Source organism: Miniopterus schreibersii, assembly GCF_964146895.1.
Source record: "Miniopterus schreibersii genome assembly, chromosome: 13".
NCBI lineage: Eukaryota > Metazoa > Chordata > Mammalia > Chiroptera > Miniopteridae > Miniopterus > Miniopterus schreibersii.
Window position 1 is genome coordinate 52,943,030 of NC_138113.1, and position 72,089 is coordinate 53,015,118.

The window sequence follows — 72,089 nt, forward strand, 5'->3', positions numbered from 1 at the left end:
ACTACCCCTGGTTCTTAGAAAGAGTTCTCACACTCCTTTTAAACCTAGTGGGCCTCTCCCCGGGAGAAGTTGAATGCTCTTTTAGCTACAGTCTCAAGGGGAACAGGGAATCCAGAGTAGACCCTCTTCGGAAACTGAGTGTCAAGAAGCCTCAGGGAACTTGGTCAGCAGATCGGCAAGACCTCATGCCCAGGCCGGTGGGACAGGGTTGGCCCGGTGGGACTCCAGTCTGAGAGTCCCTACTCTTAGAAAGACTGGAGCCCTGAATGGGGCATTGGGATAGAGATGGGGACACTGGATAGAAGACAGATGGCCACTTACCACCATCGAGGTGTGAGGAGGGCTGTCATGAGGAAGAACCTGGCTCTCACCAACATCTCACATCAGAGGAATGAGTTTTCTATTTAAATTCTTCTTGCTGAGCCCTGGCTGCACATTCGTGGCAGCCATTAGAGCTTTTTCCAAAATACTTCTGCTGTCTACCTTCTGAAGACATGATAGGGTTGGATTCCCTGCCCCCTTGTAATTGGGTCTGGCCAATCCGTTGTGAGAGTAAGAGGCACTTGTCCCTTCTGTCAGCCTGTAAGGACTGGTACAGGGCCCGGGAGTCTGCCCTTCCTCTGGCCCCATGCCCCCCATGGCAACATTGGAGATGATGGCTGCCCCACCAGTTGGGTCCCCAAGTCCCTTAATGAAGAACAACATCCCCCTGCCCACCTGCAAAAGCTGTGAGGCTGGAGGGGCATAAAAATCCGCATTGTTTTAAGCACCTGAGACTTTGGACTGTCTGTTGCTATAGCACAAATTGGCTGCACATCAAAGTCTTCCAGGAACTTAACACCCCGACGTCATTGGTAGGGGTCCTGAGAATCAGGATTTTAGCCAGTGAGCTTTTGTTTTGGAATACTTCCAGATTTACGGGAGAGTTGAGAACATGGTACAGAGAGTTCCCATATGCTCTTGGCTAAGTCTCCCCTATGGTTAACATCTTCCAGTCCTGTGGTCCCTGTGTCATAGCTAATGAGCCAATATTGGCACATGGTTATGAACTAAGCCTCATTCTTTATTCAGAGATCTGTGGTTTTCATCTAAGGCCCTTTGCTGTCCCAGGAGCCCACCTAGGATACGGCATTACCTTCAGTGGTCACATCTCCTTGGGTTCCTCTAGGCTTTCCAGTTTCTGAAGACCCTGACAGCTCTGAGGAGTGCTGGTCAGGTGTTCTGCAGATTGTCCGATCGAGTTCCTTCCATGTGTATCTCATGGTTAGACTGGCACGGTGGGTCTTTGAGAGGAAGACCTCAGAGGTGGTCACCGATCAAGGGTCCGCGACTTCTCACTGCTGAGGCTGACCCTGCTCACCTGGCTGAGGTTGGGGTGTCAGCTTTCTCCCTCCTTCTGTTCTCCCTCTTTGGACTCATCAGGCGTAGCCCACACTGAGGGAGAGGGAGCTACATTCCACCTCCTCGAGAGAGGATTAGCTACATAAATTATTTGGAACTCTTCTGTACTGGAGATTTGCCAAGTCTCCCCATTTGTTTATCTGTTCAATTCTTTATATCAGTATGGACTCATGGATATTTACTGTGTTCATTGCTTATGATCCAATATCTTATTGCCCCAATTGCCCAGGGTCACGGGGCTCCTTCAGCTGGCTCCTGTGTCCCTTCACGTGCCCCGTCACTGTGTCCCCTGAGCACTTCCTGACTCTCTGGCACCACAAGATACTCCAGGTCCATCCGGCATCTTACCTGCCCCGGGCCTAGAATCAGTCATTTCTTCAGTGAGCCCTGGTTCCTTTTATTGGGAGATGGTATTAGAAAAACCAAGATGCTTGGTTGGGCATCAGATTTGTAATTTAATGTTCAGCAAAGTTTGGGAGCCCCTGAGGAGATCACAGGGGTCTATCACCCTGGCTGCACAGGAGAAGCACACAGATGTCAACTGTAGCGTGGTGGGTGGTTCCCCCTGGGTCCAGGGGCTTCACACCTACAGCACTCTACCGTGCTATCCCCAAGTATTCACCAGATAAGAAATGCAGTCAGTAGGAAGGTTTTTTTCTTTGCACTAATTTGCAAATACTGTTTATACCAACATTTACTAGAGTTTAAGTCTTAGCAGAATGTGCACCCTGTGCTGCTAGCATTCTCTCTGTCTTTTCCTGGAGCTCAGTCCTTCCCTCAACACCCAGAGAATACGAAAGGTGGAGAAGCTACTCGCTCAAGGTGGCTAGGTCAGTCCAGGATCTAACCCAGGCTTCTGAGCCTGACTCTGGGGTGACCGCCTTCTTTTTGGGACTAGGAAGAGAGCTCTCATTGGGTTTGAAATGTGTGCGTGTGTTCGTGTGCATGAGTATATGTAAGCATGTGGAGTATGTGTGTGTGAATTGTGTGTATACATAGTATATGTAAGCATGTGAATTGTGTGTGTATGAATTGTGTGTGTACACGAGTGTAGGTAAGCATGTGGAGTGTGTATATGTGAATTGTGTGTGTGCTTAGTGCATGTAGCATGTGGAGCACGTGTGAGTGTATGTGAATTGTGTGTGTGAGAGACCAGGTGACTGTGTGATGGACAGTGAGTGTGCAAGTGTGTGTGAATGTGGTGTGTAAATGAGATTGTGTGTAAGTATGAATACATGTGAACGGATGTGTATATGTGAGTGTGCATGTGAGCGTGTGTGTGAGTGAGTGTGAGTTTGGGGTGGGAACAGGTCCCGGTGACACCGCCCCCTAACTGTCCTCGCTGCTCACACCATCTTGAGCCTCCCAGCGGACACCTCCCCTCCAAACTCACGAGGCGCACAGGGGCTCAGGGACGGGGCTCCACGCCCGGCGCAGGGCCAGGCCCCCCTCGCCTCCTCCTGAGAACCTGGGCGCGGCACAGACGGTCAGACATTCCCTTTCTTGTCATCGCCGCCTTAGCTCCACGAGCTCGCGGGCGGCTGTGTTAGCTCTCCGCCATAATTAGCAGTTTTCTGATATCACACTGACACCAGTTAATGATTCCCTCGGAGACAAAGCGAGTCCCCGGGATGCGCTGGTGAGGGGATAATTCTGCTCCCGAGAAGCCCAGGCACTTGCTGTGTGGTGACTGTTGGTCACCCTGCAGTGTGGTCCCAGGAGGGGCTCCGTGACCTGGGGTGAGGCCATGGGTGAGGCCATGCAGGAAGGGTGTCACAGGGGTCCCCAGGCCTTGTCCATCCTCCAGCTCCCGAAACTGGCAGCTCTGGGAACCTGCGCTCATCCAGCCCATCACTGTCACCAAGGCTGTGACAGAGCTCACGGCAGCCCCGCCTGGGCCCTGGTATGAGGAAGCTACGTCTGTCATCTCCACCCTCCTCAAGCTGGCTGTGCACCCAGGGGCACCCACCCTCTCTGTGCTCCAACAAAACTAACCTGTCCTCATCCTGTTCCCTGAGGGCCCTGTAGTGTCCCCTCTCCCCTTGAGCACAGGGGCACTTGGTCGCTGTGTGCAGCAGGGCCTCGGGGAGGGACAGCAGATGCTGAGCTGGGACCAGGGCAGGGTCCGGGCCCAGGGGCCACTTCTCCTCCCAGGGCGCCTCTCCTCCCTGGGGAGCATGACAAGGGGGAACCGAGAGTTCTGGGGACACAGCATTACGTGGGACACACCACAAACCCTTCAAAGTCTTGTTTGGTGAAAAGAAGAAAAACCACCCACAGGCTATTTCTACCTGGGTTATTCTAGTAATTAGGTTTTTTTTGCCTGCGTGACTCAAATAAGGACCCTCTGGCGTCTCCCTTTCTTAAGTGAGAAAGTCCCTTCTCAATGGAAAGTTCAGGCTTGAGGTGAGAGATCAGGCTTCTTCCTAATTCTCAGACAGCGAGGCTGCCACACCGGGCCCAGGCGGGCGGGGCCTTCGTGGCCTCCTGTCGGCCACGTCCTCCTTGGAGGGGCCTGTCACCAGTGCGCCAGCTGCCAGAGCCCGTCTGCGCTCGGGGCTGCGCTGGGCCGAGCCGCCCCAATGCACTGGCCGCAGCTCAGCTCAGCTCGGACCCGGACCCGGCTGTCCTGTCAGCGCAGAGACAGCTCCCCTGCTGTAAAATGAGCAGATCAGGGCCTGCCTCGCCCGGCCCGGGAGAGGGTGACACGAGCGAGCACGGGGAGGCCACTGGGGTGGGGCCTGCGCTCATATATAGACATGTCTTGGCTATTCCTCTGGGCAGTGCGGCGAATCTTTCCTGCCAGGCTCTACGCCGCTTTCCTTTAAAAGGCAAAATCCAAAGTTATTTATTGAGTAATGACTACGCGCCGGATGCCTTCACAACCACTGCTTCTCCAATCCCGAGCCAGCTCTGAGAGCTGGGGGTCAGTGGCCCCACTTCATAAGTGAAGAGGGGGTTCAGGGAGGTTAGTTCATTGGCCCAGGTCACACAGCTTCGTAGTTAAAAGATCAGGAATGATTTCAAACACAGGCTCTTCCTCCAGCTTGTCACACAACCCCCACCATCTCCTTCCATAAAAACCTCACAATGACAAATAAACCTTGTCCTGAGATATACTGCAGCGTGGCCACAGATGTTTACAACAGATGACATCAAAAGTCAGTTGTGCAAGAACCCACATAGGACAACGCAAGGGTGGCCCACGTTTGAGAACACGTGCTTGGTGAAGGTTACTTGCTTTTATTTTACTGAGAAACAACAGACAAACAGTGCAAAGGATGCGCCCAAGTTTAAGGGCCAAGTGAGCGGCTGAGATTCCTGTTTACCTGTTTAGCTCTTCAAAGGAGCCCCACACTCCATGGGCTCTGCGACGGCACAGAGTGCGGAATCTGCCAAACTGGAGGAGGCCAGATCCCAGTGCCCACCGCCTTGTTAGTGTGTAAGTGTGCGTGAGTCTGTGAGCAAGAGTGTGTGAGAGTGAGTGTGTGCATGTGTGTAAGAGCATGTGTGTGTGAGCGTGTGAGGGTGTGCATGCATATGTGTGTGAGCATGTGTGTGTGTAAGTGCGAGTCTGTGCATGCATGTGTGTGTAAATGTGTGCATGCATATGTGTGTGCAAGTGTGAATGTGCGTGCACGCATGTGTGTGAGCATGTGTGTGTGTAAGTGTGAGTCTGTGCATGCATGTGTGTAAATGTGTGCATGCATGTGTGTGTGCAAGTGTGAATGTGTGTGCACGCATGTGTGTGAGCATGTGTGTGTGCATGCATGTGTGCACACCCAGGCTGTGGAAGGAGAGCACACCAGCACTTCAAGGCCACTCTATTATGTATCATTTTTCATTTCTTAGAAATAAATATGAACCAATATGGAAACCTGTCAGGATTTGATTGAGTTGACAGTGGCACCAATGGTGTGGAATATTTCTCAGTATTTTTCTGTGTTAAGCAATATTTCATTTCAAAAATCTGTCTCTACATGCTGACATCTTGCCATTTGCCATCCCCAGCAGAAGTCAGGACTTTAAGAACGTGTAAAGTCAGGAACCTTTTGCAAATTGACCGCACTTGTGCCTTCTGCAGCCCCGCCTCGTGGCAGGGGCGTCAAGGCCGTGCGGGAGACAGGAGTGCAGTGCGTGCTTCAGGGCTCAGAAGGAGGGACTGCAGAGCCTGGGAGCCCACACCCCACCTGCTGCCAGGCGGGGAGGAGATGGTGCCCAGAGGGGGGGCACAGGGTCCCCCAGACCTGCAGTGACAGAGAAAGGATGGGACAGAGAAAAGCAGGCCACAGCTGCACCCCACAGCCAGGGGCCAGGCTGCCGCTGCAGCAGGCCCGGGAGCAGAGCTGCCTCAGAGCCGCGTGCTCACCGCAGCAGCCACGCCGGCGTCTCTCCTCCCAGCGCTGGGAACGACCTGCGCTGCTGACCACGCTCCCCCTCCTCGGACCACTGACAGGCGCTTCATGCACGTGAGCGCCAAACCATGGTTGAGATTAATTTCCCGTTTTATAAATTAAGAAGTCAAGGCTCCGAGGAGTGAAGCAGCTCCCCAAGCTGAGTCCAGCCCGTGTCTGCACCACACAGCAGTTCACACACACACACACACACACACACACACACACACACACGCTGCCCAGCACCATCCAGTAGCAGACGGAGCCAGACTCACACTCACGGTCGGGACCCTCTGAGGCACAGGTTTTGACTGTGGCTTATTGTATTGAGTATTTTACCTTTTTAGAGAGAGGGTCTATAGTTTTCATCAGCTGCGAGCCAAAAAAGATTACATAAGGTTTCCAAACTTCTCTAACAATGAAAATAATATCTAACAGTAATCTTCCAGCAGCCTGTTTTCTGGATCAAAGACTCTTCCCTCCTGACTGCAGGGAGGGACAAAACGGTGTCCCAGCTGCTCGGCTTTGCAGAAAAGGGGTGTCCTCCATCCCATCCACAGGCAGCTCCTTTCTCAAATCCAAACACCAAGACAGACCAGGCCCCTAGCAGGCATTCCTTCATTCCTGTGTGTGCAGCGACCCCATGTGGCCATTTCCCAGTGTAACCACTTGCTAACTAGCTCTTCATTTAAAAAAATCATGGGGTTGCTTTCTTTCCTTAAAAGTTTTGCTTTCATCCCACTGAGGGGGGAGGGCGACGGAAGCAGCTCTGAGTGGAAGGGGTAGGCTGGACCTGCCTGCACAAATGTCCTTCTGGATGCTGACTCCGGAACCCTGGAACTCAGGAAGGGGCTGAGAGTGTCCCCTTATAGCAGCATCAGGGAGACAGCAACAAGGGGATCAGGACAGCTAGCCTCAGGGTCTATTTCTGCCCTCTCTGTCCCCTCCACCTGCCCCACTCCTCGCCTCGCCCCCGCCCTCAGCAAGGCTACTGAATCTTAGAGAGAAGATAGAGGCAGACAGGTGAGACCAAGGAAACTGCTTCGGTGTAACCGAAGGTGGTAGAAATGGGGGCCTGTTGCGTGAGAGTGGGAAAGGCCCATACGGATTATCTAAGCCAATCTGTCATTTTAGAAATAAAGTCAGGGCCAGAAGTTGGAGGAGGTCTCTCCTTAAAACCACCCAGCAAGAAATTGCATGTAGCTGCTATTAACATATGCTGAGTCGTGCCTCTTAAACAACATAAAGGTAGTTTTCTCTCATGTAACCTAAAGTCCCGCGGAGGTAGGTGGGCCAGGGCTGCTATGGTGGATCCACAGTATCATCTCAGACCCCAGCTCCTCTGTTTCTGCTTCGTCAACCCTGAAGCACAACTTCTATCCACAAGGTGACATCATGGTCACAGCATGGCTGCTAGAGCCCCACCCATCGATTCTAAGTTCCAGGCAGAAAAAAGAAAGATGGAACAAAGGCAAAAGCTCATTTGCCAGAGGTGTAAGCTTTCTTTTAACTAGCGTTTCCTATTTTCCAGTAACTTCCCTCATCTCTTATCAGCCATCCCTACCTGTAAAGGAAGCTCGGGACTGTAGTTTTATAAATGGGGAGCTGTCGTTTCATAGTCCTGAGGCGAGGCAGAAGGAAGATACCGGCAGCTAGAAGCCTCGCCTGTGACTGGTGGCAACCGCAGCTCCTGAGTCTTCAGTGCTTACTGTCTCATCTCTCCGCACGATAACCCTGCCAGCTACGGTTCGTTATTCCCATTTCACAGGTGAGGAGATGGAAGCTGAGGTTGGGACCTGCACTGTAGCTAGTGAATGTTGGAATCAAAATCCGAACCTAAACTCCATGGTCTAACTTTATGGCCCCAGTGGAAGGGGAAGAGCCACAGGACTCGCCCAGGGACTTCGGCCCTAGGGCCACTTTCAGAGCTGCTCCGGGGCCTCCTCATCATTGCTTCCTAATTGCCATGGGGAGAAACAGCGCGAAAACCTTAGTGAGCTTCCTGGCTCACACACCAGAGCCTGGGCTTAGTGGGCACTTGAATGGGGACACCGCCCCCTGGAGGAAGATAGAGAAAAACCACAACAGGACAATCTGTAAGGGGTGGCGGAGGACCCCTTAACTTGTGCAGCCGGTTCTTTGATGTCCCCAACCATAAAGTGGGTATTCTCACTGCTGCCATCCCTCCCCTCCTCTTATCCTTGGAAGTGAATATACTGCTATGCGGGGCCGAGGTGAGGTGTGTGTCATGCTGTGCAGGGCAGAGGTCCTTGACGCTCTCCTGCTCAAGAACCAGTTTTGATTTATCCAAAATTTTATGCATTTCCACAATTGGCTATTTTTAAGTTTGGTGAGAGATACCGTAATGGAATGACAAAAATTGTAAAACATCAGAAAACTAATTAACATTAACCATGAGGTTTCCTGCATATATTTGGGGGGAGAAGAAAACAGGTTGTCGCTTCTCTGCTTTCCAGAGAAGGGGTCCTGAGGGTCCCCAGCTCTCCTGGCCTGGGCCAGGTGACCACACCTTCCTGTGGGGTGGTCACTGGCTCAGAAGTCTACAGATTGGGTCACAATGATCTAAAATCTGACCAACACAGACCATCGTGTGGTGAAGGCCTGGGGGTGGGGGCGGGGGCTGGGCAGAGGGTGATTAAGGAGGGGGAATGGGGGACATCTGTAATACTCTCAACAATAAAAAATAAAATAAAATAAAATAAAGTCTACTGAACAACTGAAGGCTAGAGAATACATGGCTGCTAATTATACTATTATCCTTCCAGTTTGTGGATAATTTTGCAGGGGAGTTGCTATGGCTTCTTTAGCTTTACTCTAAAGAAAGGTTGGTTCTAGTACTTTTGCCCTTTAGAAACTTCTTTAAAATCATAACATTGGTTTCTCCTCTTATTAAACAACATCCATCTATGACCAGCAATCCCATGCTTAGGTATCTACCCGAGAGGAATTAAAACACATCTACACAAAGACTCGGACGTCCATGTTCATATCAGCATGATTTATAAGGGCCGAGCACTGTAAACAATCCGAATACCCACGAAATGGCGACCAGATAAACAAAACGTGCTGTCGCCACAGGGTGGACCACCCACTCAGCAGCAAACGAGGTGTGACGATACGGATGGACCTACAAGACGGTGCTAAGGGAAAGAAGCCATGCTCAAGAATCGCCACATCGTGTGATCCCATTTAGGTGAAATATCTGCTAAAGGCCAACTACAGAGACAGGAAGATCAGCACGGGGACCCGACAGAGTCGAGCTGCCGAATGGTCACCGAGCGCCGCGCTACTACGCACAGAAGTTCCGAAGTACATCTTCCTCTTGTCACTTTGCGAGATGAAAGTGCAAATTGTTACAGTTCTTTTAATATAGGGCACTTTCCTAAGAAAAGAGGCAAAATACGCCCAGTAAGACGAGCCCACATTTAGGAATCTGCGTGCATGCGTGAGGGCATTTATGTTCCTTTATTTAGCAGCTCTGTCCTCAGGCTTTGGGCGGGGCGGGGCAGAAGCAGCGCCAGTTCATAACTTGCTCCCCCGTTAAAGGCTGGCCTCTGGGTTGGAGGGAAACCTGACGGCTGCTGCAGCCATGCCAAGGAGGTCAATGAGCGATCCTGTCAAAAACACTATATTCAATGATTATACCAAGTCAATTCAACATTTACGGAGCACCTACTGTGTGCAGGCTCCGGAGCTACAATAATAGATGGGGAAAGTCCCTGACCTTGAGGGTCACACAGTCCTGGGTGGGAGGAAGGGGCGTGGGTAGTTTGGGGTAAAGGAGAGTAGGAACTGTGAGATGTATCCTTTTAAAAATTCTTTTCAATACCAGATAACGGACCCGAGGCTTCCTTGCAGGGTCAACAGGATTTAGGTTTATTTAATCTAATATCCTGTTGGCAATCACAAGCCCTCCGACTTGCGGAATGACGACCTAGTTTATCCACCTTGATATACATGTCTGGGAGCGGGGAGGGAGACTCTGCTCCCCTTGAAACTCCTCGGTGCCAAGAGAATGAAGACGACACATGTCCCAATTCCACAACTGGTCCATCATGATGTCTCCAGGCTCCTCCATGCCCTTTACCGCGAGACCCTTGGACATGATGGTGTCATAAGATGGGAAAACCCTGCCTATGAGGAACAGGCCATTGGATTATGCGCAAGAAGTAATCATTGTCATAAGTCACTGAAATCTCGACGTTTATTTGTTACAACAGCTAGTGTTATCTAATAAAGAAATCTGTATCTTGATATTGGTGCTGCAGTTACAGAAACTTCAAATATCTGACAGTAGTTTAGCGGTTAGGGGCTGGGTGGCAAGAAAACAAACAAGATAATGTAGCTGGAAAGATTGAGACGCAGGTCACGCGGTGGTGACCTATTGAGTGAAACCGTCACCTGTGATAATACGGGTGACAAAGAGCAAACAGGCTGCTGGAAAAAGAGGCAAAATGGTAATGTGTATTGACTGTTCCACTCCAGAGTTATGGGGGGGGGAGGGAAGGGGAGAGAACTGCTAAATTGGCAAGCACAAATATTCCAGAAATTTGGGCCCTTGCAATGTGACAAAAATTGAGTCAAGATTCCAGACAATAGGAAGTAAGACTGAAGATGGCCTTGACCAAGGCCCATTAAGACTTATCAGCCTCGAGGAAAGTAGATTATAAATGTGATATTCCAGCCCAGGCCTCGTTTGAGAGGCGCCTCTACTAGTAAGCTGACGGGAGGCTGGCCTGAGAGGGAAGCAGATCAATTCCTGCCCCCCCCCCCCCAGTCCTCAGTGTACCTGCTGCTCCCGCGGGAAGCCCTTCCTCTCCCAGGAGCCTGCTGTTCTGAGCTCTGGAGCCCCGCAGCCCGGGGCAGGGCTTGGAAACCGTACCTTGAGCAACACAATTTTCATCAAATAGTCAGCAAGGCTTCCTCTGTCCTGTTCGGCTGCCACCCTGGTTATTCCCCCCTCTAACCCAGGTTGCTGCTATTCCCTGCTTGTGGAGATTCCAGCTGAAGGTCGTGCTGGGGTTGAGAGTGGGAAGCAGGGTCGGGGTGGGGTGAGGGTAGTGTGTGGGGAGGGGGGACTGACATCCCCGAGGAACCCTCTGGGCCCCTCCCCTCCCTGGTCAGAGGCTCTGGCTCCCAGGATCCCCTGGGAGGGAGGCCGCCTGGGTCCCTCAACCTGGCGAGTGGCAGCATCTCTGTGCATAGTCAGCCACCATGAAATCAGACCTCATCTCAGCTCTGGACTTTTCACTGTAATGGTTTTCTTCGCAATCCTCACCCGAGGACATGCTTTTATCAATTTGAGAGAGAGCGGAAGGGAGGAGAGAGAGAGAGAGAGAGAGAGAGAGAGAACACAGGTGAGAGTGAAACACCCACATGCACCCTGACCGGGGATCAAACCCGAAACCTGGGCATGTGCCCTGACTAGGAATTGAACTGGTTCAACCTTTTGGTGCTCGGGACAATGGTCCAACCGAGCCACCCGGCTGGGGCTGATTTTCAATATAAGACGAAACTAAAATGTGTGAGCAGGGGAGAAATCCAATTAAGAGAAAGCGATTTGTGACACGAGCCAAATAAGTCAACCTAACATCCAATTTGTAAATTTAGGAACTGTCCTCCAGGCCTTAAGACTACTTCTTAGAGACAGAGTTGCTCCTTAGGCTTGCTTTTTTTTTTTGAGAGAAACATCGATCAGTTGCTTCCCACATGCCCACAAGTGGGGATCAAACCCACAACTTTTTGGCATTTGGGATGATGCTCCAACCAACTGAGCCCCACCAGCCAGGGCTTATGCTTCTTTCAAGTCCAGGCTTAATGTGACTTCTGAGTTCTCACCTAGACACTTCCCACCAGCCACCCTCTCCTGCTGCCCATCTCCTTACCTGGAGGTGTCTGTCTGGTGTCCCTCTCTGTGAGCCCTGCCCCTTGGTGGCACCCAGCCTCACACCCACCTTAGTGCCCCTCCCCACGGGGACCCTCCAGCTCCACTCCCTCGGCAGGTCCGGGGTCAGCAGCAAGGCCCAGGGCTGAGGACACAGGGCTCCTGGAGTGACAGCTGTCCAGGCAACACCTGCCAGGTGAGGGAGGTCCCCACACAGGCTGAGTGTTCGTTTCCGGGAAGGATCCAGCTGGGTTGGCTCCAGGCTACGTCTGCAAAGTTGCAAAGCTCCCTCTGCCTGGGTGACAGAGAGTAGACCCCTCCTCTGGAGGCCCGGGCAGGAGGAGGTAGATTTTGGAGACTGAAGGAAGTTAACAACTCAGTGGAGGGTGACTGCTGTGGAGCGGCTGTGAGGGGTCAGGGGCCACAGTGCATCGGGGTGGCCATGGGGAACAGAAGTGTGGGACATACTGGGAAATGTCCAGATGTTCTGGCCGCCAACCCTACTTGTTTGGCAAAATCTGTTAGGAAAATGACCCATATTCCAAAGAAAAGTGACCTAAATCTAAAAGCCAGAGGACTAGGGGACACACGGGACCCAGCTTCCAACCTTTATTTCTGAGAAAAAAGGTATTTTTTTAAAAATTAGGACTAACTTTAAGGCCTTAGATTCAAATATATTATTCACACTGTTACATGTCAAACAGAAATGAGGTAATCAATCAGCTTATTAGGTGTGAAACGATTTTCACAAGACTTTACAGAAAAAGAACTCATGTTACATCCCCTGCGTGCGAGCTGATGAAAGGCTACCACACTGACGCCCCTCGGTCCATGATGTGGCAGTCCCACCGGGGCCTTCCCGTCCGTGGTCCTGCTGCCGGCAGTGGTGGGCAGTCCTACATGGCCCCACACTGCTGCCAGGCCCAGGGACCCTGCGTGGCCACAGAGCCCTCCCTGGAAGTGCAGCATGTGTTGGGGTTGGACAGTTTTTATTTATTTTCACATTTACAGACTCAGGCAGCCCCTTTGAGAAAGGGAAGGTGGAGGCTGCCTGGAAGAAAAGCTGGGCTCACGGGCACGTGGGGATCTCACAGGGAGATTGTCCTGGATCTCAAGGGCCCTTGGTGTCAGCAGGCATCTGACATGGTGGCTGCCTCGGCCCAGGATTTTATTGCTGGTGAACCTCACTGTCCAATGCAGAGACTGGGATAGCGGCACTAACAGAAACAGGTCCAGTGGGGAGCACTTTGCTGATGAAACTGAACCATGTAAACTGAACTGACTGCAACTCGGAGCCCTGCTGGCCTTCAGCCCAGGGGAGGGCCCAGAGGAGACAGGAAGGGAGGCCCCGCTGCCCATCCAGGTGGGACAAAGACAAGACAGAGACAATCAGGATGGGCACGCCCATGCCCTCAGCACCCTGGGATCCAGAACCTCCAGCGCTTCCTTTTCTGGGTCCACATTCCCTTTGAGGCCCTCAAAGACATTCACTTTCTCAGGTAGAAAAAATGCACACTCCACTCCCCTCACTTTCCAAAACTGTATGTCTTGGGCTGAATGAGATGATCACTTAGCAGGCAGAGGATCAGCAATACGGACTGGAGGTACACATACACGGGCACGTATTCTCAAAGGTCAGACTGCCTGAAAGTGCCCTTGGGTTACCCCGAAATCTCACAGGAACGAGACAGTCATGGAAAGGTTTACCTCTGTGATTATAGCAGCGTCGAGATGAGAGCCAGAGGTGAAGTTTTATTATGCAGACTTGGCCCTGTACTAGCCCCTGCAGTTTCTGCACACCATCAGCTTCTCAGGCCTTCTAAAGTGCTGGGTGCCATTCCTGCAACCCTTCGGTAGCAGGCACGACCACCCCACAATCTAGGGGAGCTGCAAGCATGCCCACCTCAACAGCTGAGGGAAATGACTCCGAGTGTGTGTAACGTTTCCTCCTGGCCTGTAAGTTCATTCTCCTTCTAAGGATCTCCTAAGGAGAGCAAGGACCTCATGGCATTGGTAGGGGTGGGGGTCCTCAGTGCACCTGATGTTTAAACTAAACCATAACAGTCGGGGTGCAGCTTCACTGGCCGAGGCGCACATGGGCCCATTGGGTGCCTGCGGGAGGCTTCAGGAGTGTGATGGAAGGAGTGTCACTTCCATGCTCTGTCTCCGCCTGCTTAGCCTCTGGTCTAACAAAGGTATCTGAAGTCACAGTCCTCCATGTTAGTTTAGCAAAAAATCTGGCTTCTGATACCCAAAGAGCTTAAAGTCCCCTTCGAAACGGGCATACAGGCGCCGGATGTCACGTTTGCTGATGCCCAGGAAGTAGTGTTCCACCTTGGTTTTGTTATACACGGTGATGCCTGGAGGGATGGTGGGGTATGACACCAGGTGGTCTATGCCCGCCTCTTTTAAGATGTATGGGGCGTCATCCTCCAGGGTCTCGTGGTGACCAATCACACTGTATGCTATCTCACAGGGCGCACACAGTTCTACGTACGTCACCCAGTGAATGATGTGGTCCCCAAACTGGAGGTCCAGCCACCTGTGGTTTGGATCGCCCAGGTAGCGCACAAAATCTTCAAACTGGATGCCGCGGGTCTCCGTGCGGTTCCTCCTGTATTTCCTGATGATGCCGGGGGCAATCTCGTGTCTGTACCACGGTTCAAAGCGGGGATTGTGCACGAACTTGTCCTTAAAAGCAGATATCAGTCTTTCGAAGGGATCTCTTACAATAAAAAACTTGAAGTAGGTTTTCAAGCTAAGGAAAAAAATGAAGATAAACAAGGTTAGCTGATGCTGGTGGTGGTGACACCTGTGAGGGTGGGAAGAGGTAACAGCTGGAGCGGCAGCTGCCAACATTTCTTGAACCCTCACCTGGGTGAGCCCTGAGGTGAGTGCATCACATGCGTCTCAATCCACTCAAACACCACGGAAGGCAAATCCTGCTAGTTAGTACCCATTTCACAGGTGAGGAAATGGAAGCTCAGAAACTAATTGTCCAGGGCGACAGTACTCGCCCTCGGGGGCCACTGTGAAAACAACTACTTAACCCATGTTTTGTTTTACTTGAGTATTTCAAAACTTTAAGAATGCTTAAAAGTTTTGTTTCTGGGCAGAAAATCCTAAGGACAGGAACTCTGAATAAGCTAGGAACAGCCGAGGCCAAAGAAAGTTACTTTATATCTTTAAAGATTCAATTCAAGATTGCCAGGGGAAGGAAAAATAAGAGGGGTGGTTGTAAAGAAGATGGAGAGCGAGGCTTCAGGCTCCAGCAGGCTGGAAAGTTGGCCTGGGAGACCTGCGGGAGTGGCAGTGGTGGTGCCAGGGTCCCAGTGAGATGGTGACGACAGCTGAGGCCCCTGCTGTTACTGCAGCGGCTTACTCCACGCCAGAAACTGCTCAGTGCTCCGCACCTTTTAGACATTTCCTCTCAGAGGAGCCCCAGGACGGTACAGGATGGCCCTGACCCAGCTCTAGGCTCTGGCACTGAGCACCCGAATTCTGAAGGGTTTGAAAAAGGTGGGAAGACTGCGCAACTGGGGCTGGAAGCAATGCAAAGAAGGTGCTGACGAGCCAGAGAGCAAAGTTCCGGTGACCGCGGACATTCTTACTCCTTGTAAACTCTGTTCTATGGGGCCATTTCACAGCTAGTAAAGAGAACTTCTCAATTTATAGCTAAGTAATATAATATTTTTTCGGTTAATCCTCACCTGAGGATATATTCTCTCCACTGATGTTTACAGAGAGTGGAAGGGAGGGAGGGAAGGAGAGGAAGAGGGAGGGAGGGAGGGAGGGAAAGAGAGAGAGACACGTCAATTGGTTGCCTCCCGCACGTGCCCTGACCAGGGGCAGGGGACAAACCGCAACCCAGGTACGTGCCCTTGACCAGGAATGGAACCCATGACCTTTCTGTGACTGGGCCGATGCTCTAACCACTGAGCAACACCAGCCAGGGCTACAGCCGAGTAATTTTTAAGTGCCAGTATCCATCCTGCTGTGATTGCTGGGGTCTGTCTCCGCTGTGCTAGGTCCCGTCCACACCCCTCCTCCCGGGGCAGCTACCGTGGAAGCAGGCACAGCGTCTTCAGGGAAAAATGAAAAACTAAGTGGGGTTTCCCTACAACTGAAACCCCTTTGCTAGGAAATAACAATCACATTCAATAAGGAGTCCACAGACCTTAACACAACCAACACAGAACAAAAGGACCACGCGTTTCTACTGGGAAAACGACACACTTCATCTGAATGGGCGAGGAGTCGTTCCAAGATTTCGGAATTTAAACACACTGAATGCTGGGCATGTGCTCAGCTGCCTCTCACCAAGGCAAACCAACAGCCCCCAGGAGGCCTTGGCGTAGTTTGGGACACAGGGCAAGTGCAGAACCGAGCCGGGGTTATATCGAAATGCCCCTCCCCGCAGGAGCCTGTTCCTACCGCTTCTGGATTTCTGCTTCGCTGAAGGAGGAGAGACGAGGAAGGCCGTTCTTTTCATGGTCGTGAACCACGTTCTCAGGGATGTCCTCGATGGAAGGAAAGGCTCCTGGGAAGTAAACAGGGAGAGGTTGTGTTGGCCACCTCGGTGCTACCTTCAAAGATGCCGTCTCTTAACTGGGCCCATGTTCCCTGCAACCCATCCCCAATATCCATGGTGAGACCTTTGAATTCCAACTAAGATGAATTATACGTGGCAAGATGAGAGGGAAGAGAAGCTTTTGGTCACCAATAAGCCAACCAGAGGAAACAGAAGAGTTAGGAGGAGGGCGAGGAAGTGAGCAAGGGGAGGAAAGGACAGGACACCTACCCTGGCAGTGCACTGGAGTGGGGTTAAATCCGCCGTGACAGACGGATCGCTGCCTGCAAACAGAATGCCTGAGACCACCCACACTGACTCTACTGTGAAACTGGGGGACGTGCCAGAACAGCAGGGCTGTGAAACACCTGCTGACCTACACTCACAGCACTGTCACAAGCCTGTCACCCCCAGCAGGCAAGGTGCTCCCAGGACCACACCCCTGGGCCTAAGGCGGTTCCTAGGTAACCTCACTGCGTGCCAGATGGGCAAGTGGCAGAGATGTCTGCCAGGTCAAGGAGGACAAGGAGTGACTAAGAAAACGGAAGGGTCAAGGGCCACAGTGCTGGAGGCAGGCTGATGAATGCAACCGGGGGGGGGGGGGGGGGGGGGGGGGGGTGTCCTTGGGTTGGTGCGTTGGGCAGGTTTTTCATTCTTTTCTCAGCTTAGACAAATGGAAATAAAGTGTCATCACCCAACCTTTTAGCCAAGTCTCTGCAGACCTTTACATCCATCTCTGTGTTCATCCTGTCATGTTGAACTTGGAGTCTGCCATCTAAGCAGTGGCCACAGCCTTGTCTGCTTTACTCATGCTCCCCCCAGTGTTTAAGCACCAGTCCAGAACTCTCTGTTAACTGCTGTGGATGGTCTAAAATGGGCAAGACTATAAAATGAACCAACCTGTGGATCTGCACATGGACCTGCTCAGGTACCTGGCTCCATCCAGGTGCATCCAGGGCCAGCGGAAGACAGCCACCGGACCACCTGTTTTTCTATTACAGGCATATCTTGTTTCATTGCGCTTAGTTTTATTACACTTTGCAGATGCTGTTTTTTTTTACAAACTGAATTTTCACAAATTGAAGGCAAGACTCTCCACCAGCAAAGGCTTATGACTCACTTTACTGCAGTACTTACTTTATTGTGGTGGTGTGGGACGGAACCTGCAGTACCGCTGGGCTGTGCCTATATATGACCTGGCAAACCCGCTCCTGTTTTTGTCCTGCCCTTCACTGATGCTTCATACTGTGGTGGCAGATGTGTAAGAATCATATATTCATTGTTTTAAATTTTATTTGTAACCTCATTATATGATATACAAAATCCAGCATGCTGCCAGATTACTCAAGCATGTTCATTATATGCCAGAAAACGAGGAAAGCATCTCTTTTCTCCCCCAAGCAACCAGTGAAAAGGCCAATGGCAGCAAACTCTGATGCCTGACTGAGAACATAGCTGCAATCGGGGCTGGAAGACACAGGCTCGGGGCCACCGCCCACAGGGCTCCCAGGTAGGATTCTGCATCCAGAGTCACACTGCTGTCAGCTGGAACTGTGTTCCTCCTACAGCTGAATTTAACACAGAGCCCGTAAGTACCTTATCAGTGCAGAGTAAGTGGATTTTAAACTAATAAACATGGTGTTTGAAAAAAGCAGCAAATAATAAAAAACCTGTAGTGTATGAGGTCACTTGTCAATGACCTGATTTGTTCCCAAGAAAACAGATTTCCTGAAGCAAGTCAGTTAAATCATCTGAATATAGGTGCTTGATGTAAAACGAGGACCATTTCTTTCTACCCACATGGCACATAATACTTTGCCCATGGGTGAAGAGGCCCCCAGTGCGACTGGCAGGGCTCCCTTCCCAGGCACTGAGGTAGGGGCCCTTCTCACTACAGGAAGGGCAGTTGTGGGGCAGCTTCCTGGTGGCTCAGTGAACGTGGGCCTTGACTTATGAGGACAGAGCCAGCGCCTAGAAAGAACCAATGCTATGAATCTGGAGAGAAGTAGCAGGACCCACTAGGTGGGCAGGCTGCCTGAGGTGGAGACCCTGCTCTGCTGTGGAAAGTAAGGAGATCATGGCCTCAGGGGTGGCCTCAGGGGCTCTTTGAAAACAATTAGTATCTAAATGAACCACACCAACTTTTAAAGTACAAAAACACAACAGAGAACTGTCTGAAAGGTTACCAGCTCCTCTTAGGAGATGTCCCTCCATGTGGCTCCTCTCTGTCCCCTTCTCTGCCTCCCCCCGTCAGGTCCCAGGGCCCTCCCAGGGCAAACCCCGATGTCACCGAAGGGGGACATGCAACAGGCAGGGCACGCACCGTTCAACACAATCAGCACTTTCTTCCACTGAGTATTGCCCACTTTGGGGGTCTGGCAGAAGAGGATCTTGTGCTTGTCACAGACAAATATTCGGTCCAGGACAAACTTGGACACCGCAGTGTGTGAGAGGTTCTTCAGGGCCTCATTCCTACAGACGTTTCGGATGAGCTCCAGGCGCTCCATATAGACCAGGGGCTGAACAATCTGGCCGTCTGAAAGCATTTTCCCGGTTGGCTGTGAGTGACAGGGAGGCAAAAGGGCACGAGGGCTTCATTCGCAGAAGACAGGATGCCCCCCTGGAGCCCTGCGCCTTGGCCTGGTGCTGAGTGTGCACAGGAGGAGAAGCTGCCATCAGACATAAGCAGGGCCGTGTGTGTGTGTGTGTGTGTGTGTGTGTGTGTGTGTGTGTGTGTACTGGCGGAGAAGCTGCCATCAGACATAAGCAGGGCCGTGTGTGTGTGTGTGTGTGTGTGTGTGTGTGTGTGTGTGTGTGTGTACTGGCGGAGAAGCTGCCATCAGACATAAGCAGGGCCGTGTGTGTGTGTGTGTGTGTGTGTGTGTGTGTGTGTGTGTGTGTGTGTGTGTGTACTGGCAGAGAAGCTGCCATCAGACACAAGCAGGGCTCTGTGTGTATGTGTGTGTGTGTGTGTACTGGCGGAGAAGCTGCCATCAGACACAAGCAGGGCTCTGTGTGTGTGTGTGTGTGTGTGTACTGGCGAAGAAGCTGCCATCAGACATAAGCAGGTCCGTGTGTGTGTGTGTGTGTGTGTGTGTGTGTGTGTGAGCCCTGTGCCTGTGGCAGGCTGTTTCTCCAGGCTCACTCCTTTGGCCGCTTCTAGCTACAGCCCTGTTCCTCAGCATTTTCAAATGTTTCTGCTGCCACATCTAATTATTCCCTTAAAGTTACAAAGAACTTCTCCCCAAGATTTCAAAGCAGATGGTCCTTCTAAATTAACTTTATTAAATGGACCAAAATGCCCTTATTGTAGCTGTTAAAATGTTATAGGCTCACCACGCAGCCAAGCAATTCATTTATCGGGCAGTTGTAACAACCTGTCCTCCCCAAGGAACTGGGTCAGTAACAAAACAGGAGGACATAAGCCCCCGAGAACAAGGACACCGGAAATTTTGGGACAATACAGGCTCTACCCCACCACCCTGCTCTCTGCTCTTCCTTCATGGATCTACAACAACCAAACTCCCTGGCATGCATGACCTTTTTCAGAATACCCTTGCTCCCTGCTGTCTGACTGAATTTCCTGGGTTTCCCTGGTGGAGGGAAGGATGTCTTAGGGCTTCCTACCACTCCTTCCCAAGGTGAAGACACTGAGGGAGTGAGAGAGCACCTGCAGACCTGCCCCCTCTGCTCCTCTGCAGAGCGACCTCTGTTCCTCCCCAAGCACAGCCGGCTGCCTGGCCTTGCACATGTCCAAGGATGGGCACCAACCACCTGCTTCCTGCTTTGATAAATGGGGTCTAATTTAACTTCATTCCCTCATGGATCCCCACTCTGGCTCACTTATCCAGAGTCTCTCTCTTCTCAGTCTGTCCCAATGTTTTAACCTCAGATCTAATCCTGATCACAGATGCCACTAAAGTGCAGTGCATCATGGGGCAGCACCTCCACAAAAGTTATATTGAGAAACTGCAGAAAAACCTGTCCCTTCTGAACTTGCTTTTTTTCAAGCTTAAGCATTATAAACAAAAAATGGCTCTCACCTTCTATATTTTCCTTGCGAATATACAAAACCAATTTTAATGTCTGATAGTATTTTCTACTATCTTCCATTCACATTCAGCTACATTATATACAAAATAAATTTTTAAAGGTAAGCTCTGCAACCCTATCTCCTTCATAAATCACCTTTCTTTGGGGAAGACATGCTGAGCTTAACATCGCCTGAGGAGTCTTGGTCTCAGAGAACGTCTGACCCCTGTTCCCCATTTCCTGCTCTTCACGTCTGATTTCTGAGAATCCACAGGATGGGGTAGGAGAAGGGCACAGAGAACAGAGTGGAAGTCCAGGTCCACTACTTGCTGTTCCTGACCTATTCAAACACAGTAACCAGTAAGGCATGGTTTGGTGTAGTGTTTTCAACCACAGTGACTCCCACAGGCCAATTCTGTATAGAAAAGTGGTCCCTCATCCCCTGTCTTCTTCACAGGGCTGCAGGATTCTGGCATGCCCTTGTCTCAAAGCACTTTATTCCTTTTGCAAAATTCTCACCTTGCCTTTGGGTCCTTATTGATCCAAGTCACTACACATCAATTTCCTTAACTCTTCCTATTAAAGCCACCCTATTTTCTATAGGCTTGTTTCTTGTTGCTATAGTCCACCCACACCTTCCTTGCCCTGAAACACCTCAGGCAGAAAGCAACATTCCAGGCCCACCTGACGAGAGTTCTGCAGGCCTGATCTTTACTGCACCCACGTCCTGTGGCCAGTTAACTCCAACAGATGGTCACTCTGGCCAGGTGCAGGCTTTCTGGACCCTGGGGGCTCTAATCCCTCGTCCTTACACTGTAAGTCACGGGCAGGAACTGTCCCTTCTCTGTGGTTTAATTCTGGGCTGATACACGTTTAGAGCTTGTTCTACCCATTTCATTCCTTCCAGCATAACCTAAACCTTCCAGACCCAGAATGGGGGTCAGCAAGTGAGAAGGGAGCTCAGAGGGCATCCCTCACTGCGGCTGAGGCATGACCAGGAATTTATGTGTAAAAGGAGCCTGAGGAGAAAGAATTAGATCAGAATGTCAATGTGATTCTGGATGATCAGCCTTTTCCCTAAACTCAGTTCTCATCTACACTACTCCCAGGCCGGATTACCTGGTCTTCTGTCCAAGACCCTTCTAACGCTAAAATTCCTGATTATGGATCAGAGCCCATTCCCCCACAGCCCTGGTTTTCTCCTGATCTTGCCCAACATCCTCCATCCCCTGGCCAGGCTCACTGTGAGCTGGTCAGGAATTTGGCACCATTGGCATTTATAGAACACCCATGATGTGCAAAGCACTGTGAGGAACATAAATAGATGTGACTGTGTCTCTTCCAAAGAGATGCAAAAAAGTGAGCAGGAAAGTGCCAAAGGGACAGAAACAGTGACTACACAGCAGAACATGAAGGGAAGTGGGAACAGCTGGCGAGCTCAGGGAGTGGGCAGGTTAGTGCCCCCCTAGTGGCAGAGGACCTGCTGGTGCTAGAGGGAGGGAGCAGTGAGAGGGAGACCCACAGGGAAGAGTGGGAAGAGGCCAGATGGGACAGTGCCTCTGCTGACCAGGCTGGATGGGACAGGGCCCTCTGCCCGGCTGTGCCCACCTTCAGTTCCTCAGGAAGCTGCTTCTCTCCCCGTAACTTCCCGGAATCGGGCACGGCTGTCAGGAACAGGAACTCCTGTTTGGCGCCGTAGGCTAGGAGACAGAGAGGTTAGAACCCTTCTCAGGGAGGAGCAGACACACTGATCAGGGTGGCAGGAATGAGGCCCCAGGAGTGCAGCTACACAAACATGCCCAACCGGTATGTGACAGGTGCAAAAGCAATTCGGTAGAGGGGGAAAGTCTTTTCAGCAAGTGGTACTCGAGCAATTGAACATCTACAGTCACATAAAACTATAAAACTTTCTTTAAAAACATAGGAGGAAATCTTTGGAAAAATTGATAAAATAAACCTCCTCAAAATAAAAACTTTTGCTTTGCACAGATCATGGAAAGGCAAGCTACAGACTGGGAGAAACTATCTGCAAACCATGTATCCGACAAAGGGGTTGTACCTAGAATACATAGAAAACTCTCAGAACTCAACAGTAAAAAAAAAAAAAAAATCCAATTAGAAAGTGGGTAAGACGTGAACAGATGTTTCACCGAAGAGGATACACAGGTGGCAAATAAACACAGGAAAGGGTGTTCAACATCTTGAGCTATCAGGCAAATACAAACTAAAACCACAGCGAATTGGTACAGGGTGGGGCAAAAGTAGGTTTACAGTTGTGAGTAAACGAAACACAGTTTATTCTTGTATTATTACTTATTGTATTATTTTCCATGTGAACAGCTGTAAACCTACTTTTGCCCCACCCTGGAGAGACAGAATAGTCACAGGGATGTGCAGTCAACAACACTGTAGTAACTGCGTATGGTGTCAGAGGGCTACTAGATTGATCAGGGTGATCACTTCGTAAGTTATATAAGTGTCTAATCACGGGGTTGTATACCTGAAACTCATATAATATTGTAGGTCATCTATAATTTTAAAAAAAACAACTCAAGGCAACACACAGTGAGATACCACTACGCACCTATCAAAATGGCTAAAATACAAAATAGTGGAACTATAAAATGCTAGTGAGGACGCAGAGAAACTGAATCGCTCATACACTGCTGGTGGGAATGTAAACTGGTACAACTCTGGAAAATAGGTGGGTCGTTTCTTTAAAAAGTAAACACGCAGCTACCATATGACGCAGCAATTACACTCCCCGGCATTTATCCCATAGAAATGGGAATTTATGTTCACACAGAACCCTGTACACAAGTCTTTGTAGCAGCTTCATTTGTAATAGCCCCCAAATTGGAAACAATCCAGGTGTCCTCCAACAGGTTAAACAAATGGGGACATCCATCTTGGAACACAGCAATAAAAAGCAACAAAGTACTGATACAAGTTGAAGGAATCCCCAGGGATTTTTTTTTTTTTATGCTGAGTAATAAAAGGCAATCCTATCACACAATGGATATAATATTCTTTTTCTCATTTCATTTTTTAAAAATTAAAAAAAGATTTTCAATTATAGTTGACATTCAATATTATACTAGTTTCAGGTGTGTAGCAAAGTGTTTAGATATTCACATACCTTACGTATGATTCCCCTGATAAGTCTAGTACCTCCCTGGCACCATACGTAGTAATTACAGTATTACTGACTATACTCTCTACTCTGTCCTTCACATCGCCGTGATTATTCTGTAACTGCCAATTTGTACTTCTTAATCCCGTCACCTTTTTCACCCAGTCCCCCAAACCTCTCCCATTATAATATTCTTGAAATGACAAAATGATGGAGAGGGGAAGAGATTAGTGGTTACCTGGGGAGAGGGAAAGGGGAAGAGGAAAGGGGAGGAGGAGTGGGTGTGGCTATAAAGGGCAAAAGGAGAGAGTACTGTGGTGAGGAAGGTGTTCTGCACCTCACTTTGACTGTGTTAATGTCAAAATCCTGCTCATGATTCTCCAGTGTCGTTCTGCAAGATGTGACCACTGGGGGAAACTGAGTCAAGGGGCATAGAACTCAATCCGTTATTTGTTACAACTGCATGTGACTCTCTAATGATCCCCAAATAAGAAGTTTAATTTTTAAAAACTCAAGTTAGCAGTCAGGTTAGTGCGTAAGCATTAATTTAAAAATTCATCGAAACTGGGATGAGACCAGAGAAATCTTACAAAACGCTAGTCCAGAGTAATAATTTATACTAAACTGATTTTTGGAAAACCTTTGGAGTAAAATTTGAAGATAATTTTCAGATCTCTCTAATCAAACATTTTACTTTTAAAAATTTTGTAAACACTAATACATAACTAGAAAAAAAGAGAGAGCAAATAAAAGTATAAAAATCGGCATAACAAAGCATGGACAAAGGCACAGTTCACTTTTTAAAAAAAAATCAAAACCTCTCCCCTTAGGCGATTAACACCAACACTGCACACACTACTGCAGCTCCACCTGCCCCGGCTCCCGCGCCCTCCCCGGCCAGCACGGACAGGAGGAGGCACCTGCAGCCGATGCCGCCCCTGCGCAGGAAGGCTGAGGACATGGCAGCAATGCCAACTACAGCAAGCCCCTCTCCCACAGCTTCCTACTGACTCCAACTGAAACCTCTCTGCACGCGCCTTTACGAATCCCACTAAAATCTTTTCCTCCGTTTTCTAGGTTTGGATTAAAATACAACCGAACCAAAGCTGTGCACAGGAGGTGTTCTGGATCTGCAATAGGGACAAAGTGTTATGTTTATGGTGCAAAACTAGACAAAGGCATCAGTGCCATCAGCCCAAAGCTGCTGGATGGGCGCTGAGACCAAAGTCCATCCATCCTCCTGTGCAACCTCATCACCTTTGCGCACTAACGAGCTAGTAAAAGGTCACATTCCCTCCTGTCTGGTGACTTCCTGTTCCCACAGCATCTTCTACTACTAGCACTGCAATGCTTGGCTAGTTCAACACTTAGTTCAGCGGGTTTCATAGAAATCTAAGCTTCCTTAATAACATTTTAAATAGAACTATGTATCCTGAATTCTAAACAACTGACCTATCAATAAATTTCTGGAAAGCAGCCTATTTCATACGCTCAGAAGCATATAGAATAGGCTTTGGCAGCTGTGGAACATCTCACATACTGGCCACTCATCTGCCAATTTTTAACATTTTTATGATTTTAAACTTCCTGGTAGTTCTCCCAAGCTTCTCTTGGCCTGACTCAATGAGACTGAAATGAAACTGATAGTACAATTTATGTTTGGTTTGATTTTTCCAGTGCTTTGCCGACAGCCACTTATTTTCAGTAGATGCCATTATCCCCACTATGACCAAATAGTGGTTCCTTTCCCCACCTGACCCTCAGGAACAAGACTCCAGCTGCAAGACCAAGGATTCTGATCCTCCAGCTACGGCCAGGTGCCTTCATAACGTATTAGCTCACTTTTGTTATAGGCCTCATTATACTTAAGAGTGTTTTACAAAATGTCTTTAAATTTGCCAAGTGACATACTTCTTTGTTTTTCTAGAAGGGATCACATCCATCTTCCTGACCACACTGCGTCCAGTCACCCAGTGTCACCACTCCCAACACACACTGGGCAAAGAACATGCAAAGACATTAAGGTCATTGGCTCTGCCCTTAAGCGGCTTACAACCAAGTTGAGGGGCTAAGTGGAGGCAGAAGACTGCAAGAGGAACGCAAACAGAAGGGAGCAGAAAAATTGGTGTCTACACTTACCTATCAGATGCACAAGTCTCAACATCCCCCACCATGAAATTCCCCTCACTGAATGGGATCTATTTCCTATAATAAAGCTAGTTATGACACCCAATTCTAGTTCAACATGACACTGAAATTTGTTAACCAAGGATAAGTCATTGCCACAGATATCACTGTGGCTTCATTACTGAGCTGAAGAGAGACCATAACACTATTTAAAAAAGCACACAACAGCCCAGCCTGTGTGGCTCGGGGTTGACCCATGAACCAAGAGGTCACTGGTTTGATTTCCAGTCAGGGCACATGCCCAGGTTTCAGGCTCAATCCCCAGTAGGGGGCATGCAGGAGGCGGCTGATCAATATGATTTTCTCTCAACGATGTTTTTATCTCTCTATCCCTCTCTCTTCCTCCCTCTCTAAAGAACAATAAAAACCTATTTAAAAACAACAACAACAAAAACCCAACAAAGTAAGCATTGCTTTAAACAGTAGTTCAGGACAAATCGGTTCTTCCTATGAACTTAACTAGTAGGGGAATCATTAGGAACAGGCAGGTGAGAAGAAAACACGCACATCCACTGAGGGATTCTGGAACAAAGCCCATTTTCCAGAGGACAGAGCCAAAGGAGCAGCCCCACAGACACTGAGTGACAAACAGATCCTCAATGCTAGAACCAAGGATTTGCTACCTGCGTTAAAGGAAGTGGACCCTCATCACACACGATGCTATTGTGTTGCCAGTTATTTCTGATGCACTGAAGGTGATCTTCAAACATGTGGCCACCAGTGTGCAGCACCAGCTGGCGAACTCAGGCATGCTGATCAATCACAGGAGTGTCTCATGACGACACCAAGCAGAACACATTCCCAGATCCTGACCCTGTGGGATGCCATGGAGGAGGCACCAAAAAAACCCACAAAGAAAGCATGCTCTGCCCACCCTCCAAGGGTGTTGCTGGGGAAGACCGTCTCTTCTCTTCCCACCCTTGCCCCTCTGTAATGTTAAGAATGTGGATGCCATGACCTCCACAGTTGCTTCTGGAATGAAAGTCCTTGGGTTCTGTGACAGAGGTCATCCATGCATGCACCCAGGAACAGTATCAGAGCAAGGTCTGGATTAGCCAAAATTCATTCCCCAAGGCAGCATACCTACCATCTGGGTCTTTAAAGGTCAATGTGATGAATTTGCTGGCCACCATGAACATGAAAATCACCCAAAAGCATGCGGCCAACAGAAGCCACTGGTGGTGCATGTTGTCAAATGTCAGCCATTCACTGATTCTTCCTGGAAAACAAGCGAAGTGCTCCTGCTGCTTACAAATACATCAATCAAACAAAGGTCAAAAGACAACAGGTGATTCCAGTTATTAGCATCAGTACAAATATTTTTTAAAACTTTTTCTTGATACAGTGGGTACTTTGACTCGATATTTAACTTAACATTTTATTTTTAATTAATAATAACTTCTCCATTTGATAATTAAGTCGAAGTTAAGATACTTGAATGGAAAGGAGCCATTTCTACCTGCTTTGGAATGTGTGATAAAATTTTACTTTTGCAGCCCTGGCCGGCATGGCTCAGTGGTTAAAGTATCAGCCTGTGTATCAGAGGGTAGTGATTTTGATTCCCAGTCAAGGGCATGTACCTGGGCTGCAGGTTTGAAGCCTGCCCCTGGTCAGGCTGCGTGAGAGAGGCAGCCAGTCTATGTGTCTCTCTCACATCAATGTTTCTCTCTCCCCTTCCCCCTCCCTCCCACTCTCTCTGAAAATCAATGGGGAAAAAATATTCTCATTCCTTGGGTGAGAATTTTAAAAAATTTTTTTACTTTTGCAGATTTGCCTCTTGACTGCTTTCTGGACCAGACTAACATCAAAATGTTTCTAATTTCCTTTGCTAAGGGCTGCCATCTGCAGGAAGATGTGTAAAGTGTCGTGCAGAATAAGGGTGCTGGACACACCCATAGTCATGAACATCTCCCGTCAGGCAGACCTCGGCAGGCCAACCTGAAACTGCTCCTACGCCTCCAGCATCTCCCATGTGCCTCACCTCACTCTGCCTCTGAGGAGTTGCTTTGGGGTTCAAGATGGCCATCAATGCACCTCCTTGCACATACCCAGCACTTCCAGGATCAAAATGTTTCTCTTACCCAGCACCCGCCAGGGCCTGGAGGCAGGTGGACAACAGAAGTCCTGCCAAGGGCTAGACCTTCGCAGAGGGCAGGGGCCATCTGGGCAATTACAGGCAGGCTGTTTACAACCCTGACTTGCTGAGGAGATGTTGCCAAACCTAGAGAATCTGTACACAGGAGAAACGAACATAGAAACTTCTCCTTCTCCATTCACTTGCCTGCAGGGGCCTGTGCAGAAACTGGGGGGTGGGTGTTTTTCATGCTTTCACTGCCCGGGAGAGATGCAGGTCACACAAGTCGCATGGTGCTGCAGGAGACATATAAAGAACCAGGAAGTCACAGTCAGTTCTCGGCAAGAGAGACAAAAATGCGTTTCATTTCACCTTTAACACAGTGCTTCTTCAAGCCAAACCAAACCCCTTAAAGGAACAAGCCAAACCAAACGCCTTAAAGGGACCATGCTGGCTGGGCTGGTTTCTACCAGATGGCTGAGGCCATCCATCACTCCCGGCCAGCAGGGAGAACTGGTCCTCTCAGCATGTGCTGATGGCAAATGGCTTCAGAGAGCTTTTGAACTCGAGATGGGACAGAGCTCAGTGAGGACCCAGGGGATCAACTCTCCTCCTTGTCTCAAAATGTTTATTTCCTAGACTCTCACTGGAACCAGGCATCTGAAACCCAAATGCCCTCCACCAAGTGGTTACCTGGCCTTACCTGAACACGCCCCACAGCGGAAAGCTCACCACCTAACATGCAGCCTTTCTAGGGTGGCTTGTGCATCACCTGTCATCCTTAACTGCCCATACATTAGGCCCAGTGTGTTTCCTGGGGTCCCAAGTAGGGGACCAAATTAAACAGATGAAACAAATAAAAACAAAAGATACCCAATTAAGTCTCAATTTCAGAGGAACAACAAATAACCTTTTTAGTATAACTATGTCCCAAATATTGCATGGGACATACTTATACTAAAAAAAAACTATTTGCTATCCTCTGAATTTCAAATTTAACTCGGTGTCCTATATTTTATACAGCAACACTACCCAACAAAGGGAATGCCAGTTCCTCTCCACTGGCTGGAAGCCAGCTGGCCTGTCCAAGCCAAGTTCCCTTCTCCTCTGTCATCCTCTGAGGCAGCACTGCACAAGGCAAAGACCTGGATGGTTCCGCCACTCACTGGCTCTGCGACTTAGCAAGAGACTTGACCTCTCTGGGCCTTGATTTCCCATCTGAGATCAGGCCTTCCTTCCAGGGTGGTCATGGAGATTAAATGAGAAAATGTACATAATGTACCAGCACTCACCTATTCTGGGGCAGACCCTCTACGAACATAAACTGGTTGACGTCTCAGCACCTTTTCCAATTTAATCAACATATACCCTTCTAAGGGTGGTGGGTAGAAATTAATGTGCCAGGGTGGTCTGCCCCAAGGAGAAAAGAAAGGAAAGGCCTTCCCAGGCAACTGAGGCTACTAACCCTTCCCTTCTAAAGACAAATCATCCCAGATGACTCAAGCTACTAACCCTTCCCTTCTAAAGACAAGTGAGGCATACACTGTGCCAGGACACAGGGTACTGCAGTCCTGAGTCCACTAAACTTGTCCCTCCAAGACAGTGACACTCAGTGAGGTCCGTCCTCATCGGTCACAGTGGGAAACCCCAGCTGTAGGCCTTTTCTAACAGAAGCAAAGGGGCCAGTGAGGGTTGGGGAGTGAGTACAGGGAAAGGAGACAGGAATTCAGCAGGTGGCATGCAACCTGAAGAGAGAGGTATCCACTCCTGCACACTGGTTCTCAGGAAGATTCAGAAGCGAGGAAAAAGGCATGGTGCTGAGTGGCCTGGAGCTTGCAATCCACACTTTGCTAAATGCTGAGGGCACTGAACACAGACAAGGGGACCTCTCACACACGCAGACACACTTCCATTGCAGAGCAGGAAGCACAAAGGCGCCTACACTGCCCACTCTCAGCTTCTTGCTCTGCTCATACCTGTGTATCTCTGGGTTTCAGGCTCTGAGCACCCTTCTATCAGGCTCGCCCTTAGGAGGTTTTCATGGTTTGAATTTCCAATGGGAACTAGTTTTGAAGGGATATAATTTGAGTCCACCCACCAAGCTCACCTCTAGATGAAAGTAAGGAGATAATGAAATGAAGACCACAACATCTGCTCCCCAGGAAGCCAGTTCCTCTACAACTTATATCCTCCAATGTTTTCTTTCAGATGGGAATTTTATTTCAAAAAAAGTTCAATTTCTAAAGTGACTTTTGTTAAGATATCTAAAGCACCCTGTCCCCTTCCAAGCCCAGCCATGGCATCGGGGTTGGGAGAAAGAGGCTGCAAGGCTCCCAATCTTCCTTTGACCCCTCGTGACCCACCTGAACTGGGAAGGGAGGGTGCCCAGGACAAATGGGGACTCTGCTGAGGAGGTCTGGAAAGCTTCACATGCATAAGCTCTAGCCCCTGCCAAAAACCTTCTCTTGGGAATTAAAGCATACAGCCATAGATCCTGACCAGTGTCTTCAGTACAGCCACTCTGAACAGGCTGAGGCCTGGTAACAACCCCTATGCACTTCAGGAGGTCCCTTGGCAGGCCACAGAGCATGCACTCAGGCAGCCAGAGAGGGGGAACTCCCTCCCAGGCACTGGGCTTCTGTGAATTCGAGGTCAGAAGGGTCTGCACAGCAGAGGAAGATTCAGCTCGCCCATCACCACCCTACTGGCCTGCCCCAAAGCCTCTCTCCATCACCACACCTGGTTTTACTTCCTTCCCTGCACCTATTACAGTTTGAATGCTTTCCCTGGTTCACCATCTTCTTTCCCGGGTAGAATGTAAGCAAGGACTAGAACAATGCCAGGCACATGGTGAGTCAACCATCGTTATTTGCTGAATGATGACATCAACCACGAAACTTATTAGGAAGGATGTCAAGGTGGTGGCAGAGTAGGTGGAAGTTACAATCACCTCCTCCAAGGACCAAGCTGAAATTACAACTAAAATATACAGCAATCAAACTGAATAACCAACTGAAGACTAGCTGAAGAGGAGTCTTACAACCAAGGATTTACAGAAGAAGCCACATCGAGACTGGTAGGAAGGGTAGAGATGTGAAAAGGGCTGGCCCCGTTGTCATGGACAGTGGTTGAGAATCTGGAGCAATGTCTCAGCTGTAGGATGCTCCCCCTGAGAAGCATGGGGTCACAATGCCAAGCCAGGCTCCCCAGCCCAGAGCACCAGAGCCAGGAAAAGGCAACCACATAATATCTGGCTGTGAAAAGCAGCAGGGTTTCTGTCTGTCAGAAAGTGACAGGATTCCACAGGAGACACAGGTACCCTCTTAAAGGGCCAACACACAAATTTTCATTCACACCAACTTACCCTGGGCTTCGGTGGAGGGAGGGAGGAGCAGACTAGAGTCAGATGAGGAGAGTCTGGGGTTAGTGACTCTGGGAGGGAGCTGGGTAGACAGACACCAGGATCCCTGTGCTGAGTCATTCTCCCATACTGCAGACGCCATCATTCTTGGATGGAGCACTCCCCTCCAAGCAGCATCAGCCTGGAGGAAAGCAACTGCCCTACTCTCTGAACTCCCTCTTGCCCCACCCTGTGGAGCTTAGGCCCTGCTGAGGAGTCAGCTGTCTTGCCCAGGGCATAGAGGTCTGGGCAGACTCAAGGAGGTGTCAGTGAAGAATACTATATCTGACATCAAGAATACACTGGAAGGAGTTAAAAGTAAGCTGAATGAAGCAGAGGATCTAATCAGTGACTTGGAAGACAAGGTAGAAAAAACCACCAAATCAAAGCAGCAAAAAGAATGAAAAAGAGGATAGTTTAAGAGACCTTTGGGACAACATGAAGCATAACAACATCTGCATCATAGGGGTGCCTGAAGGAGAAGAGAGAGCAAGGGATCGAGAACCTATATGAAGAACTAATGACCAAAAACTTCCCTAACATGGTGAAGGAAAAAGACATACAAGTCCAGGAAGCACAGAGAGTCCCAAACACGATGAACCAAAAGAGGCCTAAACAAAGACATATCATAATTAAAATGGCAAAGGTTAAAGACAAAGAGAGAATCTTAAAAGCAGCAAGAAAAAAGCAGTTAGTTATCAACAAGGGAGCTCCCATAAGACTCTCTCAGTTGATCTCTAAACAGAAACATTTCAGGCCAGAAGGGATTGGAATGAAATATTCAAAGGGATGAAAAGAAAGGACCTACAACCAAGACTACTTTACCAAGCAAGGCTATCATTTTAAATTGAAGGAGAAATAAAGAGATTCACAGACAAGAAAAAGCTAAAGGAGTTTGTTACTATCAAACTAGTATTATGAGAAATGTTAAAGGGACTACTTTAAGAAGTAGAAGAAGAAGGAGAAAAAAACACACAAAAGAACATAGTTAAAAGAATAAAATGGCAATAAACACATATCTATTGATAATCACTTTAAATGTAAATGACTTAAATGCTCCAATCAAAAGACACAGGGTAGCTGAATGGATAAGAAAGCAAGACCCATATACATGCTGTCTATAAGAGACTCACCTCAGAATGAAAGATACACACAGACTAAAAGTAAAGGGATGGAAAAAGATATTTCATGCAAATGGAAATGGAAAAAAAAGCTGGGGTAGCAACAATATATCTGTCAAAATAAACTTTAAAACAAAGGCCATAGTAAGAGACAAAGAAGGACACTACATAATGACAAAAGGAGCAGTCCAACAAGAGGATATAATTCTTGTAAACATTTATGTACCCAACATAGGAGCACCTAAATTTTATTTTTTTTAATCCTCACCTGAGAACATTTTTTCCATTTCTTTTCAGGAGCGTGGGGGGGGGGAGAGAAACATTGATGTAGAGAGACACAATGACTGGTTGCCTCCTGCACACACCCTGACTGGGGCTGGGGATCCAGCCTGCAACTGAGGTACATGCCCTTGGTTGGAATCAAATTTGGGACCCTTCAGTCCGTGGGCCAAATGCTATAACTACTGAGCCAAAGTGGCTAGGGCAGGAACACCTAAATTTCAAAAGCAAATTTTTATGAACATAAAAGGGCAGACTGACAGTAATACAATCATAGTAGAAAGCTTTAACACCCCATTGATATCAATGGATAGATCTTCTAGACAGAAAATCAACAAGGAAAGTGACGCCTTAAATGACATACTAGACCAGATGGATTTAACTGATATCTTCAGAGCATTTCACCCCAAAGCAGCAGAATATACATTCTTTTCAAGTGCACATAGAATATTTTCTAGGATAAACCACATTAGGACACAAAACAAGTCTCAATAAATTTAAGAACTCTGAATCATATCAAGCATCTTCTCTGATCATAATAGTTTGAAACTAGAAATCAACCACAGGGAAAAAACTGAAAAACACACAAAGACTGGAGGCTAAATAACATTACTAAACAATGAATGGATTAACAATGAGATCAAGGAAGAAACCAAAATATACCTTGAAACAAATGAAAATGAGTACACAACAACTCAAAATCTATGGGACACAGCAAAGGCAGTCATAAAAGGGAAATTCACAGAATTACAGGCTTACCTCAAGAAACAAGAAAAATCTCAAATAAACAATCTAACTTTACACTTAAAGGAACTGGAAAAAACAACAACAAATAAATCTTAAAGTGAGTAGAGGGAAGGAAATAAGAAGGATCAGTGCAGAAATAAACAAAATAGAGTCTAAAAAAAAAACAATACAAAAGATCAATAAAACCAAGAGCTGGTTCTTTGGAAACATAAACACAACTGAGAAACCTTTAACCAGACCAACCAAGAAAAAAAGAAGACCCAAATAAATGAAATCAGAAATGAAAGAGAAGTAACAATTGACACCAAAAAAATACAAAGAATTGTAAGAAAATATTACGAACGATTATATGCCAACAAATTGGACAGTCTGGAAGAAATGAATAAATTCGTAGAAATGTACAATCTTCCCAAACTGAATTGGGAAGAATCAGAGAATCTGAATAGCCATATTACAACTAGTGAAACTGAAGCAGTAATTTAAAAAAACAACAAAAACTTCTCAACAAATAAAAGTCCTAGACTGGATGGCTTCACAGGTAAATTTTACCAAACATTCAAAGAACTAAAACCTATCCTTCTCAAACTATTCCAAAAATGTCAAGAGGAGGAAACACTCCCAAGCTCATTTTATGAGGCCAGCATTATCCTAATTCCAAAACCAGATAAAGACTCTACAAAGAAAGAAAAATTTAGGCCAATATTCCTAATAAATATAGATTCTAAAATCCTCAACAAAACATTAGCAAACCAGATCCAGAAATACATTAAAAAGGTCATACACCATGATCAAGTGGGATTTATTCTGGGGATGCTAGGTTGGTACAATATCTGTAAATCAATAAACATTATACATCACATAAACAAAATGAAGGATAAAAACCACATGCTCATACCAATAGATGCAGACAAAGCATTGGATAAAATCCATCACCCATTTATGATAAAAACTCTCAGAAGAGTGAGAATAGAGAATACATACTTCAATGTAATAAAGACTATATATGACAAACTCACAGTCAAGATCATACTCAATAGGCAAAAACTAAAAGCGTTGCCCTTAAGAACAGGAACAAGACAGGAATGTTTGCTTCCACCACTCTAATTCAACATAGTACTGGAATTCCCAGCCACAGCAATCATACAAGAAGAATAAATAAAAGGCATTCAAATTGGAAAGGAAGAAGTAAAACTGTCATTTTTGCAGATGACATGATACTGTTTACAGAGAACCCTAAGGATTCAACCAAAAAACTACTAGAACTGATCAATGAATTCAGTAAAGTATCAGGATACAAAATAAATATGTAGAAATCAGTTGCATTTGTATAGACCAATAAAAAACTATTAGAAAGGGAAACTAAGAACACGAACCCATTTACAATTGCCTAAAAAAAAAAATACCTAGGAATACATTTAACAAAGGATGTAAAAGACCTGTTCTTGGAAAATTATAAATCACTGAAGAAAGAAACAGAAGAATATACAAATAAGTGGGAGCATATACCATGTTCATGGATAAGAATTAACAATATTAAAATGTCCCATACTATCCAAAGCAATCTATAGATTCAACACAATTCCTATCAAGATACCAATGGCATATTTCACAGAACTAGAACAAATATTTCAAAAATTTATATGGAACCAAAAATGACCCTGAATAGCCACAGAAATCTTGAGAAAGAAAAAGTTGGACTAATCACACTATCTGATATCAAAGTATAGTATAAGGCCATAGCAATCAATACAATACAGATCAATAGAACATAATAAAGAGCCCAGAAATAAACCCACAACTTTATAGTCAATTAATATTTGACAGTGGAGGCAGAAACATGCGATGGGGTTTACCAGTCTATTCAATAAATGGTGTTGGAAAAATTGGACAGATACTTGCAAAAAAAAATAAAACTAGACCACCTTCTTATACCATACACAAGAATAAACTCAAAATGGATTAGAGACTTAAATGTTAGTCTCTATTATTATGGAGAAATAATCCTAGAAGAAAACATAGACAGTAAAATCTTGAACATTTCTCATAGCAATATTTTTTCTGATATATTGCCTTGGGCAAGGGAAACGAAAGAAAAAATAAACAAATGAGACTACATCAGACTAAAAAGTTTTTGTGCAGCAAAGGAAATCATCAACAAAATGAAAAGACAACCCACTGAATGGAAGAACTGACACATCTGATAAGGGCTTAATATCCAAAATTTATATGGAAGTTATAAAACTCAACACCAAAATAATAATCCAATTAAGAAATGGGCAAAGGACCTGAATAGACACTTCTCCAGAGGACATACGGATATCCAATAGATATATGAAACGTTGCTCATGGTGACTAATTATCAGAGAAATGAAAATTAAAACCACAATGATGCCTGGCTAGGCGTGGCTCAGATGTTGAATCTGAGGGTCCAGGAGATTCCGGGTCAGGGCACATGCCTGGGTTGTGGGCTCGATCCCCAGTTGGGGGCAGTCAGGAGGCAGCCGATCAATGACGACTCTCTCATCACTGATGTTTCTCTCTCTCTCCCTCTCCCTTCCTCTCTCTGAAATCAATAAAGATATATTAAAAGGAAAACAACAAAAAAAACTTACAATGAGATATTACCGCACACCTGTCGGAATGGCTGCCATCAATAATTCAACAAACAAGCGTTGGTGAGGATGTGGGGAAATGGGAACCCTAGCACACTGCTGGTGGGAATGCAGACTGGTGCAACCACTGTCAAAGCAGTATGGAGTTATCTCAAAAAATTAAAAATGGAACTGCCTTATGACCCAGCAATTCCACTTCTGGGAATATATCCAAAGAAACCTAATTTGAAAGAATATATACTCCCCTATGTTCATTGCAGCATTATTTACAATGGCCAAGATTTGGAAGCAGCCCAAGTGCCCATCAGTAGATGAGTGAAAAGGAAAGCTGTGGGACATTTACACCTAGGGATATTACTCAGCCATTAGAAAGAAGGAAAGTGTATCTCTGGTGACAGTATGGATGGACCTGGAGTGTATTATGCTAAATGAAATAAGCCAGTCAGAGAAAGACAAGTACCATATGATTTCACTTATATGTGAAATCTAATAGTAAAATAAACTAACAAAGTGGAGACAGAGGACAGACTGACAGCTGTATCTCATAGATACAGAGAACAGACTGACAGCTGTCAAGAGGGGAGGGGTTGGGAGCTGGGTGAGAAGGGTGAAGGGATTAAGCAAAGGAAAAACAGAAAGACTCCTGGACACAAGATAACCATACGGTGATTACCAGAGGGAAGGGGGTGTGGGAGGGGTAGAAGAAGGTAAAGCGGGGATAAATGGTGGTGGGAGGAGTCTTGACTTGACTTACCAAAACACACAATACAATATACTGATGATGAATTTCGAATTGTATACCTGAAACCTATATAATTTTATTAACAATGTCACCCCAATAAACTCAATTTATAAAATAGTAAAAAAAATTGGAAAAAAAAAAGAAACTTATTAGGAACACTTAGGAGAATTGAAAGCACTTTAGCAGACACCTTGCCCAACCTTCAACCCAACACCTTCCAAACTAAAGTCTCTAAATATGATGCCCCCCTTTCAACTTCAAAATATTTCTTCAGTCTCCACATGAGAGCAGTTACATATTTAATACTCATTAACTGAGGCTAGAAAATAAGCTACTAGGGCTTCAGTATTACTTGAAAATAAAATTATAATTTATAAGTCACGGCACTTACATGCTTCTGAATAGACATACAACTTAAAACATACTGAATGGAAGGTTAATAAATCCTGCTGAAGTCCAAGAAAAGGTTTTTGAATTTTAAATAAAACTCTGTGCTGATAGGGGCGCAAATGACACAGATCCAAAGTGTCAAGATATATCAGTAAACAAAAAAGGAAAAGTTGCAGAACTGAATACATCCTATTTGTTAAAAAATTACATGTGTCAATGTATGTGATTATATATACATGCAAACATACACATATATGTAATACACAGAATAAAATCTTGAGAGGATGAGTGGAGTTATTTTTTGCTTTGTACAGTTCTGTATTTTAAAAACATTTTTGCAATAAACATGAACCCATTTTATAATAAAAACCAATAAAATATAGAAAACGCTACCTATGCACATGGACCCTACTGTTTTTATTTCTGTGGTTTAATTTTTTTCTGCCTCACTTCTACCAAATGCTGTTTTCTTCCCACTTTGTAAGGTGGGGAAATGATGGTAAGTACTTTCCTAGCTGGGAAAAATTGGTATGAAGTGACAAAGTCAATGTGTATCTGAATATTTAGTAAACACACCTCTGTCCTCATTGCTTTTCGGTTTTTAAAATGATGTAATATTTAAAGCATAAAGTACAGAGGATAATATAACAAATACCTGTTTATAGACACGCAGATCTAATAGCTTTGATGTACTTGAATCTTTTAATAGGAAATCAGGTGCACAAATAAGGCTGCTGCCCCTGCATGCCCCTGCTGGGCCTAATCCCTTGCGTCTCCAGAGCTGCCCCTCTATCTGGGTGCTTACATTTTTACTACATCTGAAACCACTCCTCTGATAGACACAGCAGCAGGGGCTTCGGACGGTGGTCTTCCCTGCCCAGATTAAGGCAGGCAGGGCAGACTGGGGTAGGTGGAAAGGCGGGTTTACCTGGGACCTGCAGGGAGCTCCTGCACTACGTAAGGACGCTTTCATTGTCTATGCAGATACAGCCGGTGGTGAAGCCCAGCATGGGGAGATGCACAATTTTTAAACACTTAGCTTTTTATCTTCCTCATGGTATCACAAGAAAATTCATAATTTTTACACAGACTCAAGCAAAAACGCTGTCAAGGTAAGCTGGTTAAAAATTTAGGTAAACTGGGACTTGTTCTCTAAGTCGCATGCTATATGGGCCAACCAGTAGCAGTAAGGCAAATGCCTGGTCCCTCTCAAAATACTCCCTCCCCTCAGGTCGCGTATCTCTACAGTTTACAACACACAAAGGCAAGCAGGAGTAGACATACAGCTGCATATACTTTTTTAAAATCCTTATACAAGGACATGCTTAGAGAGAGGAAGGGAGAGATGGAGTGGGGGCTAGGGGGGAGGAAGGGAGGGGGGAAACACTGATGTGAGAAACATCAATCAATCGTCTTCCATATGTGCCAACTGGGGATTAAACCCACAACTCGGGCATGTGCCCTGACCGGGAATCGAACTGGCAACCTCTCAGTGCACAGGACGACACTCAACCAACTGAGCCACTCCGGCTAGGCAGCTGCATATACTTTTAAAAGGACACAACCTAAAACTAATTATATTTACCAAGGTCATCATATAAGGTATATTCATCCATCCAACAGAACAGGGGCAGGGACATAATACTGAGTCCAAACCAGTTCATGTCCTTATGGAGCCTGCAGTCCAATGGAGAGACCGACATGCATGAAAGAATCTACCCAAGAAGTGATATGAGGCAGAGGGATGTGGCGCTGTGAGAGGACAATACAAAGGGACATGACCTGGGTGGACAGGTTGGGGATGGCATAATTACCTAAGGAGGTGAAGGGGCAGGGCTCCAGGACAGGGGAACAGCATGGAACACAGGCCCAGAAGTAGGAGGGCGCAAGCTGGGGGGCCCCGAGTAACTGAAGGAAGGCCGCATGGCTGGAGTTTCCAGAGCTTGGCTACAGAGGAGCCTAAGCAGATGTGATCAGACAATGTCGGGTCTTGCAGAGCTGTTACAGAATTTGGTTTCTACCTTGTGAGCAATGGAAAGCCACCGGAGGGAGCTTTACAAGAGAAGAGGGGTGGTAGTATCGTGATCTAACTTAAATTTTGAAATCATTTCTCTGGCAACACAAAGATGTAAAGTGCAACTGTCCACTAAGCCACTCTTCAGTCTCAAGGCCATTTCCATCAAAGGAGCAGGAATATTCTACCAGGCAAAAGCAAGCCCAGCTAAGTGTTCCACATCATACATCGTCATCTAGGTCCCTAAAACCAGAGGATGAACCAGTAAGATCCATAATATATGATGGGTTGGGTTTTTATGAATTCTAAACAGTGGTACGTCCAGTTAGGCATGGCATGTTTTTGCTTTGTGACACATGCATTCTGAATCTAGACAGCTACCTAATGGTGTCTGAGTTTATGTTTAGGGCAGTGGTTGCAAGCCCTGGCTGTATAGCAGAATCACCTAGGGGGTTTAAAAATATATAGCAATGCCCTGAGCCCCAAGATCACCTGAGCCAAGACAAGACAAATCTCTGGAAATGGATCCTGGGAGGGTTTTTAAAGCTCAGTCCATGATTCTAATGAGCAGCCAGGACAGACCTGATGGTCCAGGCCCTCAGCCCCTCTCAAATTTTAATGACCAAAGGAATCCCCTGGGGAATCTTGTTAAAATGCAGATTCTAGGCATTTTAACATAATAGACATTTTTATAACACTTCTTTCCATTATAAGAAGGAAAGTTAGTAGCAAAAGAGTATCTGCCAACTAGAGTCTATCAATGATTGGAATTATATCAGAGCCCTAAAAAAATGGCTTAAAGTTAATTAGAATCAAAGACCTCCACCACTGTTCCCATTTACCCTCTTTTTCAGTCCTTCCAACTATAGGTAACTGACTGTAGAATCAGGGTTTGGTCTGACCTTGGAACAATCATGATAATTTGACTCAGCTTTTTTTTGTTGTTGCAGTTGTTAATCCTCACAAGCATATTTTTTCGTCATATGAGTATTGCTTTTCAGAGGGGGAGAGAGGAAGCAGGGGGGAGGGGGAGTAAGAGATGGAGAGAGAGAGAGAAACATCAATGTGAGAGAGACACATTGACTGGTTGCCTCCCACACATGCCCTGACTCAGGGCAAGGAGTGAACGCGCAACCCAGGTACATGCCCTTGACCAGGAATCAAACCCACAATCCTTCGATTCGCAGGCCAACACTCTAACCACTGAGCCACACCAGCCAGGGCTGACCCAGAGTTTTAAACAAAAAGAAAGGCATTTCAAATTCCCTTCACCCAGCTCCTTTAACCCTGCCCCACTGTCTGCATTGTTTCTTTGAACACACATGTTCTCCATGGAGTTTACCTCCTATCCAAGGGTGACACCCACAAGGCTCACTATTTCTGTCTGCAGAGAGACTGGGCTTGAAATCAACAGTCCTTCTCAATGGCTGTTCTCCTTGAAGCCCGGTGACAAATGGCCTTTAAAAAGCCTGACATTTTCTGTAATTAACTCTCCTTTGTTCAAGGAGGCAACTCCCCAAGTGCCTCTTGCAGCTAATGGTGGCAAACTTGAGTGTGCCCCAGGTCCCCTGTGGTCATGGTGTGCTGCTCTGAACAGGGTCCCCCAGACCCCGAGGACTCAGCATATCCATCTTCAGAGTTTTCCTATTTCCAGTCATTAAAGAAGATTTTCACATGTCAAGGTGGCAGGATCTAAGGCCACGTCACAGGGTTGGGCTCTTTAAAATCAGTAAGGAGAAACTGGTGTTTAAGGACCTTAAGACCTTAGGGGGAAAGCAGGGGTAGGAGAGCAAGAACATAACTGAACATACAAGAAATACTATTCTGTTTCTCTCTCTCTCTCTAAACTAAAAGAAAGCACATATTTTACACATTGGTAATTACTAACAATGGGTTTGGCACTACAGGTACACCTCGGAGTATTGTGGGATCAGTCCCAGACCACCTCAATAAAGTGAGGACTACAATAAAGCGAGTCATAATCTTTTTGCTGATGGAGGGTCTTGCCTTCAAATTATAAAAAACACAACATCTATAAAGTGCAATAAAGCAAAGCACAATAAAATGAGCTATGCCTGTATTACCATCTTTTGGTACAAATTCTCCCTCCCCTACATTTTCAAAATGATGCTTGTAAATCCATTTTGCGCAGCTGGCCAATCACTTTCCTGCCAGCGGCTTTTTTCCCCGGTGTTTGAGTTGTCACCCAAAACCGCAAAGCCTTTCTGAATTTTGCTGAAGAGCTTGACTCCCACCTGCCACGCTCCACTTCTGCCATGCACATTTGCTTATTAAAGGTTCTGAAAAAGCCTGTGGTAAATAAGCCCATCTAACTGTTTAAAACAGCTTTTTTCCAAATGCCATTCATTCAGCAATATTTACCAAGTGCCTATTCCAGGCCAGGAGTTTTTCTAGGCCCTAGGGATATGTAAGGTGATACACACTCCCTACTCTCACTGTGCTTGGTGTGAACAGAGGAAGACAGGACATAAACAAACAGAGCCATTAATGTATAGGGCACTCAATGCCATTGACAGTAACAAAGCAGAGTAAGGGACCAAGGGAGGACCTCTAGGAGGGGGTGATGCTGAGAAGAGGCAGAACAGAATGCGGAAACAAATAATACAGCCACCTGCGTGAAGAGCTTAGTCTGGATCCCAGAGTCCCAAGAGCAGCAAGGAGGCCCATGTCCCTCATGCCTCTGTGAAGAATCCTGTCAATGGCCCTTTACTGAGATGGAAACTCCTGGGTCGCCACCCCCATCACACACGAACCCCAGGGGAAGGATCACATGTTTAGTGTTCAGTTTCTAAAACATTCTTCCAAAACATATCCAGACACTAAAGAAAACTATGAAAATGATCCAGTACAGCACAAGGAACTGGTAACCCTGGGAGGACTCACAGGGAGAAGGGAAACTAGACAGCTGAGGGCTGGAGCAATGGGGGACATTCTACAAACAAGTCAACTTTTTTATGCCTTTGCATTTGAACTAAAACGTATTACCTAATCAATAAAATTATTAAATTATAACTTCATAAAATGAAACACTGCATATGAATTCATAATATATATAAAGTTCTATTATGGTCACTACGATTTTTATATTCACAGTTAGGGTTTCTCTCAGTCTAAGTTCAGAAATTCCCTTTGTCTACTTGGCCGTTGTCATTACAATTTACCACCTTGGAATGACCGATCATCTATAATCATATCTGTCCTAACGCAGGACAGATGTGAGGTTAAGACAGATTCTCATGGATAATGATAGTAAACAAATCATAAGCAAATGCCTGTGTAGGGCTCACTGCACGTCAGGCACTTCTCTTAGCAGGTACTAAACTCAACTAATCTCCAGCTCAGGCTTGCTGCCATTATTATATTTAAGAAAACACTTCTGCTAAATATACGTGTACATACTCCTACTGAAGAGTTTTAATTTTCCTAAAACTCCACATGAGCAAGAAAGCAGGCAGTAAGAATACTAAATAGTGCAAGTCTCAAGGAACTAGTGAACTCGCGTTCTTCACGCACCTTCTGAGGCCTGGGGTCCACATTTCCCTGCAGTACTTGCTTTGCCCGAGGTTCTTGCCTCCTCCTGTCTCTGTATGGGAAAATTAAAAAACCGGTAAGCACTATTGGAAGTGCCAAGCTCAACTTACTTAACACAACTTGTTTATACTTGGGAAATAGTTAACCACTTTGATTTTTCAAGTGCATGTTGCACAACAGGTCTCTTACAAAGGTGGGTAATATTTGGATTTCTTGGTAAATGAACAAGCTTTCTAAATGTACCCAAAGAGCTAGCTGTTTAAAAGACTGCCCTTGCAAGGTAGTATGGAAAATGAAACATGTTTTGTAGCAAAAATAACCAAATCCTATTATACTTGTTCTATGTGTTTGATATTGGGTAAAGAATTCCTGTGTATGATCAAATCTTCCAATGCGAGGTGTTCTCTGGGTTTTGCATTTCTCCAAGCTTTAACACCCTGGCAAATTCTAGCCAAATGTCATATCATAAATGAGTAACTAGAAATAAGTCAAACTCATAGAATTAGAGAGATTACAGATTTAACAGAATTATCTGACAAAATAAACATACCACTCATTTAGCACACATACAACCCAAGCTGCCTGGGATGCATGTAGCACAGTCCAGCTGCGCTTCCCTCGACTCTTAAGGATTCAATGTGAAAATTAAAAGCGATTTCCCAAAGATCAGAAGATTAAGCTTTATGTGCTCAAATCCAGATTCTTCCAGACCCGCTTCAGGAGAAAATAGACTCTCTTGGCTTCTGCAATCTCTAAGGCCCTGCCTTCACCTCTCTCCCGTTTCCATTTCTGCTTCTCTCCCACCTTCTCATTGTATAACCTCAAGCATTTGAAAACTGATCTTTCTGTAACAGCAGATGGCCTAGGATATTCACTAATTCTTTCCTCTCTTTGTTCAGTTTTGCAAGCACTTCAGTTTTCACTCCAGGGAAGGGAAGAATTTTTCTCTTGGGTATTTCTTTGAGATTCTTTTCTTCAGGGTCAAGAGCAAAGATGGAAAAGATTTTTCTTTCCATTTTAACCCGAGACGGGCTATTATGCCCTCTCCTTGAGGGGGAAGAGGGAGAAGACCCGTTTCTCTCTCTGTGACTTTTCTCTTTCACCCAGTCACTGAAAAGAGTAAGTGTAGGTGGCTGGAGATCGGCAAGCAGGAGCTAAACTCAGCTGCCTAATTTTAAAAATGCCTGAGACATTTCACCCTGGCAGTTCCCACTGACCAATACCCAACTCTTTATGGCTCAAAGCCCCAGACTTTGGGTATTTCAGACAAAAACCCCTTTATGTCAGCGCTCCCGCTCAGCTACCCAGAACCTGGCTGCGCCGCTTTCCATTCGCCGCCGGCCCCTCGCGCCTTTGGCAGGCGTGGAAAACAAAAACGACAGCTTTGGAAAACCTGGTTCATCTCGCCAGCCAGACGTGCAGAAACCAATGCCTCAGCCTCAACTTCCGACAGGCCTCGGGGACTGGCCAAACCGGAGCCGAGAGCACCCTGCAGCCCGTCTGGCAGGCAGGAGCCCTGCATTTGCAACCACCCCTTCCCGCTCACCCACCAAAACGGTGCCTTCAGGAAAGGTCGCATGCACGTGGTCCCCCTCCCCTGCATGCTCCGTGCACCCGAGCGGAACATTTTCTTCCTCTTTCCGCCCGCAATTACAAGTGCAAAAATCTCAGGCAAGAATGAAAGAAGTCAATGACAGATCACCGAGCGTCCATAATCCCGGCGAGCCCAGCATCCCGCGGCGAGGGCGCCGCCTCACCGCACAATCAACGCGAGGAAGGTTCTTCCATTCACCCCGCCAACCGGGGAGGTCCTCACGCCGCCAACCACACCGGGATGCTGCTCGCGGAGAAACGCCCGTTCACCCCGATCTTTCCGTCCCCCCGGGCGCCCTGGGGGTCGGGGCGTGGGCATCCGCGGGACCCGGCCCCCGCCCGTCCCGCGCTCACCCTGCGTGGAGTCGGAGCCCTTTCGCGGCCCTGAGGCGGAGCGCGGCACCGCCTCTCGGGGCTGGGGGCGGAGGGCGCGCGTCCGGCGTCCGCGAGCGGGAAGCCCGCCGCCCGCAGGCCCCGCGACGCCCACCCGCCCGCCCGCCCGGGAAGAGGCGGCCGCGGCGCCGGAAGGAGGAAGCCCCGCGGGCCAGGCCCTCTCGAGGGGGGGGGCGAGGCCACCGCCGCCCGCGCGGCCCTCGCGGCCCCCTGCGCGCGTCCGTCTGCGCCGCCTGCGGGCTTGCGCGCGTCCCCGCGGCCGACCCCGCCGTGCGCGCGCCCGTGCGCGTCCCCGCCGCCGTCGCACAGCGCGCGCGCCGCCGGGCAGCGGGCAGCGGGCAGCGGGCAGCGGGCAGCGGGCAGCGGGCAGCGGGCAGCGGGCAGCGGGCAGCGGGCCGGCGCGAGGTGGCGCGGCCGAGGGACCCGGGGCCTGGCCTCCCCCGCGCGTCGCCCGCGCCGGAGCCTTCGCCGGGTCTAGCGCCGCCCTACCCCCCGCCCAGGAAAACAAGTTACATCCCAGGAATTTACCGAGAGACGTGTGACCGAGCCACGTCCCACCAGGTCGCCAGCCAGCACACCGGTTTGGGGTTTAAGAACGGAAAAAACACGAACCCACAGAAAAGCCCAAACTTGGAAAACTGGGGCGCGTGCCAGTCAGCTGGGCTCCCGAGCGCAGACGCTGCTGTGCGCCGCCCGGGCCCGCGGCCGGCGCCGGGCTGGAGCCGATTCACACACGACCCAGAGAGGCCGGAGCTGCGCGGCCCCGCCGAGTTGCAACTTTAAAAACGTTTTCAAGTTCTTCAGTTACAGTTGGCATGCAAGAATATATTAGTTTGGGGTGTACACGGTGAAGGGATTACGTACAAATCGCCGGTGGTCACTTCTCGACCTGCAGAAGGGGGTGAGACCGCAGGGTTTTCAGAGCCTGGTACGCAGTCGCTCCCAAAGTGTTAGCGGGCTTATTGACCTGAAAAAGGTAACCTAGTTTTGTTTTGATATAACCTACATGTTTGTTAACTAACTATATGTCTATTGAGCAAACGGGGTAATGTAGATATGAACACACAAACACAGATTTTTGTCAAGCTTTTGAGAAAACAGATTTAAAAAATTTTTTTTTTGTCTACCCTCAGCAGGGCACCAACTTCCCTCCTCCATGAGTTAAATATAGTGCCAACGGGGCTCAGCCTCTGGGAATTTCAATTTAAGCCAGTTTAGCTTAAAATGGCAAGATGTATTACTTGGCCTAAGTATCATTCAGATGTTTACGCCTTTCTTTGGGCACCACGGTCAACATGAGACATTGACTTTCTTTTGAGGATTTGAATGGACCCACATACACGGGAGACGCACAGTAAGTGTAATTGGAGCTTAGATGTGACATGAAATATTATGCAGGATTTAAGGGTGCAAGCTCTGGGAATTAGACCTTGTGGGCCCAAATCCTTATTCTGCCACGCCTATCTTGTGACCCTATCGAGTTCTTTTATTTTTCTCTGCCACAGTTTTCTCATCTGGAAAATGGGAGATTATACTGTATTGACCTCAGAGTTTGCTACAGAGTAGTGGAGATACTGCATTTAAAGGACATAGCACAGTTTTTCCCCAGTAGTGAACCTTACAACAAACATAAGCTATTCTCATTATTATTATGTGTTGTATTCCCAGGATGCTGTTCGAATATTTAAAGTTAATAGTTCTTTCTAGGGGCTTACACAGTGGTGACTAAGGTAACTGAGTATTTTTCTGGGGGTTTTTCCAGATTATTCCAGTTCCCGTTTTGTTTCTATAAATGAACTTCAGGGAAGTATTAGTAGTTAGTCTTTATAACAGGAGGATAGTTTTTCTTTTCTTTTTTTCCTTTTTTAAAAGTATTTTATTGATTTCAGAGTGAGGAAGGGAGAAGGAGAGAGAAATAGAAACATCAATGATGAGAGAGAGTCATTGATCGGCTGCCTTCTGCACACCCCCCACTGGGGATTGAGCCTGCAACCCGGGCATATGCCCTGACACGGAATGGAACCTCGATCTCCTGGATCATAGGTCAATCCTCAACCCCTGAGCCACCCCGGCCAGATGAAGATAGTTTTTAAAGTAGTGGTACTCAAAGTGTGACCAGTGGACCCCTGGAGGTCTTCAGGGTCCTTTTAGGGGGGTTGCAATATCAAAACTGCTTTCACAATAAATATTAGGATGTTAGTTGTCTTCACTAACTCTGATGGTGCAAAAGTAATGGTGGGTAAAACTGATGACAGTTAGCATGAACCCAAGCAGTGGAACCAAGTTGACTTGGTAGTCATTGCATTCACTGCCACCAAGCCCTTAAAGTGAAAACAATCACACAGACACAGAAGGATGCCCCCTTGGGAATGGAAGGGGAAGCGCACACAGCACCCCTGCTGCCTACCCAGGTGTGGTGGTTGGCTGGAGGCAACGCTAGTAGGCGATGGTTTGCAATGCAAAACACCTAACTGCTTTTTTAATTGAACATTTTTACTTGAAAGGACTGACAAACTGTGATTCCACAAACTTAGGTATGTGGCAGACATTTCCTTCAAAATGAATGAAATGAGCCTGTCACTTCAAGGGAAACAACTGATAGTGTTTGTCGCCAGTGCTAAAATTCAGGCTTTCAAGTGAAAATTCAAACCTTTGAAAAACCTGTATCTGCCTCTACGAGTTTGACAGCATCCCAATATTGAAAGATTTTTCTGATGAAAGCAGTGGTTGTACTAACCTTTTTAAAAATATATGGTATACTGATAGACTGTTGTGGCAAAATAAGAAATACGTATATATCTGCGTCCTGAAAGAGAGCTTCTAAAACCTTTGTAATGTCCCTGATGATAGGGGTGACGGGATCACCCTTTGTTCTAATATTTTGCCTTTGTTCCTGGTTCCTGACAAAAAGCTCCTAATCCCTTGAAATTTCCTGGGAGCATCTTTTGCTCTAATGAGGCTAGTCTAGGTGGGCCCCTAGATAGCTTCAGATGGGGACTGGTCACCACAAAGACCAAACCTTAATTAGAAGCCTGAGACTTTCAGCCCCACCTCCCTCAACCTCTGGGGAGGGAAGAGAGGCTGGAGACTAAGTTAATAATAGATCATGCCTATGTGATGAAACCTCCATAAAAACACCTAAATGACAGGGTTTGGCTTCCATTTGACTGTCCCAGAGTTACATCCTTTATGATAAATCAGTGATACTAAGTAAACTGTTTTCCTGAGTTATATGAACCTGTCTAGCAAAATCAAAACTGAGGAAAGGAGGGTTGTGGAAACACCTGATTTATAGCCAAGTTAGATACAAGTGTGGGCAATCTGAGGACCTAATACTTGTTACTGGCATCTGAAGTGGAACTGAGCCCTAAGAGCTGTGGAGTCTGACGCTATCTCCAGGTGGTGTCAGAATGGAATTTAATTGAAGGATGTTCATTCAGCTGGTGCCTGGCGAATCAGAGAATTGGTTGTTGGTGTTGGAAAACACCACAGGTTGATGAATTTTAAAGTCACAGAATATGAGTTCATCAATAAGGTTTTGCATTCTGCATTGTACTAAATTTGAAGAAACTACCGCTTGCTGAGTTTGGGTGCAGTATTAAAGAAAAATACCCAAAATTATCTGAAAAGATTATTAAAATACTTCTATTTCTACTTATCTGGACAAGAAAGGATTTTCTTTATATTCTTTGACCAAAGTAACATTGCATCAGACTGATTGCAGAAGCAAGTATACGTATCCAGCTATCTTCTATTAGGCGAGACATTAAAGAGATTTGCAAAAAGGTAAACAATGCTAATTGTTGGTTTTAGAAAATACAGCTTTTTTCTTAAAATATGTTATTTATAGTAACATAATGGGGATTTTTTTCAAATGAATTAATGAATAAATGTTTTAAATTTCTTAGTGTTAATTACTAATATTGCAAGTATAGATAGACTTAATCCAGAGTAACAAAAATTCTTTATGTTTCTTGATAATTTTTAAGAACTGTACATGGATCCTTAGGCAAAAACATTTGAAAACTGCTGTTCTAAAAGAAACCCAAATTCTAAATGGCAAAAAAAAAAAAATGTACCAGATTCTTTTACCTTCCACAACTCCCAAGTGTCTGTCCTTAAAGTCAAGGCCGAAGGTGCATGGGCTGGAGGTGATACTGGGCAATGACAGAAGTTAACCGCTGACCAAAAACTATTGCCACCTGTTTGAACCCAACCTGGGCATTAATCAAATACATGCCTTTAGAGAAACCCCACTGCCTCTTACAGGGCTCACGGGTTACATGGAGAACCATAGCCCTACAACAGTAGGACTTTGCCATTTCCTCTGCACATTCTATGGTATTAAGATTTTGTAAGGTTCTCTCCAGTTATTTATTTTGAGTTAAGTGTGTATGGATTTTGGAGCCCTTTAGTGTCAGTGCTATAAATGGACACTGTTTTCCCTCTTGCCTCTTCCCCACTCCTAGCTATGCCATAGGGAGGCTCCTTTGTTCCCCACATCAGCCAGGGCAGAAGACAGTTCCCACAGTACCCCTTCTGTTCCTGATTCCATCTCAGTGGACACCAGCCCCTCACAGGCTTTCTTGTGTGTTTTTTTTAAAAAAGTGGGTTTGGAAATGATTTCTCGGCCATCCTGGCCTGTAAAGCTAATGGTAACTTGCACCAAGAATGCATATCCCAGTTCCTTTTTCTGAGCCCACTGAAAAATTGCACTTGGCTCCCTTGGTGGGCATATGAGCAAATGCTTACCAGAGTTGAAATGAGATTTTGTCCAGCTTAAGGCTTTAGGAGAGCTGTGGTGGCCACAACCAGGCACCTTTATGTAGTGCTAGACTCGTGAAATGTTTAGTTAATTAGAGCGCTCTTCTCAGTAGACATGTTGTTGGAACAGGGGTTATACAAACCCACATAAGTTGATTTCCCTTTCCAATTTATAGATGGCTGTGCAATTCAAAGGTTTTTTTGGTTTTGTTTTTTTACCAGAAGATGGCTGAGTGAAACAGGATGGAGTCCATGTTCTGGTCCTCAGAAAATCTCTAATGAGTTTATTATGGTCTTTATGGGTTTATTTTTTATTATATTATTATTTTTATTTTTCAATATCATTTTGTATTAGTTTCAGGTGTACAACATAGTGGCTAGAAAATCATATACTTTACAAATTGTTTCTCTGGTATTTTCAGTACCCACTTGGCACCATACATATAATTATTACAATATTATTGACTATATTCCTCCTGCTGTACTTTACATCCTCGTGACTATTTCGTAACTACCAATTTGTACTTCTTAATCCCTTCACCATTTTCACCCAGCTCCCTACCCACCTCCCCTCTGGCAATCCTTAGTCTGTTCTCTGTTTCTATGAGTGTTTCAATGTGTTTGTTCGTTTACTTTGTTCTTTAGATTTTACATATAAGTGAAATCATGTGGTGTTTGTCTTTCTCTGACTGACTTATTTCACTTAGCGCAATCCCCTCTAGGTCCATCCATGCTGTCATAGATAAGATTTCATTCCTTTTTATGGCTGAGTAATATTACACTGCATCTATGTACCACCACTTTTTTATCCACTTGTCTATTGATTGACACATGGGTTGCTTCTATATCTTGGCTATTGTAAGTAATGCTGCAAGGAATATAGGAGTGCATTTTTTTTTTTTTTTAAATTAGTGTTTTGGGTTTCTTTGGATATAAACCCAGAAGTGGAATTGCTGGGTCATAAGACAGTTCCATTTTTAATTTTTTGAGGAATGTATCTATATTGTTTTCCATAGTGGCTGCACCAATCTGCATTCCCACCAACAGTGCTCAAGGGTTCTCTTTTCTCCACATCTTTGCCAACACTTGTTTGTTGATTTATTGATGATAGCCATTCTGACAGGCATTAGGTGATATCTCATAGTTTTAATTTGCATTTCTCTGATGATTAGTGACAATGAACATCTTTTCATGTGTCTATTGGCCATCGTATGTCCTCTTTGGAGAAGTGTCTATTCAGTTCCTCTGCCCAATTTTTAATTGGATTGTTTTTTTTGTTTTTGTTTTTTATGATTTCATAGAGGAAGGGAGAGGGGGAGAGAGAGATAAAAACATCAATGATGAGAGAGTCATCATTGATCAGCTGCCTCCTGCATGCCCCGGACTGGGGATCGAGCCCACAACTTGGGCATGTGCCCTAACTGGGAATCGAACCATGATCTCCTGGATCCTAGGTGGACGTTCAACTGCTGAGCCATGCCTGGCCGGACTGTTTTTGTTTTCTTGGTGTTGGGTTGTATGGGTTCTATAGATGTATGTTTTGTCTTATTAATAACTTGTCCTAAATATGCTAAAATATGATAGGGCCTCACATTTGGAAAAATTCACCAAGAGAATTTACTTCATATTTTAAGTCAGAGGCATTTTTAAGACCTACATTTTGAATTGTTGAAAATATATTTTAAATACTTCTAAAATGAAGAAATCTGAAGAGGTGTGAACTCTTGAGATGAGAAGAGACCACAGACACACCGCAGGTTAGACTACATTTCCAGTGCACTTGGCTAAGGATAGAAAATTATACTGGAAGTAAGGTGACCACACAGAGTAGGTTTGGGCTATGTGACTGGGCCAATGAGATGTACACAAAAGTGATCTAAGCCATCTATAGGACTCACTCTTAAGAACATGCCATCTGATCCTGAAGGTTTCTTCCTCCAAATGTGCTGTGTGTTCCAGAAGGCGGACACACAAAACGGAGGCAGCCCTGATCCCTAAGTCGCCATCCGGAGGAAAGTTGCGGTACCTGCATAGAGTAAGAATAGCAGGAGATCAGTATTCACCGTGCTTCGCCAGGGATAGTTCAGGGTATGTGCCTTCTACAACACAGCCTATCCTAGTACAATGTTCTAGTTTGGTGATAAGAACACTGGTCTCAAAGTCAGGAAACTTGGGTTCTGTGAGTTTGAACTGTTAAAAAATTGCTGATAATCAATAGTTTCTGATATTAAAGAATGGCAACTTCACATGACTCATCCTAATTGTTCCACCTTGGTGATCCGCTAGATGTGTGGCATTGACTAATCCACTAATCCCATTTCAATTTATTTTTTCTCATCTGTAAAAATCAGACCTAATAGACCTCTTAAAACACCCCATCCAGTAACAGCAGGAAACATTCTTCTCAAGGATACATAGGACATTCTTTAAGACACATATGCTATATGCTAAGCTGTGAAACAAGCCTTGATGAATTTAAAAGGATTGAGATTATACAAAGTATGTTCTCTAACCACAATGGGATTAAATTAGAAATCAATAACAGCAAAAAAGTTGGAAAATACACAAAATTAAATTAAACAACTCACTCTTTAATAACCAATAGGTCAAAGAAGAACTCAAAGGAAATTAGAAAATACTTTCAAATGAGTGAAAAGGGAAGCACAACATACCCAGACGTGGAGTACGCTGAAAGCACGCTCGGAACTTTATAGCTACAGGTGGGGACATTAAAAAAGAAGAAAGATCTCAAATTTAGCCTAACCTTTTCTCTTAAGAAACTGAAGAAAGAACAGCAAACTAAACTGAAAGCAAGAAAAGAGGGCAATAATCAATATTAGAGTGAAAATAAAAAGAAACTAGAAAAACAGTAAGAGAAAATAACAAAATAAAAAATTGGTTCTTTGAAAAGATCAACAAAATTGATACACCTTTTTCTAGACTGACCAAGAAAGAAAGAGAAAGGAAGCAAATTACTAAATTCAGGAATGAAAAGAGGAACATTGCCACCAAACCTACGGAAATTGAAAGTCTTGTAAGTGAATTGTATGAACAATTGTGTGCCAACAAGTCAGATAACCAAATGGGATGAACAGATTTCTAGAAAGACACAGACTACTTAAAATTGACTCACTACGAAACAGGAAATATGAATAGATATGTAACGAGTGAGAGATTGAATTAGTAATTTTAAAACTTCCTACAAAGAAAAGACCAAGCTCAAGTGGCTTCACTGTTGAATCCTACATTTAAAGAACAACCCATACCAATCCTTCACAAACGTTTCAAAAAACTAGAGTAGGATGGAATATATCTCAACGCATTCTGTGAGGCCAATATTACCCTGATCCCAAAACTAGACACAGACATCACGAGAAAAGTACAGACCACTATCTCTATGGCTATAGACACAAAAACCCTCAAAAAAAAAAAACAAAAAACCAAGCAAACTGAATTCAGCAATATATATAAAGGATTATATACCATGACCAAGTGGGATGTATCCTAGGAATGCAAGATTGTTTTAACGTCTGAAAAATAATGTAATACGTATAAAATACAAATCATTGAATACATAGGAGCAGAAAAAGCATTTGACAAAGTCCAATTCCCTTTCATGATAAACACATGCAACGAACTGAAGTATAAATAGTAGGGAGCTTTCTCAGCCTGATAAACGGCATTATGAAACCCCACAGAAGCATCATACTTATTGATGAAAGATCAAAACCTACCCCCCACCCCCAATCAGGAACAAAACAAGGGTGTCTGCTTTCATCACTTCTCTTCAACATTTTACTGGAGGTTCTAGGTAGGACGCTTAGGCAAGAAAAAGAAATAGAAGTATTGTCAAAGTTTATGACAGAGACCTTAACCTAGACAGGAATCTGGAGAGCCCGTGGAAGGAGCTCACACCCTATGTCAGTCACAAAACCCCTCCAGGGAGATCTCGATGCTAACAGCGGAGCTCTATGGTTGTAACAGCCTGTCCCCTTCCCCTCTGTCAAAAGGGTCTTCCCACTTCTTCTTGCTCTCTTTTTGTACGTGGCTTGTTGTGGCTGCACGTACTGGGTGGGTTGCAATCCTTTTTTCCCCCCAAATACATCCTTTTGGTGAGGAAATACTCACTTGGCCTTTGTTTATAGTTGACAATGTCCACATTCCAAAGAAAGAAGTAAAACGATCTCTATTTTCAGATGACTTGATCTTTAATACAGAAATTCCTAAGGAGTTCACTAAAAAACTATTAAAACTAAAAAGGAGTTGAACAAAATTATAGGATATAAGCCCAATATAAAAAATCAATTGTATTTTTATAGACTGTGAACAATCCAAAAATGAAATTAAGGAGACAGTTCTATTTATAATAGCATCTAAAGGAATAAAATTCTTGGGGGTAAATTTAATAAACGAGGTGAAAAATTATACTCTGAAAACTACTTTCTTTTTTTAAACTACAAACATTTTTGAAAGAAATTAAAGAGCACCTAAGTAAATGTAGAGACATCCCATGTTAATGTATCAGAAGACTTAACATAGTTAAGATGGCGATACTCTCCAGATTAATTTACAGATTTATTGCAATCCTTTGGCTGGCTTTTTTGCAGAAGTTGCCAGTGTTACTCTAAAGTTCACACAGAAATTCAAGAAACTTAAGTCACCAAAACAATCTTGACAAATAAGGTCCAAGTCAGAGGGAAAACACTTTCCAATCTTAAAACTTACTATAAAGCTACAATAATCAAGAATGTGGTACCAGCATAAGAACATTCATATAGATCATTGGAATAGAATTGAGAGTCCAGAAATAAACCCTCACAATTATGGTCAATTGATTGCAGACAAGGTTGCTAAGACAACTAAAATGGAATAATCTTTTCAATAAATGTTGTATGGGACTATGGATAATAAAGTTAGATGCCTCTCTCACACCAGATTTACAGATTAACTCAAAGTGGGTTAGAGACCTAACTGTAAGAGTTAAAACTAAAAAACTAGCAAAAAAAAAAAAAAAAATAGGCATATGTCTGTTAGATGGGCTAAGTACAGAAACCCAGGTACAGAAAACTCAGGTACAGAAACTCACCAGGGCAGGAAGCCCCAGATGCCTAGCAAGGGGCAAAACTGGGAAGACAAGAACCTCATCTCCAGGGAAACCTATCCTTCCCCAGCATATCGCAGGTCCTGCGATTTGGACTCCCTGACCTTTCCTCCCTGAAGAGAACATCTTGGCCTCAGTTGTATTTCAGCTCCAGGCCCAGAAAAGTAGCAAAACTAAACAAGTGGTGCTGTGTCTGCCTTAGAACCAGCTGCATTGACTAATGACTCCCTTGCCCTGGCACTGACCAATCAGTGGAGACTATGAGCCTGAAAGTGCACATCTGGAAAGCTGACAAATATTCTATTGAGACCTTCCCCCGAGACCTCCCCTAAGTTTTTCACCTGCAAGAAAGCTGAGAACAAAGGATCCAGCACACGCTCCCCACTAGGGGACCATGCCAGCTCCATCTCCTTCCCCCTTCTTCCCTCCAAGGGGACCCCACGAGACTTGAAACCAGGGGAGCAATGGGCAGTGGCAACTCATCCAAGGCTTATCCCTTGAACCGTCTCCAAGGCCTTCTCTCTGACTTCTCAGTGAGCCAGAGCAGCCCAGCCTAGGTCCTCCTGTTGCTGCTTCTGTGCTCTTCCTAGTTTCACTGTCCCAAGTATATTTTTGCTGCCATCATGGACCCAGTACCCGTTGGCTCAGTGCCACATAGCCCTTCCCTTTGGATATCCCTCCCACCCCCCACCCCCTTTTCCCTAAATAAATTCAATTTTTCTTTATTCACTGTCAGAGATGGCTATTTAGTCTGCCTGAGCACCACAGATCTTAACCTTTCAACGACTTTGTAACCTTGAGATAGAAAATGGTTTCTAAGATATGACACCAAGAGCACAGGCAAAGAAAGAAAAATAGATAAATTAGACTTCATCAAAAAATTTTAAATGTTGTGCTTCAAAGGACCTGATCAAGAAAGTGAAAAGACAACCCACAGAATGGGAGAGAAATTTTGCAAATCACACGTCTGATAAGTGACTAGTATCTAGAATGTATCAAGAACTCTTACAAATTCATAATAAAAAGGCAACTCAATTTAAAGATGGGCAAAAATATGAATAGTCATTTCTCCAAATAAGGTATGCAAATGGGTAATATGCACATGAAAAGATGCTCAGCATCACTAATCAGTAGAGAAATGAAAATCAAACAATGTGATACTGTTTTCCACCATTTAGAATGGCTAGGATAAAAAGACAACAGAAAGCGTTGATGAGTTGTGGAAAAATGCAATCCGCCTACGTTGCTGGTGAGACAATAAAATGGTGCAGTTGCTTTGGAAAAGTTCTTGGTAGTTCCTCAAAATGTTAAGCATCGAGTTACCATATAATCCAGCAATTTCATTCCTAGATGTATACCCAAGATAAATGAAAACATATGTCTATGCAAAAACTTGTACGAGTGTGAATGTTCACAACATTACTGTTTATAGTAGCCAAAGATGTAAACAACACAAATGTTCATCAGACGATGAATGAATGAACAAAATGTGGTCTATCCACACAGTAGAATAAGACTTGGCCAAAAAAAGAAAAAAAGGAATGGGGTATTGGTACAACACATATGCGCCTTGAAAACATTATGCTAATCGAAAGAAGCCGGACACAAAGGACCATTTATTGTATGCTTCCATCTATATGAAATGTCCCCAAATAGGCATATCTATGGAGCAAGCACGTATATTAGTGGTTGCCTGGGGCTGGGGTGGGGAGAATTGGAAATGAGTACTAGTAGACACAGGGTTTCTGTTTAGGGTGATGAAATATCCTGAAATTGGATCGTGGTGATTGCTGCCCAACTCTGTGGACAGACTGAAAGCCATTGAACCATACACTTTAATGAGTGAGCTGTAGGGTATGTGAAATATGTTTCCATAAAAGTGTTATTAAAATGTAATGTGCAGTGGTTTTTTAAAAATGCCCTCACATATATTGCAGCTCACTTTGTTCTATGTATCTAGTGAAGGACACGGTAGCTGGAAAGAATGCTCAGCTGACAGGAGATGTATTTCCCTTCTGGCGTTGAGGTAAACTCTGGCAAATCACTTCTGGGTCCCTGTTCTCTAATCTGAAAACAGTCTGTGTTGTAAATGACTTCTGTGTTCCTTTCCTGCACGAAGAGCCTGTGATTCTGTAGAAGTTACACCTGAACCTGTGTAGAGCTGTTGTAGGGAATATATATTTATATCTGGGTGTACGTCCTATAACGAAGTAGCAGAGTGTAGAATGAAAAAAATGTCAGAAACATGCACCTAAGGAGAAAAAATAGGAGAAATAAGGAGAAAAAAATACAAAGTAAGTAGATGTTGTGCGTGTGGCATATAGTTAGATGATGAAGTCTCTATCCAGTTGGTTGACCCATACACAGAAGTTAACTTGAAATGGATTAAAGACTTGAACATAAGACCTGAAATCATAAAATACAAGGTGGAACAAAGGTAGGTTTGCAGTTGTTCATATGGAAAGTAATACAATCATTAATAAATAATACAGAATAAACTCTGTGTCTTGAGTACTCACAACTGTAATCCTACTTTTGCCACACCCTCCCTGTACATAGAGTAAGACATAGGCGGTAAACTCCTTGACTTCAGTCTTAACAATGTTTTTGTGGATTTGATTCCAATGGCGAGGGAAACAGAAGCAAAAATAAACATGTGGGACTACATCAAACAAAAAAGCTTTTGCACAGCACAGGAAACTGTCAACAAATCCAAAAGGCAGCCTCCTAAATGGGAAAAGATATTTGCAAATTATATATGTGATAAAGAATTAATATCCAAAATATATAAAAAAATCTCATACAACTCAACAACAAACATACAACCCAATTAATAAGTGGCTGAGGGTCTGAAAAAGAGTCTTTCTCCAAGAGGCCATACACATGGGCTACATGGAAAGATGCTCAACATCACTGATTATTAGAGAAATGCAAATCAAACCCACGATGAGATGTTATCTCACACCTGTTAGAATGGCTGTCATCAAAAAGATAGAAAACAACAAATGTTGGAGAGTATGTGGGGAAAAAGGAACCCTCACACGTTGTTGGGAATGTATATTAGTATAGTCACTATGGAAATGAGTATGGAAGTTCCTCAAAAAATTAAGACTAGGATTACAATATGATCTAGCAAGTTCTCTTCTGGGTATTTATCTGACAAATATGCAAACACCAATTGCAAAATATATTGCATACTTTTATGTTCATTGCAGCATTACTTACAATAGCCAAGATATGGAAACAACCTGTGTCCACTGGTAGATAAATGGATAAAGAAGATGTTGTATTTATATACAATGGAATATTATTCAGCCATAAAAAAGGTGAAGTCCTGCTATTTGTGACAATATGGACCTTCAGGGTATTATGCTTAGTGAAATAAGTCAGGTGGAAAAAGGCAAATACTGTGTGATTCACTCATGTGGAACATAAAAACAAAAACAAAACAAACTCATAGAGGCAGACGACAGGTCGGTGGTCACTAGAGGGGAAGGGGGGGAGGAAGGGTTAAAAGGGTAAAGGGGGTCAATTGTATGGTGACATGGGAAGTAGACTCTTGGTGGTGCACGTGATGCAATATAGATGTTTAATTATAATGGTGCACGCCTGAAACATACAAGGTTAAAAGTGAATGCTATCTCAAAAAATAAAGATATACTATTTTCCTTTTGATCATAGAAGGATGGGACCTATTTTTGTCTCTTACTTATGGTAAGGAGAATTCCAAGTAAAATACAGTTATTATCTTTCTCATCCAGGGTACACTGCGCAGAATGCCACGGGGGGACCGTCTCTTATGGTAAAGTAATGTAGTGCTAGGTTGGCACTTTGAAAAATTGCTTCTAACTCTCTTCTAATATTGAGTTCACAAAGCATAGAACAAAAGCTCTACACCAAGTGGGAAGTTGGAAATACACCATGCAGGTGCTCTGTTTTCTTCACCATCCAAGTCTTTCCCTAGGAATGGAAGGTGTGTCTCTTTCCACCAGGTGGGGTGGGAGTCCCAGCTCTTCACAGGGTCCCCACTGACCCCGTGGGAAGGGAGTTGTTACCATCCAGTGGAGATAACAGTCCTTACTCCCTGCTCGGCCTTTTTTTTAGCCCTTAGACCCTTTATTTTACATTCCAGAAAGAGCATGTCTAGACTCCCTTAAACATAAAGTTCATAAATCATATATTATTTCTGTCCATACTTATAAAGGAAATAAAAGAAACAAATTGATTAAAACATTTTTTTAAACATCACATAGTCTTCTGAATCATTTTCCAGCTTAGAGCCACTGACAGAAGTGATTTCAGTACAATCACACCTTCAGTGCCACCCAACCCGCTGAAGATGCAGTGTAAGCGTGTGTGTGTGCGTGTGTGTGTGTGTGTGTGTGTGTGTAACACTCTGCTTACAGCCATATTATAAATTTGATGCTGGCCCTTTCCAACTTGACTTCTCATAGTTATGTTCTTTCCTCCACTGAGTCACAGGCAGCGGGAAGGTAAGGGCTTCTCTTTGAAGTCAGCAGGATGCCACACAGGCATCCATTAGGCCAGACTCTCGTTGCTTTGAAATGTTTTTCTGTTTATTTGGAGGACTTGGCAATTTATTCCACCCTGAGTTGCGTTGCTTGGCGTGGAGAGGTAATTCTTCAGCACCTCGCAACATCAGCACCCCCCGGACTCTCTGGCCCCACCCCAGGCCCATCGAATCAGAATCCACCTATTTAACAAGGTCCTGGGTGAGTCAAGCTAGAGGGGCCTTACCGTGCGTTGCAGCTTTACCCCTTGTAGGATGCTTGTTTCGTGATTTCTTGTAATGCTCTTGGTTGCTCCTTCTGGACTGCGGTCTGGCAGTGCCTCCTGGCCTTGGGCTGCGGCGTCTCCTCAGCTGCCTCACGTGGGCACCTCACACCTGCTTTTCCGCACAGGCTCCTCCTGTGTCGCCTGCAGGGCTGCATCCAGCTCCTCCTGGCCGCACTGCAGCTCATCCCCGGGGCCCTGGCAGCGTGGCCCCCAGGGGCGGGGACACACGCGGGTGGGCTGGAGGCGACACCTCCTCAGGAGCCCTCTCTGCTCAGGGTGGCCGATCTCTGCCCAGCCGTCTCTGACGTCACCTTGGCAGCAGGGTTGGGCATCTACTAATTCACTCACCCACCACTTCTTTGCCACACTTTCACTTTTAGATATTTAATCTACCTGGCGTTTATTTATTTTTTAATTTTTCAAAATGTTTTTATTGATTTCAGAGAGAGGGAGGGAGAGGAAGAGAAAGAGAGAGAAACATCAATCAGCTGCCTCCAGCATGCCTCCTACTGGGGACTGAGCCTGAAACCAGGACACGTGCCATGACCAGGAATCAAACCAGCAGCAGCCTGGTGCATGGGACGATGCTCGACCAACTAAGCAACACCAGCTGGGCTACCTGGCATTTATTTTTATATGATGTGAGCAGATATAAATGTAACTTTTCCCCATGTAGAAAGCTGAGTTAGGCCAGAACACAGGTGCTGGTTATGAGCATGAGGACTGGTGAGGACAATGACCTGCACTCAGCTCAGTTTTGTTCTCTGTCATTTACTTGGGAGCCAGTCAACGACCAGGGCAAAAAATCATAGGAAGTTAAGGGCATTCGCACAAGGAAATAGTTCTCTGAAATTTCCTTTGTTGTCATGGAAGTGTGCCTGAATATTTGATCTCAGCAGCCCCAGGAGTGGAAAGTGCCAGAAGCTGCAGAATCTAGACAGCCTGCCTTTTATATCATCGTGGAGGTTCGCAGGGCCCAGGGGAGTCACATCAACACTTAAGACGACACTGTGATCTCATAAAGATGTCAGTACAACTCTGCCTTCCATTCCATTTCTAACTGGGCCTTCTTGAGGTTTTGGTGCCAGGAGAATTGTCTCAGCTCCATGAATTGACTAGCCTTTCCCCAAGGTTGGTAACATCTCCCATACCAAGTCCCCCTAAAGGCCAAGGTCCCTCCGCGTACAGAAGCTAACACCCTCCATGTGAAACAGACATCTGCAAATGGTGGCCGTTTTGATCTGGGTTTGTAAAGTCCGAATGCTTCAGAACTGAAGTGAAAGCCAAATGAATCCCTGTTTTCCTTGCAATGACACATTCCAGTTTTTAAAGATTCATAACACAGCCAGAGCCTTTCTCTACAGATGCCTAACGGTGCGCCATGGACTCGGCGCTTGGATTTGTGCCTCCTGATAAATACGGTGGGGTCAGATGTAACAGCTGGGTGATTATAATTGCAGGAAATCTGTCGCCTGCTCACAGTAGGAACCTGAGTCAGTCCATAAATTGATCGGCGGACTCTCCAAACAGAAAATTACCAACATGAGACGTGGAGGAATAAATCTGCAGGCACCGTCCAGTTTTATTTCCTGTGAACTGATGGCCTCCTCGGTAGTGGGCAATGTGCACCCTCGGTGCCTTCAGGAAGGACGCGCCTCTAGGGTCGTGATGGTTAACGAAGACGCAGAATACCGAGGAAGATTTTAAGTATGGCCCCGGGATAAAAAGTGAAATGAGCTTGCGGCATCTGACTAATAGGGAGCTGGAGGGTTGTGAGAATTATTCATAGTGGGTCATAAAACGAAAATGCCAAGAGGCCCACAGAGCGGGCAGCCGGCAGGGCTGGGGGTTGTTTGCACACTGCTTCTCCAAATGACACATTCTAGTCATCAAAGCCATCTCTAAGCTTCCCATGCGCCAGGGCTGCCGGGGCGAGTGCACGGTGGTATTTTTACACACACAGATGCCGTGAGCCCAGAAACGTCAGCCGCTGTGACGCAGCCGGCTGTGGCGCAGATCGCCCAGGACGCTCACACGGCTTCGGGAAGTCCTCCATCACTTATTTGTTTTTGGCATAAGATTAATCTTTGTCAGTGCGATACTGTGATATATAAGAAATATATATTTGGTCTTCTTCCACAGTTTCTGGCTCACAGCCCCAAACCCTTGCATTTCCTAAGAGATGAGAGCATGATGGTGTCTTGGGTTGTGTTACCGAGGTGACTTCTGGAAAGCACCTAAGGTTGGGGCTGTTGTCAGGGGAGTCAGCAAAGCTATGAGAGGGTTGGAGCTAAGCCCCACCCGCCCTCCCCACCCCCACCTCCAGGTGGCTGAATTAGTTGACAATGGCCAATGATTTAATCAGCCATGACTATATAATGAAGGCTCCATAAAAGCCAAGAGGACAGGATTTGGAAGCTCCCAGGTTGGTGAACACGTGGAGATGTACGAGAGTGGGGCACCTGGAGAGGGCATTGAAGTTCAGAGCCCTTTCCCCATTCCTTGCCCTGTGCATCTCCTCCATCTAGCTGTCCCTGAGTTATATCCTTTTATAATAAACCAGTGATCCAGTCGGTAAAATGTTTCTGAGCTCCGTGAGCCCTTCTAGCAAATTAATCAAACCCAAGGAGCAGATTGTGGGAACCTGTGATTTATAGCCACTAGGTGAGAAGTACCGGTAACAACCTGGACTTGTGTTTGGCATCAGAGTTGAGGGGCTTGTTGGAACCTCCAATTTGTAGCCAGTCAGTCAAAACCACCAGTAACAAACTGGGTTTGCAACTGGCCTCTGAAGTGGAGGACGGTCTTGTGGGACTGAGCCCTTTCCCTGTGGGATCTGATTCTGTCTCCGGGTAAATCGTGTCAGAACTGAGCTGAATTCTCAATCATCCTGCTGGGGGTCCAAGAAATGCTTGTTGATGTGGGGAAGCCTGCCTACACACACACACACACACACACACACACACACACACTGGAACTGGGTCCAGGAACCCTTTCAGTATTTTTCCAGAACTAATATGAAAATACCTTTGAGTGTCCTGAGCATCTCTAAGGTGATGGAAAAGGAAAGCCCAGGACCAGGCTGGCTAGAGACAGAGCAGAAAGAGCATAAACTGGGCTAAGAATGAGCTGTGAGTAAAGAGAAATTGCCTAGTTCTGCTTGAACTGAGATGCTTAACCTGAATTTCCCGAGCCCATAAGAGGGCTTCTCAAACTCAGATTGCAGCAGAGCCCCCAGGAAGGTTGTTTACAGTGCAGATTTTTTTGTGCATCACACTCAGCAACCCTGATTCAGGGTCTGGAATGGGACCCACAAACTTGCATTTCTCATGTGCACCCCAAGTATTTCTTTTTTGGATATGTTTATTGATTTGAGAGAGAGGAAAGGGGAGAGAGAAAGAATCATCGATGTGAGAGGAAAACATCGATCGATTGCCTTTCGTACGTGCCCCAACCAGGGACCGAAGCCGCAACCTAGGTATGTGCCCTGAGCAGGAATCAAACCCATGACCTTTTGGTGTACAGGACTACACTCCAACCAACTGAGCCACACTGGCCAGGGCCACCATAGGTATTTCTGAAGCATGTGGTCTGGTGACTACATTCAGAGGACCCCTCTTCTGAGGGTGGGTGGTGATTTGTGATGCGGGTTCATGAACAAGGATTGTGGAAAGAACCATGTGCAAGAACCCCCGAAATGGTTTGAAAAATTGGGCATCCAGATGTGTCTGTGAGTTTTTCAGAGATGAGAATCCATAGCTCTCCTCACATACTCAGAAAGCTCCATGTCCCCTCAGAAGTTACAAACCACCCTAGCCTGTTTCGCTAGTGGTTAGAGGGTTGACCCATGGACTGAAGAGCCCCAGGTTCATTTCCAGCCAAGGGCACATACCTCAGTTGCAGGCTCAGCCCTGGACAGAGTGCATGTGGGAGGCAACCAATTGATGTGTTTCTCTCATATCGATATTTCTCTCTCCCTTCCACTCACTCTGAAAAGCAATGGAAAAAAATATCCTCTGGTGAAGATTAAAAAAAAATAATAAAGAAGTTACAAACTATGATAACGTGGTCCCCACAAAACTAATATCTCTTTTTCTACCTCCAGCCTCAGATGGCTCCGCAGCGTCTCACAGAAGTATGAACATACTTGGCACTGAGAAAGCTCTGGTCGGAGAGAATGGCTGAGTCTCTGATTTTATCATCATGTTGGGAAAGTGACTCAAGGGACATCAGGTGGACAGGCAGCTCGTCCCTGCAAAGATAGCGGTGCGTTCCTGCACCAGACAGCCTTGCTAGTGGCTCCCAGAGATGGTCCAAGGCACATGAAGCACCCCTGGGAGCTGGTCCTCCTCAGTCAACGCCCAGGAAATGACTCTCAGAGGTGGCCCAACTCTATGTCAAAGGTCTTACTAGAAGGAGGAGACCCTTCAGTTCCACAGTTCCCTCCACAGCTTCTTGAGCTTCCAGAATCTTCTCCTGCCCCTTGGGTTGTGCAAAACTGTGAAGAACAGCCCACAGTTGCAAAGAGTGTCCCCAATGGCCATACTCACCTTAACTCTGGGCTTAGCCAGTTTTTTTCATTTCCTACATGGCAACTCAAGCATTTATTCCCATTAATTTACATAATTTATTCTTCAAACTCTTTGTTTAAATAAAATAAAAGAACCATGGGGTTTAGTTTATTATTTTCCCTTTGCACAGTGAAGATGAGAGAAGTCTCTGTAAGCCTCTTCTGACTGAGAGGGCAGGCTCACAATGCATGTGCCTTTCAGGAAACAGATCCCAAAGGGCAGCACATTTTTAAGCAAGACCAATTAGGATCAGCGCCTTCATGAAGCTGCAGGCTATTGCCGCAGACCATGGCAACGATCTCTGAAGTTCAGATAGTTCCCGAGTCCTGTGTTAGAAACAGCGCTGACAAGCATAATTAAACGATGTGGACATTTCTTTGTGTTTTTGTTTTGTTTTGTTCCAGTTAGAGAAAGAGGGCTATGGTTTCTTCTTAACCAGCTGATATATCTCTTACCAGCAAGTACAGGGATCTATTGTTTCAAGGCCTAGATTCTGTTACTAAGCGCTGCGAGGAATAAAGCAGGATTGCTTTGTTAAAATATTTAAAGACCTAAAACAGGCAAGGAAAAAGTGAACGAGAATTAACCAAACTGAATATGGAGTGTGAGAGGTTTTGCATTAACTCCCTGCGGGTTCCCCCAGCCCCCCCGCTGGGCAACTCAGCTTCTTCCTTACGGGAAAGTGGAGGCTCCCCGGTCCTGTGACCTGGCTCCAATCCCTCCCACCACCTCCAGGCTGGCCTGTGCCTTCACCTCTCTCTCCCCTGTTCCAGAGGCAGAGGACCCCCCCCCCCTTGGCTCATGATCATCTCCCTCCTATTACTCCATCACTTTGGCTCCTCAGTTTCTCTTCTCTCCCAGTTCCCACCAGTTCCTCTCCTCTACCTACTTACATGCTCAAGTCCCCCTCACCCTTAATTTATGATAAAGCCTTCGTTGTCCCCAGCCCCTCCGCCTTCTGTCCTTGAGAGGCTGGTCGGTATTGGGCTCCCTGTACTCGCACCCTCACCCCAGCCCCTGCTGACGCTGCTCCCCCACGACATGCTGACTGCTGACTCCACTCCTCGCTGCAGGCCCTCTCCCTGACAATCCCTCTCGGACCCCTTTTTGGCGTCTGTTCCTCCCCTGCCCGTGATGCCTGTGAGCATTGATATCCCCAGGGTCTGGTCGCCGGTCTCACATTCCTTCCCTCCATCCATCCTCCCACAGTGACCCCATCTTCTCTAATGACTTCAGCCACCGCACATATGGTCCTGATGATTAAATCCGCACGCGTACCCTAAGCCTCTTAAGTATAAGGCGCTGGTTCCCAGCTGCATCCTGGATACCAACCCACCCTCCTCCCTGCACGCCTGCCCTCCGTCCCAGTCGAGGCTGAGCCAGTCCCCTCTCCACACAGGCCTGACCCCTCGGAGGCCTCTCCAGCTCCTTCCTTTCCTTCAGCCTCACTGTCATACCCAGCTCCCCCAGCTCTCCAGTTCAAATGTCTGAGTCCACCCCCTCCTTTCCGCTCCTGGCGCCACTCCCCTCACTACTTTTCACCTGCAGATGCCTCCTAACAGATTTCCCGCCTCCGGTCTCACTTCTCACTTAGGCTTCTCTCTGTAGCCACAGCTGGGTCAAACCTCGATGACCCTGACATAGCCCCGCGCACTCCCCGCTCCCGAATGGCCTACCGGGCTCTGCGAATGCAGCTCTCCAGGCCAGCCCCGGCCCTGAGCAGTGTGCCTCTCCCTCTCCCCCCCCCCCCATCTAAACGAGGCCCAGGTCTACCATCAGAGGATGCCCAGGAGCCGTGGGCAGCTGCGTTTGCCGATGCAGAGAGTAAGCTTATAAAAATGACACCAGTCATTTGCCGCTCTCTCTGCAAGTCTGCAAACTGAGAACCTGCTTTCATGGAGCACTTTATTCTGATTCCCCTACTCTCTTTGTCCTAACAACCTCCCCAAAGATGCCACAACTCTCTCTCTCTTCCCACTCCAGGTATCAGCCATGCCTCTGTCCCCAGCCTGGAAACAGCAGGCTTCACTTTTCTCTGCTGCTCTCTCACCTTCATGCCTCTCTCATTGCTATTCCCTCTCCCCCCCTGCTCTGCTTGGCAAACTCCCACGTGTCCTTGAAACCAGGAGGTCAAGCCATTTTCACTGTAGGGCCTTCCCTGCTTCCTCCCCCTGCGGTGGGTGTCCCTTTTATATCATTCGTCACACGCTGTCATAGGGATTTATTGATGCATCTGTCTTTTCCGCTATACGGTGACCCCCTTGAGCTCAGGGATTGCATCTAATTCATCTTCCTGTCGCTGGTGTCTGACATATAACAGCAGCTCAGTAAATGCTGTTTAAAGAAAGGAATGAAGAAGCGAGTGAGCGAATGACTATCGTTTTTCTGAGCGCTATGGAGCAGCAACAGGACTAGAAACACAGCCCCCGTCCTCCTGAGGGTTGAAGGTAGTCCATGATGCGCAGTGAATACTTGGGAAGCCCCCTAAGAGGGACAAGGCAGTGGGATGGACAAGTAAACGGCGAGGCCGAGAGGAGGAGGCACTGTTTCAGGCTACTCCACATCCAAGCGAGAGTCAGCCTTTCTCTCCCAGCCTGGCAGTGCCCCCTTCCCCTCCAGCTCTGCAGTCACCAGGCTAGAAGGACTCATGTGCCTGCTCACAGCAAACCCCTCCCACCTCAGTCACCTGGCCAGAAGGCAGCCAGTGTTGTCGCAGTTGTCAGATCCACTGTTCTGATCCCCTGAGCCTGCCCTGGGGCATGTGGGCTGCTCACAGCCTTTGCTTCTCTAATTTGTGTGCTCTGTGGATAGACTGTTCAGAGTTCAGCGCAAGTTGTTTATGTTTATATTTTCTGGCCTTCAGTTAAACTCTTATTTTTTAATTGGCCCCTATGAAACTCCTTTTTCTCATTCAAGTGTGCCTTTCCTTAGAACTCCGTTGGATATAAGCCCTTACCTCTTCTACTGGTCGCCATTCCTATTTACTCTGGTTTGCTTGCTAAATTGCTGACCTTCACCTGTGCTCTCCCATTACTTAGTCTATTTCCAAACACTAGCGATGACTTTTCTCTCTTACCCTTCGATGTTTCCCATTCAGTACCTCTAAGCCTTCCCCTGGGTGCTTGCGAGAGGGTCTTTTCTGGCTTCTCTATGTCTGTGCTTCAAATAGATTCTTTATATTCTCGTTTGACCATGGCCACGGACTGTCTAGACATGATTCTTGAATTTCCATCCTTTCATAGCCCTGAGAGATTTCCTCTCCACAAGCCACTTACTCATGCATCTAATACGTGTTGAATCTTGCATCACTCATTCTTGTATTGAGTCAGCATCTAACTAGGAAAAAGGAATTATGCTAGGCATTTTAAATAGAGGAACTTAAATTTGGGGAATTGGTTACAAACATGTTGGAAGGAGTAAAATTTATAAAAACATTAACCATACCAAGTGTTGATAAAGATATGGAACAACTGGAATTCTTACGCACTGCTGGCGGGGATGTAAAATAATACAACTTTGGAAAGCTACTTGGCTATTGCTTAAAAAGTTAGGCATATAACTACCCTAAGGCCCAGTCATTCCAACTATAGGCATTTTCCCAAGAGAACTGACAGCAGGTATCGATACAAAGACTGTACACAAATGATCACAGCAGCTTTATTTCTAAAAGCTCAAACTGGGAGCAAACAAATGCTGACTGAGAAAACAAACTGCGATCCATGCATACCATGGAATACTATTCGGCAATAAAAACGAATGAATGATTAAAAACACACCAACTTGGATCAGTTTGATTATGCTAAATAAAGAATTCATATTTTAAAACAGAGTACATACTGTATGTTCCCATTTCTATAAAATTCTAGAAAAATGCAGCAATAACGATAGACAAGAAAGTCAGTGGCAGGTGAAGGGGAGGGAGATATTACAAAGCAGCAAGAGAAACTTTTTGGGGGGGTGGATATGTTTGTTATTTGTATTGTGATGATGATATCACCATGTAACTTATGTTAGAAGTTATCAAATTATACAATTCAAATACTTACAGGGAACCTCAACGAAACGAAAAAAATCATCCTGGAAGGAGGCTGGAAGTGCAAAGTGGTAAAAGGTGACATGATCCAGAGGTTGGCAACTGCAGAAAGTCCCATCTACCCATAGGGCTGGAGGAACATGAGGAACGTGGTGTTCACAGAGCCCGTGTTCCTTGGCCACTAGGGCTCCCGGGTCCCTACCAGGGCTGCAGGTTCAGTTTCCAGCTGTCCCTCTCTCCAGGGAGCTGGGAGCATGCACTCTCCTGATAGTACTGGACCTGGGGCTGTGGAGGCCTGTAGAGATGCTGCCGCTAGAGCCAGAGCCCCTAAGTGTCGCCTCTGCTGGAGACATCGCCCAAGCAGAAAAAGAGAAATGGCTCTCCCTTCCATCTTTCTGATTCCTCTCCCACTGACAGAAGCCAACTGGGGAGAAAGTTTATTTTGCAGGTTTCCAGCTCTCCATGGTCAGAGGCGAATACAGAAAGGCATTTATGGACCTGGGAAAATGTGAACAATTAACAGGCACAACTCTTGGCAGGGGAAAGTATAAAGCAGGCAGAGGCATGGTTCCGAATCTCACAGATCTTGTCTGTTAGCACATCCTGGTTCTCGTGAGCTCATATGGCTCTCCCACCCCCTGCCACTACTAAATAGCAGGAAAGAGTGTATTCAAGTGAGTGGGGACGGTGTTAGCAGATGGGGGAGGTTGGCCTTTTCTGCCACCAGACAGCTTTCCGGGGATTCGACAGCCCGCCTCTGAAATAAACCCACCACTCCTTTCTATGAAGCCCCGCTACACAGACAGATGCCCTCCAACATTAATTCTCCTACCTGCGTCGTAACTTATTTTAGACTCAGAGGGCTCCTGAAGAACATTGGGTACCACAAGAACTCAGGGAATTATACTTGGTACACAGGAACTTAGAATTGATTTTGAAAATTTCATTTTTTCTATCCTACAGATGAAAGTTCAGCTCCATGGAAGCCTGCTGAGTTTTATCGTAATAATCATTTATAAAGCGGAAGCTAATTTAATGTGGGAAGAACAGGAATTTTTAATGTAATTCTCTGGCGTTTGCTTCTGTTCCAAATGGTGTGGGAAGTCCACATGGTGAGTTCATTTATTTTTAAAAATCGTATCTCATTAAATTGGCTTGGCACTGACAAATCCACTGGGCACAAGCTTTTCAATAATGCCTGACAAATAAAGCACTTTGGAGAAATCAATGTATCTAAAAAAGAGGAGATTTGATGTTTCACGCATGTAAGTTCCAGTCTTTACGTATATTTATCCATTTACTAATAATAGCGCTAGGAGTTAATTAAATTTTTTAAATTTAGTTTTACTTATACAAGTAATTCACAAACAGTCAACGCAAAAATTCAGGAGTACAGATAATGCAAAAGGTTTTTATGAGCCCCCTCACAATCCATTTCTCTAGAGTCACTGCTATTTATGACAGTGGCTGGCGTGTAGCGTCCCACCCGTTTTCTTTGCACTTACCTCCATGGGTACTTGTGGAGTTTCATGTGCTGTTCTGAATAAACTTGTACATAAGTGGAGGTTGGTAGGTTGCAACACCGGCCTTGCCACTTTTCAGCTCCTCTGGTCGGCCGATGGGGTTATTTTCCCGCCCCTCGAATCTGACTAACCTGGTGACTTGCTTTGGCCAACAGAATGCAGAAGTGACATTGTGCCAGTTCCAAAGGTAGGACTCGACAGGCCTTGTGGCTTCTACTCTCTTCTTAGAACCTTGAAACCAGAGCGAGAACAAGCCTGGGCGAGTCGCCTAAAGAATGAGAGACTAAAGGGGAAAAGGCCCCAGACACCCCAGTGTATTTACCCGGTGGATTCAAATGGCTAAATGAGTCCACTTGATTAGCTGAGCCCAACCCGAACCATAAAAACTGGCAAACTGAGCCCAGCCCAGATTGCGGCCCTGCAAAAACTCTGAGCTAAATAAGTGATCGTTTGAAACAGCTAAGTTTTGAAGGGGTTTGTTATGAAGAGAAGCAAACTGACGCTAGACCAATATGGTATGTGGTTTTATAACTTTTTTTCTTTGCTCATTATGTTAGGAAGAGTTCAGCTTTTCAATGCACATAGGTCTTCCTCTTCATCTTAATCTTCACCCCAGGACATGCTGATTCGTTTTAGAGAGAGGGGAAGGGAGGGAGGGAGGGAGAGAGAGAAACATCAGTGTGAGAGAGAAGCATCGGTCAGCTGCCTCCGTACGCGCCCTGGCCGGGGATCGAACCTGCACCCTGGGTGTGGGCCCTGACGGGGCATCCAACTGGGGCGGTGCTCCTACCGACCGAGCCACACTGGCCAGGGCTCACACAGACAATTTCAAAGTATAATCCACTCTATCAGTCTTTTCCTAAATGGCTTTCCTATTTTGAATTTTGTTCAAGAGCAATTTTCCAATCAAATATATACTCAGTTTTTACCAATATAGCTGTTTATACAAGTGTGCGTGTTAACTTTAATTCATGAATCCTCTGGAATTTATTTTAATTTATAGTGTGAAATAGGGACTTTTTTTGCCAAATGAATAACCACTTGTCTTAAACACGATTTATGAAGCAGTTCATGATTTTTGCGCTGATTTGCAATACCACCCTTACTCTGTACTAAACGGATCTGCTTCAAGACTCTATTCCATTCCACTGATGTCTGTTACTGGATCAATAACAAAATGACTACTACAGGATAACAACTACTACTACTTTGCAGTACATTTTGACATTGATCAAGTACTTTTTTTTTTCTTTAAAAAATTCTTGAATATTCTTGAATATTTTCTCTCCCAGATCAATTTCAAAATCAGCTTTTAAATTCCATGAAAAGTCCTTTTGGAATTTTAATAGATACACTGACCTTACAGGTAAATTTGCCATCAGTTGAACATTAACAACACTGAATCTTGTCTTCAGGGATCACGGTATGCTTTTTCACTTATTCACATATTCCTTTATGCCCTTTATGTCAGTAAAATTTTGTAGTTATCTTTATTAATATATAGCACATTTATTCATTGGTTTAGTTCTCAGTATTTTCTAGTTTTTAAAGCTATTTACATTTTATAATTCATTTCTACTTGTGTCTAAGAAAATTATTCCTGAAAATAGTTTTCTTTAAAGCTGGCCATTTTGGTAAACTCTTGTGCATTCTAATAAACTGCCAGTTGATCCCTTTGGATTTCCTTAGGTAGATAATCCTATTATTTGAAACAATGAGTCCCACTTTTACTTTTCATTTCATTATTTTATTTTTATTTTTTTGTACTGAATCAGCTAAAAATGCCTGCATTTGTATTAGTCCGCCCAAGCTGCCGTCACAAAAGAGCGCAGGCTGGGTGGCCTGAACAACGGACATGTATTTTCTCATAGTTTGGAGTCTGGAGTCAAGATCAAGGTGCCAGCAGGATTGTTGCTGGTGAGACTTCTGTCCTCAGCTTCCAGGCAGTGCCTTCCTGCTGTGTCCTCTCTGAGCCTTTTCTCTTTGAGCTCATGGAAAGAGAAAGAGCCCTCTGGTATCTCTTCCTTTTCTCATAAGGACACCAATCATAACAGATTAGGGTCCCATCCTTGTGTCCCACTTAACCTTAATAACCTCTTTAAAGGCCCCATCTCCAAATACAGTCACATGGGGGTCAGGGATTTGCATATAAATCTAAGGGGTGGGGACACAATTCCATCTATAATAAGGTTGTTGAAAGCAGATTTTCTTTCTCGTTTGCTTCCTTTTTCCTATTCCTGAAACAGCATTAAAAATAATATTTTAATTTTTTATCCCAAATAAAAAGCCTCCCACATGCGCCCCAGGGGCCGGGGATCAAGCCTGCAACTGAGTTATAAGCCCCTGACTGGACTTGAACCAGGGACCCTCCAGTCCTCAGGCCGAGGCTCTACCCACTGAGCCAAACGCCGGGCCTAAAGTGTTAACATGTTTGAGGCACATTGTAAGAATTCAACAGTTGTTATTAGTAAAAGAGCAAAATTTAAAGATATACATGATGAAAAAACCCCAAAGACATTTAATATATGCCATGTATGTTTCCTCTTTTGTAAAAAATAGCAGACTTCATTTTCCCCCCTTCTTTCTATTCCATGAACACACACACACACACACACACACACACACCTCAACTATAATCCCGCACTCTTAAAGACATGACTGCATCCTTGGTTCCAAATTCCTGATCTGCATCCCTGAAGGCTTGGTGACCTGGACAAGTCCCTTCATCTTTCCTGGCCCGCAATCCCCCATTCACAAAATG

The 72,089-nt window shown here is 45.8% G+C and overlaps 1 protein-coding gene across 9 annotated transcripts; it reads right to left on the reverse strand.

Annotated features, from left to right (window-relative positions):
- Positions 1 to 12,295: 12,295 nt before the first annotated feature.
- CHST10 (carbohydrate sulfotransferase 10) lies at positions 12,296 to 44,692 on the reverse strand. Of its 9 annotated transcripts, none has more exons than XM_081157189.1 (8): positions 44,501 to 44,692; positions 42,536 to 42,605; positions 27,904 to 27,992; positions 26,710 to 26,841; positions 21,911 to 22,002; positions 18,594 to 18,828; positions 16,135 to 16,240; positions 12,296 to 14,458 (listed from the first exon to the last, which is right to left on the reverse strand). In XM_081157189.1, exons 3-8 carry the CDS (start codon positions 27,944 to 27,946, stop codon positions 13,921 to 13,923), a joined length of 1,146 nt encoding a protein of 381 aa, XP_081013315.1. In that variant the 5' UTR covers positions 27,947 to 27,992; positions 42,536 to 42,605; positions 44,501 to 44,692; the 3' UTR covers positions 12,296 to 13,920. The 9 variants fall into 9 exon arrangements, with proteins under 9 accessions (XP_081013315.1, XP_081013320.1, XP_081013316.1 ...); XM_081157194.1 differs by having other exon boundaries at positions 26,710 to 26,866; positions 44,501 to 44,672; XM_081157190.1 differs by having other exon boundaries at positions 26,710 to 26,837; positions 27,900 to 27,992; positions 44,501 to 44,590.
- Between the last annotated feature and the right edge of the window lie 27,397 nt (positions 44,693 to 72,089).

Excerpts from the sequence above, each read along its gene's own strand:
- CHST10 (XM_081157188.1), bottom strand. The coding sequence starts at position 27,875 with ATGTTCGTTTCTCCTGTGTACAGATTCTCTAGGTTTGGCAACATCTCC. Across the intron at positions 18,829-21,910 it reads AGCTTCCTGAGGAACTGAAG|CCAACCGGGAAAATGCTTTC; the intron begins GTGGGCACAGCC and ends TGTCACTCACAG. Across the intron at positions 16,241-18,593 it reads AGTGCTGATTGTGTTGAACG|GAGCCTTTCCTTCCATCGAG; the intron begins GTGCGTGCCCTG and ends TTTACTTCCCAG.